Source organism: Antedon mediterranea, chromosome 5, assembly GCF_964355755.1.
Source record: "Antedon mediterranea chromosome 5, ecAntMedi1.1, whole genome shotgun sequence".
Taxonomy (NCBI): Eukaryota; Metazoa; Echinodermata; class Crinoidea; order Comatulida; family Antedonidae; genus Antedon; species Antedon mediterranea.
Genome location: NC_092674.1, coordinates 7,828,040 through 7,900,128, shown reverse-complemented (window position 1 = coordinate 7,900,128; position 72,089 = coordinate 7,828,040). Strand labels below are relative to the sequence as shown.

The 72,089-nt window shown below is 32.3% G+C and overlaps 3 protein-coding genes across 4 annotated transcripts; all 3 read left to right on the top strand.

Moving 5' to 3' along the window:
* Window positions 1-28,565: 28,565 nt before the first annotated feature.
* On the top strand, window positions 28,566-39,022 carry LOC140049652 (uncharacterized). Its single transcript, XM_072094601.1, has 13 exons — window positions 28,566-28,743; window positions 28,847-29,095; window positions 29,824-29,958; window positions 30,042-30,182; window positions 33,274-33,405; window positions 33,554-33,694; window positions 34,321-34,629; window positions 35,020-35,087; window positions 35,477-35,717; window positions 35,843-36,145; window positions 36,351-36,429; window positions 36,618-36,723; window positions 37,519-39,022. Exons 1-13 carry the CDS (start codon window positions 28,566-28,568, stop codon window positions 37,648-37,650), a joined length of 2,214 nt encoding a protein of 737 aa, XP_071950702.1. The 3' UTR covers window positions 37,651-39,022.
* Window positions 39,023-40,904: 1,882 nt separating this feature from the next.
* Window positions 40,905-53,755, top strand: LOC140048563 (uncharacterized). Of its 2 annotated transcripts, none has more exons than XM_072093307.1 (13): window positions 40,905-41,705; window positions 44,198-44,593; window positions 44,891-45,139; window positions 45,442-45,576; window positions 46,409-46,549; window positions 47,085-47,216; window positions 47,378-47,518; window positions 48,767-49,078; window positions 49,967-50,034; window positions 50,317-50,557; window positions 50,776-51,075; window positions 51,288-51,366; window positions 52,682-53,755. In XM_072093307.1, the coding sequence occupies exons 1-13, from the start codon at window positions 41,627-41,629 to the stop codon at window positions 52,770-52,772; spliced, it is 2,364 nt and encodes a 787-aa protein (XP_071949408.1). In that variant the 5' UTR covers window positions 40,905-41,626; the 3' UTR covers window positions 52,773-53,755. The 2 variants fall into 2 exon arrangements, with proteins under 2 accessions (XP_071949408.1, XP_071949407.1); XM_072093306.1 differs by lacking the exon at window positions 52,682-53,755 and adding an exon at window positions 51,537-52,269 and having other exon boundaries at window positions 40,907-41,705.
* A 7,631-nt stretch (window positions 53,756-61,386) lies between these two features.
* On the top strand, window positions 61,387-71,291 carry LOC140050050 (receptor-type tyrosine-protein phosphatase epsilon-like). The gene is made up of 19 exons (XM_072095065.1): window positions 61,387-61,491; window positions 61,688-61,969; window positions 62,126-62,210; window positions 62,432-62,529; window positions 62,665-62,924; window positions 63,186-63,273; window positions 63,437-63,513; window positions 63,812-63,848; window positions 64,016-64,113; window positions 64,306-64,428; window positions 66,252-66,418; window positions 66,621-66,756; window positions 67,342-67,479; window positions 67,885-67,984; window positions 68,264-68,337; window positions 68,595-68,852; window positions 69,279-69,427; window positions 69,831-69,966; window positions 70,364-71,291. Exons 1-19 carry the CDS (start codon window positions 61,437-61,439, stop codon window positions 70,433-70,435), a joined length of 2,433 nt encoding a protein of 810 aa, XP_071951166.1. The 5' UTR covers window positions 61,387-61,436; the 3' UTR covers window positions 70,436-71,291.
* The last annotated feature ends 798 nt before the right edge of the window (window positions 71,292-72,089 follow it).

Below are 72,089 nucleotides of genomic sequence, written 5' to 3'. Positions count from 1 at the left end.
GATAATGCCAGATTGCTCAAAATATTGAAGGCCGCAAATGATGACAATGAATATCAGACACTGAAACAAATGGTATCTACAGATGGCTTCCCAGCAACAAAGACGAGTATGCCTGATAATCTAAAGAAATACTGGTGTATTCGAGCTGAATTGTCAGTTGAACAAGACCTTCTTGTATATGGATGCAGACTATTTGTTCCAGAAGCCCTTCGACCAATCATGTTAGACAAGCTTCATCATGCACATCCTGGAATTCGACGAGCTCAAGACAGGGCCCGTATGATTTTATATTGGCCGAACATTGATCGAGATATTGAGAACATGACTTCAAACTGTAAGTTTTGTCAGGATAACTTACCTGTCAATCCCAGAGAACCACTGATTCAGAAACCCCAACCAACCAGACCCTTCCAGCAACTTGCAGCAGATTTTGCCTTTGTGAATGGTAGAAATTATCTGATCGTGGTTGATTGCCTAACTGACTGGCCAATTATTGAAGATATGGGTAAGAATACTACTGCAGCAGCTACGACTGAAAAGCTAAGAGACATATTCTGTAATGTTGGTGTACCTGAAGTATTTTGGTGCGACGGAGGACCACAATTCACCTCCAATGGTTTTAACCAGTTCGCTAATAACTGGCAGTTCACCATAAAATACAGCTCACCTTATCACCAACAATCTAATGGGAAAGCTGAAGCTACAGTCAAATCCATGGAAAAGCTTATCCGCTCATCATCTTCAAATCATACATTACCAGACAAAGAACAGTTAGCAAAAGCGCTATTGCACTACAGAAATATTCCATGTAGGAAAGATGGATTATCTCCTGCTATAAAGTTATTTGGACGACCTATTCAGGATACACTACCAACGCACCATCGCGCCTTTAATGCCGACTTCCAGAAAGATATTAAGGAAGCCCAAATCATCTTGGAAAAGGGGAAGGTGAAAGAGAAACAATACTTTGACCTTCACACCAAAGAACTGTCATATTTAAAGCTTCATAACCATGTTGCAGTATATAATCATTTAGATAAACTGTTTAACATTTACGGAACAATAATTGATATCAAACCAAACAGGAGATACTTCATCAAAACATCGGGGGGAAGGGTGTTAGTTAGAAACCGACGCTTTATACGTAAACGTACGCCGCAATCCATTGGCTTTGTCCCAGTGGACCTGCCCAAAAGGCATAGGTATATGCGCAGCACCATTAAGGCCCCTGCAAGATTGATTGAAGATCCAAAATGGCCATAAGCACTTTGGATCTAAGGGGAGGTGTGAGGCCCTTAAGGCCGCCCATACGTATGACGTATGTAGTTGGAGAGAAAGAGAAACAACGTGCGTAGACCGCCATATTGTTCGTTTGACTTGAGTTGTTATTAAAGTTAGTTATAGCACATCTTTGTGTATAGTTTTATTATTGTGGTATTGACGAAGCAACATACCCAAACAGGATGGCTTTTTTGGGCGTCCCAATGTAGGCCTATGCCTATGGGTGTCACGAAAGCTCAGACCACGAAAGCTCAGACCCCCTAAGACCTAAGATCACGAAAGCTAAGACCCAACACCTAAGATTACAAATACTAAGATATACTACAGCTTAAAAACAATACTTGTTTATCGATACATAATTTTAAACACAGTAGGTTTCATTTATTACCATAAATATAATTTAATACTACCGAAAAACATAGATAAACTCACATTATTTTCGCCCGTTGAGTAAATGTATATTTTTTCTTTACAACAAACAAACTTGACGGGTTGTTTGTTGGTATATATTTACTCCATTGTGTTGCTTCAGAGGATGTTTTTCTTACGCACCTGCCTTTCTTGTATTTTGACTCCAAATTTGTTGACTAACTTTATCCTGAACACCACACTTTAAAATTAGGACTTATAAGTACTTTCAGAAGGAGAAACACATAATAACAAATAAATAAATCCTTTAAATTGATGATTTTACAGATGTGTTTCTTTGTATACTGTAATGACAATGTAACTCCTCGAGCTCCCCATCCAGGCTCAATGTTTTTGTTTCTATGGAGCGCCAAAAGAGCAACAATAATAGTACAAGTATAAAAACAGAAAGAAAACGAAACAAAAAAACTTATCATGATTTTTAAATTAAAATTTATTTGCCAGTATTTATTTCTTCGTACTTGCATGATTATACTATTATCATAACAATTTTAATTTTACATTGTTCCATCCACACTGTAGATATGGACTCCACAGAGTTTTCAGCCCTCTATATAATTTTTGCTCTTTTGACGTTCCATAGAAACAAAAACATTGAACATGGCCCATGGGGTAGGCCTACTGTACTGTAGGCTAGTCATTTTGTGTGCGAGAAAAACGTCTGTAAAATCATCAATTTAAAAATGTATTTGTTACTTTTTATGTGATTCTTTTTCATGAGAGTGCCAATTCTAAGGTGTGGTATTCAGAATAAAAATGTTGGGAGTTAAAATACAAGGCAGGTGCGAAAGATAAATATTTGTAATCTTAGGTGTTGGGTCTTAGCTTTCGTGATCTTAGGTCTTAGGGGGTCTGAGCTTTCGTGGTCTGAGCTTTCGTGACACCCCTATGCCTATAGCTAGGACAGATTTCCCATTCCTGCAGGCCTGTAGCCTATGCTCTAGTAGGGCGGCCGGGTGTACCCTGGTCGATTCACCCCTGGTCGACTCGTACCCATGCCAACTCGTACTTAACTTCCTACCCTAAACTCGTATCCAACCAAATAATTGGTTGATTTCCCGCTAGACTAGTAGGCCTAGCCTAGCTACAATATTCATTATGCCCTGCTAAAAAGGTAGATGAGCTACTAAACTAATTACGTATTCGTATAATAATAACAATAATTGACAAGAAGGCCTAAAAGCGGCGGAAAGCACCTATCCATTCTTGCATGGCAGTACGAAAACCTGCCTATGGTTGTACATCATTGTAAATTGTCAACAGACAATGTGCTACAGACAGTGTACCGTGTGTTAAAAGTACAGCAATTATAGCAGACAACAACGTGTATAACTTGCTATAGTTTTACAGATAGCACCTGTGTAGAGCAGCAGAATCGGGTGATATTTTACACTACACAAAATCAGTTTGTCTTTTATGAGTGTGTGTGTTTTGTGCTTGTAAATACAGATTGCAGTAGAATAAAAATAATAATTAATAGTTAAATGACAATTTTGTTTTTAAGTACAGCATTTTGAATTACTTATTTTACTCTTGACATCCGGAGGTTGCTGGGACACCATTGTCTGGGTGGTTGAGGGAATTGCCCTGGTTCTTGCTCTGCCTTCAATGTGTGGTGGCTCACGCATTCCTGAGGCAAGTTATTTTTTAAGTCACTTTGAAATCCTTTTGCTCTGTTTTTTTCTTGTTTTTTTTCCGTGAAATATTTTTCACGCTGCTGCTCTAGCCCGCTACGTCACAAGAGATGACTCATGTATAAGCTGAACGCAAGCAGCATTTATAGTACTAGAGACTGACGTTTTTGGCTAAAATGCATACTCGACTATAATTTATAGGTCCCAGCTGCTGGACCCAAAAATCCTCTGGGAAAAGAGTCTATGAGGGCTCACGGTTGAATGATTTTGGATTCTTGCCCTTTGATTGGTTGACGCGAATCAACAGATTGTAGAAGAATTTCCACTTGTACCAACTTGAAGTCACGTTGTCTCTAGAGGGTATTCAGTTGCATGCCTACAGTTCAGGTTGAGGTCACAGACAAACAGGCTACAGCACATTACATTTTAAAATTGACCATTTTTAAATGCCATTTTTTAATTAGTAGAATAATATTTGTTGGCAAATAATACATTTTTGGAAAGGTACACATATCTTCTTTCAAATGCTGTGTATACAAGTAATTAGTGAAAAAATGGGCATGTGATTCATAATTAAAGAACTATCTGTGATTTGTATGCGATTAAAGGACATCTTTTTAATAATTCTCATAAATTAATCAAAAGAACAATGATTAATTTAAAAATGTCGAGCGGCGTTTTTTGTAAGAAATATTTCTTGTTTATGTACGCTTTTTATATATTTTTTATAATATAAAAAATTGTAAATAAGTACCCTAATTCAACTTTTTTCATTTAATTTATTTTTTATTTTTTATATTGTACTTCTGATGTTTTTTATTGAAATAAAGATACCGATATATATATATTTAATTATTTTCTATGAATTGGGTTTCACCTTAACCTTGTATGTACAAATCAATACCTCGACGTATGTAGTAGTAGAATGTCGGTCTATAAACTTCTGACAAGTAAGCGTACACAATAACGACAATCAGCTAAATTTATTCGTACTTTATTTACAACACATATCCCTACCAATTTGTTCTCCGTCTTTATGCTATTTATACATTACTTCATTCTAGTGATCAATACCAATAACTTGCGCCATAAATAATAGTGTAAATAGCGCCGCCACAGTAGTATTCAACATGTCGTATGAGCATGTAAGATAATACGATACAATGTTCTGATTTGTGATTAGCTTAGCAGCAATTATTTGCACGATACCACTGACAGTAATATATAAACAATTTCAGCAAAAAAATAAAGGAAAGCAAATAAAAAAGTTATAATTATTCAGACATCTGCGCTATTCCACCATCTTTGTATACGTTGCTTGCGTGTCCATCCAGTTTTAATTGCAATACATTTTCTGTATGTATATACATGCTACTATTATTTGTTAAGTGCCAGATCACAATGTCCTACAATGTAACCATTGTCTGACACAGCGACACAAGGTAAATAACGGTTATTTATAGTGATATTCATCATAAAGAACTTATAATGGTAGTGCTTTCTGGGTTGTATCATTATTCTACATTCTCATTCAAAATCATGTTTTCCGTAAACTATTTGTTAAATATTCTTTATCTGGTTTTAGCAGTTCTCAGTTTTGGTTGTCGAACGATACAGAGTAGGAGTAATATATTTAAAGCTTGCGAATTTGTTTAGCCAGTTTTATCAGACACAAAGAGTGACAATGGAAATAAAGTGAACTAACAATGTAGCCTACTTTCAGAATGGAAATTTTAATCAAATGCATTTCTTGTTCCTCTCTTTTCAGTTTTAAATCTCTTTTAGGTTTAACTAAAGTTTGTTGAAAGTTTATAATTGAAAATGAATCACTTACTATCCATTTGCAGATCCATTAGATATAACATTATTTTCTACGACACCACTAACGACGCCTAGTGGTAGTTGGTTTGCTGGATACATACTTTGAGGCGACAAAAACATTCGAGATTTATCAGTTGGAATAATGTACAAGAAAATCGAAGAGAAAGATAACGTGACTTGGAATGACACTGGGCATACGGGTGGTAATACTATTTATACAGATTTTCAAAATAAGCCTATGCTAAACGATAAAATATTTACTCCCACAAGTGAAATAATATACAGAGTACATTATAGTCTTTTGTCTTTTTATAAGTGAAATAATTTTGTTTTCGTTTATTTTTTTTACAGAAGTGAACAGCTTTATTAAAACTGCAAAATGGCCTATTTAAAGTCTGATTTTATTAATCTTTATTTTTCATATTTTTGGGACAATAGGCTACATCTTTAAAACTATACTTTAAAACACGGATCGACACTTTGGTTTTTATATTATTCTCAACACGCAAACTAGACTATTTATTTGCTGATCCCGCTTGTAAACAATAATATGTATTATTGTTTAATTTAGTCAAGCCGCTATGTCATTACCGCTTTCAAATAAAAATTACGACTTACGCAGCTACCGGGTATTGCTAACAATTAAAATTAGTTTAAATATATAGGTAAAGGTATTGAAACATTGCTTTGTTTGGCCTTATTTGCAACCGTACTCTACGGTTTTCTTTGCTTACTAGTCATTTAAGTTTACAATTACGTTATTATAGTTCAATTATGTATAAATAATTGGCACCACTAAACAGATGTCTATAAATAAACAAGTACATGTCCATGCGATACCATGTTTTAATTTCATTGACTAATAAGACAAAACGTTTATTGTCGAAACGTGTTCTTTTAACCATTAATTTTTCTTTCAGTTTCATTTGAGTAATAATTCTTGTAAAATAATATAATGTCAAAGTTAGATTGAGTATACAAGGAATAAGTCTAGGACTGCTACACTATACTGGTCTTTTTAGACATAAGTGAACATAGAAGGTGAACATTGAAATGATTTTCGTTAAATATACGTCAAATGTGTGCCATCTGGTTGTAGCAATTATCTATTTTGGTTGTCCATTAGAATCTACAGGTAAGCTAAACGGTTAAAATAATATCACAAGATTTAGATAACCTATTATAGTGTTTCATTAATTATTTTATCATGAATTCATATAAAGATATATGTCGGTAGTAATAAGGACTGTTAACATTCTTTCATAATGTCACAAACCAACTGAAAAGCCTAAAGCAGAACTACTATGCTCTTAAATAGCAGGAAATAGACATCCAAACCAAATCATAAATTACGCTCTTTCAGTACCGTGAACGAATGTCATAAGCCGAGAATAAATTGCTATTAGACACTTTTCGAGGCAAATGTTCTACTTTTTGACCTACATAATTAATTTAACTCCGCGTAAATTGAATGCCATGTATGTATGTATGTATGTATGTATGTATGTATGTATGTATGTACGGACATTCTGTATCTGCCTCGTGAAATTTAAATAAATACATTAATACAATCTTATTTTTTATAGATCCATTAGATATAACAATTAGTTCTAGATCGCCACTAGTTGACGATAATAGTATTGGTTGGTTTAGTGGATACGCACTTAAGGACGACAGAGACATTAGAGATTTATCAGTTGGAATATTATACAAGAATGTTGATGGCAAAAATAACGTGACCTGGGCTGATACTGGTAATTATAACGGTTCCTCTAGACCGAGGACAAAGGATATGCCAGACGGTAAAATATTTCCCACCGAAAGTGTAGTTATATACCGATTACACAATTCATATTTTACGTATCTAGGCGTTAGTAGCTTACGGGCTGCAGACAGAGTTGGTGTCTTTTCATTCGAAGCTAAGAAAAATGGTGAAGTCACCAACTCAGCAATTGTACTGACATCCGTTTCTGGTGAGTAATGGCATGGTATCCTTATTTGTGTCTTCATAAAGATATTATAACATTATGAATTTAAGATTTTAAATCATAGAGCTATAAAATTAGAAAATGTTATAATTCCATGGTGGTTAAATAGAAACTAAAAAATATAGGCCTACTATTAGTTCATACTGGTATAATTTTACAGCCAATGTTGAAATGGAGCACAGAACGATAACAGTCGGTATAGGAGAGTCTGTCACTATCAATCTCAGTAAAGGTGGTAATCTTACCGATTTACGCTGGAGACATAATTACGGTGAAGAAATATACAATATGAGGGGTAATACGTCTGCTGTGATTGAAAACATACGAAGAAAAGATGATGGCGTATATGAATGTTATACAGGTGATAGCCCGGATGGTAACCATGGTGTCATGAGGTTGATTGTTAGAGGTAAGTGTTATTACATTACAAATGAATAATACAAAAAAAATCTGTAAAAAGTGTAGGCCTAACACGTCAAACCACCACAAATATTTGATTACTGTACAATGTTGTTTAAAGGTTTCCTTGGCAAATAACTTGTTTGTGTTTCCAAAAGTTTATATTTTGAAATAATTTCATCTGGATCCAATAATGAATTCCTATTCTGTTGATAAAATAGGCGTGCGAGAAAAGAAATAAGTATACAGATACTAAAATTGTTTTTTTTTCTGGTATGGATATTTAATATTAGTTTATATTTCTTTCATTTAAACCATTACTTTAAAGGGAAAAGATTAACATTAAGCCTATTTACTCTAAACTGCCTGAAATTTTCCGAATATAAATTTACTTTCTGTTCTATAATTGATATCAAGATTTATAAAATTGCATGTATTTATTTTAATAAAAATCTATTAGCTTGTCCTTTACCAAAATGGAATCCTCCAGACTGTGAAATGGAATGTCCCGTATGTTATAATGGCGGAGCGTGTGACGATGAGACGGGTGTGTGTATTTGTCCAGCAGGATTCGACGGCGACACTTGTGCACACGGTAATAAATAAACATTGTTCATGTTGGTGGTGGTGTAAATAAAATAAAGAAACATTAAGTAAAACAGTATTTCATTTTGGATAGGTTGTGGAAATAACGATTGGGGTCGTGACTGCAACGTTGTGTGTTCTTCTTCTGTTGGGGATTGTAGAGGAACTGTTTTATGTCCACCTGATCCAGTTGGGTGTGCATGCATCAATGGTTTTGGAGGAAACGATTGTAATAAAGGTTAATAAATGATAGTTCAGTACTGTAGGCCTACTATTATAATTAGTAATAATTGTAATATTATTAATGATAATACAGGTATATGTGATAAAATATACTTAATTTTATAGTGTGTGCAGCTGGATACTATGGAGCTGATTGTCGCCAAGAATGTCATTGTGACTACAGTTATTGTGATAAACACACGGGATGTTCTCTCGGATCAGTCTGTTCGTCTGGATACACTGGTGATACTTGTCAAGGTACTGTATGTCAAAAACCTGCGTATATCTACCTCAATATTATGTTTAAATGTAATCTTGTTTTTGTAGTAATTACGAGAGACGGACTTCAACTCACAACCTCATGATGACAATGAGTGACAATCCAAGCCTGATGCCCGGGCCTGATGACAGCTAGCAATATCAGATTTATCAACTAGTTATAGACTATACTTCACATTAACACTGTGTATCGCACGCAAATATAAATCGAATTTAATTAAAATTCAATGCAAGACGCTTTATAATTATTTTGTGCTGATTGTTGTTGGCTCTTTTTCTTGTGTTCTGTGTGTATACGGTGCCTGCTTTTGTGCAAATCTCACTTACTTTTGTAACACACATATCTCCGCTTTGTGTATAGTGGCCATGTTCTGTCCGTCTGGATTCTTTGGTGATTTGTGTAATTTCCCGTGTCACTGCAAAGCTTCGGCAGATTGTAATCGAGATGGAGGTTGCGATAATGGATGCCACGAAGCTTGGGCTGGACCAAACTGCAGCATAGGTAACTACACGAAATTAAACTATATGTCATATACGTTCAGCTATTCAAAGTAGCCTGAAGAATTATCGGGAGAGAGAGAGGGATTGGATTATTAGTTACATATTTTGTCATGAAAGTTAATTAATTAAATACATACACATACATACATACATCTTGACTTTTCTCTGTAGTACCACATTGTATAACTGAAGATGCAGTTAATTTGATTTCTCATTTAGAAAATTCACAATAGGCAACTAGGATCATCAAATGTTTCCATGTTTTACAGTTTTATTTATTCATTCCATTTATTTTATCGACACAATCGGTCAAAAATAGAGGTTGCGAAAGCAACAATGCGCAACATGCGAGTATCCACAGCCCTACAAAAACTACACAATAGTCAATTATGTAAATATAAAAAAAACATTTAAAACCTGATTATATACACATAAAGAGAATAATTAATTAATTTGCACAAACATTATGATGCACACACAAACAAATTGATAGTCATAATCATAGTTACACTTGCTTATCGACAAATTGCTCCACATGAACATTTATCGTATGTTTCTCTATCAATTATTCTCAATTGCCTTGCCCATATATTATCTATATCTCTGAAGTCATTATAGTCTCTATACATCCGACTATAATGCGAGTAAAACCATCTAATTAGATATGCAGATGATTTAGTAAAGTTTATACGGCAGAACAACACATAGGCCTACATGTATTCTGTTTTAATAGTTCAGTGTGTTTTCTATTTTCATAAATAGCATTACCATACAACTTTAAACCACCAACTGTTGTAAATCAGACAGCAACAAGTATAACATTTGACGTCACTTGGATTCTTGGTGAAGACTTTGGAACAGGAACAATTACAAAACGGAAACTTTCGTATAAATCATCGGAGATGGATTCATTTATATCAATAACTGAATCATATAATGATTTATGTATTGTCATTGACAAACTCATCCCAATTACGCAAGTTCAATTCTACTCTCAGTTTTTGAGGATGGTTGGTGGTATTGAGGTAGATGGACCAAGAAGTACACTTGGATCAACCAACACAATATGTTCAGGCAAGATCTAACATTACAGATAATCAGTTAACAAACTGCCAAGCCATGTAATCAGCAACGCGTCAACTGATTTTATAAATCTAGTATCTATAGATCTATTTATTAATTCTAGAATTAAAAGATTGCCAACATTTGTTTTAAGGATTTTATCATTCACAGATTATTAATTTTTACTTGTTTTACAGTATGCTAATTTTTTGTTGGAATATATTAGATATTACTTTATTTATTCTTTGATCCGAGCAAGCTCGACGCAGTAGTAGTAGTAGTAGTAGTATTCTTTGTTGTTAAAAAAATTATTATGATATCTACCATAGCACACCACGTTGTATTTTGTATGTCAGTTCTAATCCGTTGTGTTACATATTATGAAATAGAGCCTTCAGAAGAACCTGAGATGGAATTAAAAACCATTGGAGATAATCAGGTGATAGTGAGTTTCAAGGTACACTAGAGATGTTTTTATTGTTCTTGTTTGTTCTTCATTATCGTAAGTTCCACAATCAACAAATTAATTATTAAGGAACTAGAGGCCTACTAGAAAGTCTAATTTAAGTAGTGAATGTAAATACCGTATACATTACGTTATTGGTATTTGTAAATGAACTAAGTAAGTTCAAGCAAGTAAAGTTGTAAAGTATTCTCTAATTGTTTGTCCTTACAATATAACATATTATCAAACTGCAGAAATTGGTTACCAGTATCAGATTCAAATAACGGTATTTGTCTTTTTTCTGTATTTCAGCCTGTATCTAGTGATTATGATACAATCCAGTGTAACTACATCCTTCGATATCAAGTGCAATACTCGGGCATAGATGGAAATATACAAGATGTAGTCAACACAACAAACAGTTCTCAATTAGAAGTTCAACTATCAGGATTATCAAGTTGTACTGCTTATGTCGTAAATGCTCGAGTTGTTAATAACATAGATATTGCTGGAAATTGGGGAGAGGACATATTGATCCAAACAGCACCATCAGGTATGCTTAAGTCATTAAATGTTTGAGTGTATTTTACTAACATTTAGGCCTAGTTAGTCATTTAGTGTAAAGTTTATATATAAAAAATGGGTAAAAGATTATATCGACCAATTGAAACAATTCTTAATGTATAGTATAATTCATTTATTATAAATCTGTTTAATATTCTATGTTACAATAATAGAGCCATCGATAAAAAGCAATCCATTCACAAATGGAACACATATACTGATGAAATGGAACGCTTCTACATGTGACATTCCAGACTATCAGGTGACCTACCATTATGAACTGTCAGGTGGAATATTTCAGCAAGGAAATACTACAGAAACTCAAGTTTTGTTTGGTGAAGGAATTGAGTCATGTACAGAATATACATTCACAGTATTGGCATCATTTTTAAACGTTAATGGGACATCTGACACAAATAAATTCATTTTTGGATCAAATTGTGACCAAAAGAAGCTAGGTGTGTATCACATAGTTCATTGTTTGGAATTCTTATTAGATTCAGTACCAGTAATGTAAATAAAACAAGAAAATTTGTCCTTTTATATTTTCCAGGTTACATCATAGGTGTTGTAATTGGCTCACTAATCGCGGCAGTTATCACAGTTGCTGTCATCGTGATGATGTATAAACGGTATAGTATCACACACTGAAACTGTTACTATGCTTGATATTTCATCCATATAGTATCACACACTGAAACTGTTACTATGCTTGATATTTCATCCATATAGTATCACACACTGAAACTGTTACTATGCTTGATATTTCATCCATATAGTATCACACACTGAAACTGTTACTATGCTTGATATTTCATCCATATAGTATCACACACTGAAACTGTTACTATGCTTGATATTTCATCCATATAGTATCACACACTGAAACTGTTACTATGCTTGATATTTCATCCATATAGTATCACACACTGAAACTGTTACTATGCTTGATATTTCATCCATATAGTATCACACACTGAAACTGTTACTATGCTTGATATTTCATCCATATAGTATCACACACTGAAACTGTTACTATGCTTGATATTTCATCCATATAGTATCACACACTGAAACTGTTACTATGCTTGATATTTCATCCATATAGTATCACACACTGAAACTGTTACTATGCTTGATATTTCATCCATATAGTATCACACACTGAAACTGTTACTATGCTTGATATTTCATCCATATAGTATCACACACTGAAACTGTTACTATGCTTGATATTTCATCCATATAGTATCACACACTGAAACTGTTACTATGCTTGATATTTCATCCATATAGTATCACACACTGAAACTGTTACTATGCTTGATATTTCATCCATATAGTATCACACACTGAAACTGTTACTATGCTTGATATTTCATCCATATCACAAAACTTAAAACTTAACAGAACAAGGCCATATAGATGGCTGCAGTCGCGTGCTTAGTGTTTACCGACCGACCGACCAACCTACCAACTGACCGAAATGACTGAACATGTTTAAAAATGTTGAAATGTTTAAAAACAGTTATATTTTTTAATTTACACGTGCGTAGCCTGTCACTTTTGACGAGCTCGTATAACGTAGTTTCGAGTTGAAAAGTAAGTCAAGAAAACAGACATCGGGCAAAAAGAGTGCGCAATAACAATTAACGCGCAGTGCGCGCGTAAAAATCTGCGCACTCATGGCAATTTTGTAAACGCTTAAAATTGACTGAAACGTACTCTTATTTCATCGAAAATAAATTTTGAAAATTTTAAGCGCGCGTACGCATGCGTTACATGCGCTACGCATGTAATTGTATTGCCATATGATGATTTATGCCCTGAAATTTATGAGTACCACATTTTATTTAATTGTGATTCATGGTTGTGAAGATATGATTACAAACGTGATTTCGTTAAATCGTGCGTAGACCACGTAATTTTTTATTGCGTAATTTTTTATTGCGCACCGTGAAAACATAACAACATCGATTCCTGGCCATAAGGAATATACTGACTTAGTTAGATTAAACTGATATCAAGATAAGGTCAGAAAGCGATAAAACGCATATTGATACCGGACCAACAGACCGACAGACCGAAAGACCGACAGACCGACAGACAGACCGACCGACCGACCGACATAGTGAACTATAGAGTCGCTTCCACGCGACTAAAAAGATTGAGATTACTCGAGGCGAAAGTAAAGGCTCAATCTAAAAAACCGTAAGACACTTGCCTTGAGCCTTTACCTTCGCCTCGACTAATCTTGTTCTTTTTCTGTTAAGTTTTAAGTTTTTTGATATTGATGAAATATTTATTTTTCATTTTTTTTTTTTTTATTAATTGATTGATATAAATACATTTGGTCTCTTTTAGATTTAGACGTATAGATTCAGGAAAACACGCTGCTAAATTTGATGTTCAACAAAATGTATGCACAATAGATACAAATTATCAAAGTCTATCTAAGAAATATGAAGAAAGTGAGTATGAAGGAATTAAACCTGCTGTTGAATCCTCATCTGGTGAACATGTTTATGCAAACACCAAGCCTGCACCGGAACATGTTTATGTTAATACAGTTGATTGAGAAATCAAAAATAAACCTATTGAGTTAGTAGTAGTAGTAGTACCTAGCCTAGCCTAGCCTAGCCTAGCCTAGCCTAAGTACTGAAGAAATAAAAAATGTAGTTACAGTACAGAAGTAAATCTATAGCTATAATTAAGCATAGTCTAAAAACAATCAACAAAATGTAAATATAATACAATTTTATCAACAAAACTGGTAGTTTGCAAAATAAACGACCATTCTTAAGTGCTCCTATCCAAAACGATTAACCAATAAACTGCATTAAATAAAATATGTAAAATAGAAAATAAGAGGAGCTGCAGATTTGCGATGACGATCTGAACCAAGCTAGGTCATGTCAATCGACGGTCGATTATCATCTGAACTTACAAGCCACCAAGCGTCGAGATGGAGAGCGAAGAAGGGCGTCCTAACTTGTCCGTACAATGAACTGACATGACCTAGTTTGGTCATGGCAAATCGAAAGATCCATATTAATCATTTATAGAACAGACACTTTGAAGTAGTCTTTCTACAGTAAGATTTAAACGAAAATACAATTATTATATAGATATAGCAACCATTTCTTTTGAAAGCTGTATATGACTTTAACTAGAAGTATTATATACAGCGTAATTTAATAACTGTTTACGAACATTTCTATGAATGCAGAATAGGCTTAAATACAAAATTAAATTAGTATAAACAAAAGGATAAAAAAAATGCTTATTTCACTGTAGGCTATCTCTTATAATCTTCATATATAACAGAAATATGATGTCGTCCTAGTCCTATTAAACTGTTTTACAACAGTATAGCATTGTCAGTACTAATTAAATAATCAAATCACTAGTTAAAATTAGTCAGCTTTTCTACTATATTAATAACTGTTTAGCAAGCATTTCTTCACGACTCTTTAATGATTGAATTAATGAAATGTCACTAAATAATAAATAATAAAAAATAACCTCAAATATTAATCGGTAGCATTTTACAAACAATGAAGTTAGAATGCATTAAAAAAAAGATGGCTTTAATGTATTTTGTTGTATTTACCTGGTATATACTGTATACGTTTATCTTATGCTTGCGTGTTTTTATTTTTTAATTTAAATCAATCCAATCTTAATTAACAGACTGAAATCACATGAAATTATTTATATAAAATTGTTATTTAAAAAAAAAATACATTTATTTATCTGTCAATACCAAAACAAACAAATTTGAAAGGCAAATTAGTTACGATAGTCAACCAACTAAATTAAGATCTACAATTAACGGCATTAAGTTTAATTTAACTAATTAATTAAATAAATTAACTTTAATACGGAGACCCAGATCAACTCACTGTCTTACTTCTCGTCTGCGTCCGCGCACATGCACAACACATTTTAAATAATTATAATTATTATTATGGTACAGTATAAACTGTCAAAAAAGGAAACCATTTAATTTAAGTTTACGTTTAAATGATAGTAGATTATTTTTGCGAATGAATGTCAAAACCATAACTGTTCCATTTAAGTGTTAAATATAAGACAATTATTTGTAAAAGATATAGTCACGAGTTGATAAAACCACACAAGGAAAAACTTTGTATTATAATCCGTAGACCTACGTATCATCCATCCGGATGATGATACAACGAATTCGTTATAGTTACTTTAGCCGTACTTTATCCTTAGGAAAAGTCTGAATACACAAACTATAATATAATAACTTACGTCCACCTATATATTATTAGATAACCCTGACTTTCTTGCTGTCAATTCGTCTACAACCAAAATATTCACACCCCAAACGCCAATGTTCGGAAATCCGAAACGCTCCCGCTTTGTGACGAATTAAAATGAGTCACAGTACGTACAATGATTTCGAATAACCACTACAAAACAAATCTATATTTAATAATATTACAGTAATTCAATGTTCAGACGTCTGAAGGACTTTTACGTAATATATTATCTTATTTCGAAGAAAAATTGTGTTCTTTCACAGTTGCAATCAAACACAGTTTATGTACAGGCCGTCCCAGTGTACTTATTTGATCTTTCTACATTACCATTACCATTACATGGCCCTAAGAATAAGATTGTCCTTCCCAGGCTTCACATCCACAACAATTATACACCGTTAATCAAGGTACTGTGCCCCCGTTAACCCAGGTTCAAGTACTAGCACCAAATATCCAATCTTTGAACGTTGTATACTATTTGAGCAATTCCAGAATGCAAGGATAGGTCGTTGTGCCATGTCGAAAATACCTTTCTGATTCGTTAGCACGTCCGAGTTGGGTTGCACAATTACAGGTTGTTCGTGTGGTAAAAGAAAGTAATTGGTGATGATTCAGGGATCAGTTCCATCCGCAAACAATGGTTGTGAGTTGACTCTATATGTCACTTCACCAAAAATAGTCTGCAATTCAAGGGCACTAAAATGATGGTAATCGGCTATACGACGTCCACTATTTGATCCAATCTCTCAGCTACTGCTGTGCGCATACAGGTTTTACGGCCACGATCACTAAAACGGTTACAGGGTGGATCCCTCGAGAGCAGAAAAATCGTCTCCACACAATTAATTAATGATTCTAATGATAGAAAATCCAATAATTGGTCCAGTAATATGACATACTCGGTGTTCCCTTGTTTCAGTTTTATTTCGTAAAAATAAGATCGAACTTTGTATCGTTTATTTTTTTAAAATTTATTAAGCTTTATCACTGCACATAATATAACATATAGGCAGCAAAAAGAAATGGATGAACATGTGACAAGCTTCTCTATCCACATCCCCCTAAAAGACACATACCATTAACAAATAGAATATATAAATGCACAAGATAAATATGAAAATAGCTAAAGTAAATTACTTTTAATTACTATACTGAATACAATTTGAGAAATAAAATACGGTATGACATTAATACTTTTATATATTAATATGATACAAACATGCCTACTGAACTATTGATTCTGGCTTTATTTGCCGCATGTATTCAAATCATAATTCGGCATCGGCCTTCAGGAATAAGAATATAATTATTATCTACTATAATAACTTCCACTACTATAATTCTTCAACAACCCAACACCAATATCTACCTCCCCAAACGTCAATTTCGGAAATCCGAACATTCACTAATTCAACTGCTAATGTCATTATTACACATTTTTGAATATTAGGCCTATGGCACATTTGCTAATCGAATATTGAGTTTTAAATGAGCGTACTACTAGGACTAGTCAGCTACTAATTCTGGTACCTGTGAGCTTAGTGAAGATGTTAGCTATACGTTTTTCACACTTGTTCCACCTGCTTGTGACTCTATATTTTACGTTTAATTCAGGATTATCAGGTATGTTTTATACTGACTTGCTTACATTTTTTTTAAAATCGGGGGCTTCTATTTTTATTCATTAGTTTGTATTGAAATATACATGGCTATTTTTTGTGTGTGGAAGCAAAAACTATCTGCAAATTGCTGTAACAATAGAAATAACAAATCATAAGGTTACCTCTAATCTGCAAACAGCCACTGCTAATTTTGTCACATTGTTATATTACTATAATCTATTTATTCTACATGTATACCGTATTCCCGAAAATGGTCTACAGTACTAGCCATTATTCACCAGATTGAACTTCATTAAGAATTACTTTTTTTTTATTCTTTAAGAGCCATTAGATATAACAGCACTTTCTGGAACACCTCTAGTTGACGCGAATAGTAATGGTTGGTTTCAAGGATTCGCACTTCAAAAAGACAAAGACATCAGAGATTTATCTGTTGGAATATTGTACAAGAATATTAATGGAAACGATAACGTGACTTGGGCTGATACTGATAATTTTAAAGGCCCAAGCTCTAGGCAGCAAACAAAAGATATGCCAGACGGTAAAATATTTTCTACCGACAGCATAATTAGATTCCGAACACACCAATATTTCACTTTTCTAGGTGTTAATAACTTACAAACTCAGACTGGTGTCTTTTCATTTGAAGCAAAGAAAAATGGAGTAGTCACACATACAGCAATAATATTGAAATCTGCTTCTGGTGAGTAATGCCATGCAATCCCGTCCTTAAATTATCAATTAATTTTTTTTATAGAGGTGATTGTTAACTAGAAAAACACATCAGCCCATTACATGATTACGTTTAGTTTGTATGACCTATTGATTCAATTTTTACAGCCAATATTGAAATGGAGCACAGAACGATTACGGTCGGTATAGGGGAGTCTGTCACTATCAATCTCAGTAAAGGTGGTGATCTTGACGATTTACGCTGGAGACATAATTATGGAAAGGAAATACACAATCTGAGGGGTAATATGTCTGCTGTGATAGAAAAAATACGAGGGAAAGATGATGGCGTATATGAATGTTATACAGGTGATAGCCCTGATGGTACCGATGGTATCATGAGACTTATTGTTAGAAGTAAGTTATAACATTTATTACAAATCAATTATACAGATGCAAATTCTAATGAAATGGAAACACGTCCGATAAAATAGTTTCTTGTATATACATGGGAACTATTTAATGTGGCTGGTTGATATAATAATAATTCTATTTTTTTTAAATAAACCGTATTGATACAGATTTATAGGGATATTATTAAAACATGACACAAAGGAAAAGGACATTTTAAAATTAATTACATTAATTAAATTGTATCGTTAAATATGTATTGTCCCTTTGACTAATTCCCAAAAAATAAAAAATAAAAGATTTCGAAAAAAGGTGGGTCATTTTGAAGTATCATAATACTTATTAACTATCACCAAAAATTGTTAGAAAAAAAAATAATTTAACTGAAATACAAACGTTTTTTTGTTAAAAAAATTACTTTGACTTCCAGTCAAACTTTTCAATAAAAACATATCCCATAATGAAACGCGCTTGTTTGGCTACTCTGTATGCATAATCATAAAACTTCCTCATGATCTGTGTGAAAATACCTTCTTAACCGTGACGAGTTGTAAACAACCCTAATTTAGCACATGCATAATGAGTACTCATGGTTTGAAATCTTTGTTTACTTTCGCTCGTGACGATTTTCCAGATGAAATGTAATCAAACTAATTTACCTGTTAATTACGTAAACTTGTTGTTTTTTGCTCGAATTTTCGACTTAAAGTGAATAACTTTAATATTACTTTGATATGGCCACTTTAAATTTAGAATATTTTGACCTTCATTATTTTGTGTTTCAAGGGACAATACATAAAATCATTTAAAAAATACTTTATTGTTAAACTATTTTTTTTTTATATGTGGTTTTTGAGATTCGAAATGCTAGTTTGAAAAACATGAAGTATAAACTGCCTTGAGCCATACATTAGTCACAGTATTCTGTTTGTACTAAGCAAAAATATACCGACCAATATAATCGTATACAGTAGTGTATTCATTTTAAATGTTGTCTTTATTAGCTTGTCCCTCGCCAAAGTGGAACCCTCCAGACTGTGAAATGGACTGTCCCGTATGTTATAATGGTGGAGTGTGTGACGATAAAACGGGTGTTTGTATTTGCCAAGCAGGATTCAACGGCGATTCTTGTGAAAACGGTAGGCCTAAATATAAACTGCTAAAATACGTGGACGTGTAATTAACAAATAAACATACATTGAACGTTATTTTATGTATTTTATTTTCGATAGGTTGTGGAAATAACAACTGGGGTCGTAAATGTGACTCTGTGTGTAGCAGCGAGGGTGCGAATTGTACTGGAATACTTTTTTGTCCACCTGATCCAGTTGGTTGTACATGCATCAATGGTTTTGGAGGAAACGATTGTAGTACAGGTTATTGTTACAAAAATGTTCCCCTATGTAAATTTATATATAGATTTAAAAAGTTTATAATTAATACTGTATTAGAATTATTGCTATAATATGATTATAATATAATATTATTGTAATGATTATTACATGTTCACTCAAGTAAGATAAGAAATAATGATAGAATAAGATGTGAAAACTGTAAACATAATATTATCTGTGATGGAATAATATTGAACTACGTTTTATAGTGTGTGGGGCTGGATACTATGGAGCAGATTGTCGCCAAGAATGTCACTGTGATGATAGTGTTTGTGATAAACACACAGGATGTTCATCCGGGTCAAACCGTTTGGATGGATACACTGGTGATACTTGTCAAGGTACTGTATACTCTAAAAGTATACACTTTATGATACTACTGTACCACAATTAACCACAATTGTTACTTAGCAAAGTATAAATTTATAGTACTTGCTTTGTGTCTTTTGTTTGTTTGTTTTTGTTTGTTTGTTTGCACGGTTGCGCCCAAAATCTTCTTCCTGAATTGTTAGGCGTTAATGGGTATATACTTCCAGACATGTCTGTTGATTGTCAGAACAATTGATGTATTGGTGACAAATTCTGATTAAAATCTGGAGTTATTTGTATATATATATTCAATATATGGGCCAAAATAATAAACAGCACGCCCTCTGTTGCTATCTCTATATTGCCAAGTATTTCGCTTAATTTCTGATTTATTTAGGTTGTTTGGTTTATCTTCACTTTGCAAACTAAAGTTAACTTACTATATAAATATTATTCAATATTCAAAACCATGGCTCCATAATAGTTTTTTTTTTTACTTTAAATCCCAAAAATAACGTTTTATAGTCATATTTTTAAAAGAAAATCTATTTAAAAAATGTATTTACGGACCAAAGATTTAAAAAACTGTTTTGTTTTTAAAATTATATGTACCTGTTTTGTTTATAATAGTACCGCCGTTCTGTCCATCCGGATTCTTTGGTGTTTTGTGTAACTATCCATGTCACTGCAAACATTCTGTAAATTGCAATCGAGATGGAATTTGCCCTAATGGATGTCATGAGGCATGGACGGGAGATGAATGCAGCATAGGTAACGATAATAAACAAATATAAAAAGTGTATTTTTCAGTTTGGATAGATAGGCATAATACAACATAATACTGCAGTAGCTTGATGCAAGCATGGTATTGGTAGGCCTACTACTAGCATTAGCATCAACTATTGTAGTCGAGCACTTGATGCTTTCCCGTAATCAAATGTGACTCCAGTGGTAATTCTATTAAATTATAAAACATACAATCTGTTAATATGTGACATATTCAAGATCCTCCATAATGACACATGATCAGCATTTTCTGCTATACCCTATTCAAATGAGTTACTTAGTTAGTTAAAACTTACAGTTTTTACAAAACATTTTGTATTTATAACAATTAGCATTGCCATATCGTTCTGAACCGCCAAGTGTTGTAAACCAGACAGCAACAAATATAGCATTTGATGTCATTTGGATTCCTGGTGAAGACTATGGAACAGGAACAATTACAAGACGAAAGCTTTCATATAAATCATCGCAGATGGATTCATTTACATCTATAGTTAAACCAGAAAACGATGTATTTATTGTTATTGATAATCTCATCCCAAATACTCAAGTTCAGTTCTACTCTCAATTTTCGAGGGTGGTTGGTGGTATTGAGATAGATGGACCAAGAAGTACACTTGGAACAACAAATACAATCTGTTTAGGTAAACTCTATTATTACACCAAAATCATGTAAAACAATACAAAGTATATTAGTTATATTACTGCGATCAGCAAATTAACCAAATGCATTTATTTTATATCTATAATAGGGCGTAAATCTATAACATCGACTTACCTACTGTTTGAAATTGATTTTTTTGTATTATGAAATAGAACCTTTAGAAGAACCTGAGATAGAATTAGAAACCGTTGAAGATAATCAGATGATCGTGAGTGTAAAGGTACATTGTTTAATATAGATTTATTTTTGTTTGTTATAATGTTTCAAACATTATACATTACGTTATTGGTATTTATGTATGTTCAGTGAAAGTATTACATAGTTTTCATGACGTAAATGGTTTCTCAAAGGTTCCGCAAATGTTCTGTCACCTAAAGGTATACATTATGTTGCTGTTTTAGGTTTTAATGACGTAAATAGTTTTTAAAATGGTCCGCAAATAATTCATTGCCTGTAGTTCAGTAGTAGCTAGGTGTCAAAGTATTTTCTATTTTTTTTTAGATTTTAAATATTAAATCGAAAATTGTTAACGGTTACCTGTATCATATCCAAACAACGGTATTTGTCATTTACTGTATTTTGGTTATATTTTACCTTACCTAACCTCTTCAGACCTCGTGGGCCATAAGGCTGCAATGGCAATGTTCTAGTTGGTTATAGTTTTGATTCGTTACATGTCCTCCCATCTAAGGGTTTCTCCCACTTTTTCCACTGTTTTCCGCCATGTTGTTTTGGGCCGTCCAATTCTCCCCGGCCCCAGGTTTCCATGTCATAGCTGTCATACCCATTTTACCTTACCTGAATTTTTTTGTTGTATTTTCAGCCTGTATCTAGTAATTATGATAGCATCCAATGTAACTATATTCTTCGATATCAAGTGCAATACTCGGACATTGATGGAAATACACAAGATGTTGTCAACACAACAAACAGTTCTCAATTAGAAGTTGAACTATCAGGATTATCAAGTTGTACTGAATATGTCGTAAACGCTCGAGTTATTAATAATATGGATATTGCCGGTAATTGGGGACAAAATACAAAGATACAAACAGCTCCGTCAGGTTGGTTGACCATTAACTAAAATAATAACAGTCCTAATCCGAAAGAGTGGAATGTTTACTCTTCCCTATTCTAATAAACATAATACCATCCTTTTTGGCCTTTTCAATAGAAGATATGTTCGTTAGTTATATTCTTTTGTCTTTATTTAATACTGTTTTTATAATTATTAAGAGAGAAAGATAAGAACACTGTAATATTCAAATCTAAGGATGAATAAAGCGATGTCTATGTCTATCCTTGTAAGAAACAAATTAGGCTTACAATATTTATTTTATATTCTATTTTGTAATGCTAGAACCAGCGATTAAAATTGGGCCATTCACAAATGGAACACATTTTGTGATAAAGTGGAAATCTCCTACGTGTGGAATCACAGACTATCAGCTGATCTACTATTATGAATTGTCAGGTAGAATCTTTCAGCAAGGAAGTACAACAGAAACTGAACTTGTATTATTTGGTGAAGAAATTGAGCCAAGTATAGAATATACATTCACAGTATTTGCATCATATGTAAACAATAACAGTACATCTGACACAAAGAAATTTTGGTTTGGAACCAATTGTGATCCAAGCCAGAAGGAGCAATTAGGTGTGTATTGAGATTGATTGAGATAAAATGTTAGTATTGTTAATGAAAACAGTCGAAGAGATTTAGACCTAGAATTCTACATACATTAAAAATGACAACTATAACAATGTGACATGTTTCATGTTTTTCAGATTACGTAATACTAATAGGAGTTGTAATTGGATCATCAGTACTCTTGATAATTCTCACAGTTGTTATCACCTTGATGATATCGAAACGGTAAAGTATCACTCCTAGATTGTTACTGTGGTTGAAAATGAAAAAACTTTAGATAATGACTATGACTTATGAATGTTACGATCAAATTAATTCTGAAAAAAGGAGATCCTTTGATGAAATAAATATACATACACTTTGTTTATTTTAGATGTAGACGTATAGATTCAGAAAAAGACGCTGGTGAATCCTCTACTGTTCAAAAAAATGTATGCACAATAGATACTGATTATCACAGTTTGTCGGAAAAATATGAACAAAGTGTATATGAAGATATTGAGCTTACTGTTACTACGTGTCCGCCTGAATTCATTTATGCAAACTCCGAGTCTGATTCTGTACAGGATCATGTTTATAGTAATCATTGAAAAATGAAAAATACTACTACTGAGTTCCCCTTATTAGAGAAGAAATACTGAAGGGAAAACAATCAAATCGATGCTGTCATACTACATCAAAATCAACTGATGTAAATAATGTAAATACAATTTTTTTTTTTTTAGATGTGGTAGTTTGAAAAGCAACCCCGCTAATTCTCACGTTCTCGTTGGTATATTAGAGAATTGCAATTTTTAGTGTTAACATATATGAATATTAATCATTAGAGCAGACACGTGTAAAATAGCTTACAGTAAGATTTAATTGGAATCAAAATAAATAAATAATTTGATAGGATGATCTAGATACAACAATTAAGACTTTGCTGGAACTGAAACAAGTAATAGGCTAGCCTAAAGAAAAACATTTTTAAAATTCGAAATATAGAAGAAAACTCAAAATATAGATTCCACAAGGTTTAACAATAGGAAAAATATATCCCAGGCATTCCCGACTATTCCGCGACTATAATTTAATAACATTTCACTGATTAAAAGTACATTGTGAGATGACTAAATCTTTTAATAGGCCATTTTTAATTTAATATTTTTTCACTTTTGCTAAAAAAAATGATAATAATGATTTCGCTTATGAAAAAATTAAATAAACAATTAAATGAACCAAAACCCATTGACTTTCAGACCATTGACTAGTTTTTTTCTTCATCAGATCTTCAAATCAGCAAATAATTTTTTTCCAATTTTCGGTCCAAGTAAATACCTATATTATACAGTAATAAAATGGCTCAAATAACTTTTGAAAAATTATTTGTTCAGGAGTGAAGGAAAGGGGGTGCAGTATATAATAAACTTTTAGTTGTCGGGAATGATAAAGAATGTTGCTTTTCAATACGCTGGTTGACTCCTCTTTTAATATAATTTAAATTGAGGTCTATGCCTATCTAAAACAATTTTAATTTTGTATTCCTTTTATTTTTATTTTATTTTATTTTTAAAACCAGAAACAACAGCAGAAACAAATCCACCACTTACAGCTTGGTTTAACAGATACAAAGACAATTACAACAACTCAGAAACACTTAAATTACGACGTAACAGATAAAGATTGGAATTAAAAATGTCGATATGGGGATGGGCCTGGACTAAACTATTATAAGATAAACTTAATCTACTGATGTAACCATTTTTAAGAACATTGACTCTGCAAAAGGGAACACAAAGGATATTGTTGTTTTTTAAATTACGGGCGGGAACACGAATACCGAAATTGGAAATAAAGTTGCAGTCAAAAATAGAATGAATTCTTCAAATAAAAACTCTTCTGCAAAAAAAAAAAAATGAAATACAGTTAGTATTTCAGAAATACAATTTCATCATCAGTTCAAGAACCGTCCCAACCTGGTTTGTCCACATACTATGCAAATCAAGGGACGAACAGCTCAAGTAACAGTCAATAACATGAAAAGTTATGAGGCTGACAAGTAGAAGAAAAGTTGTATACAGTACAACAACATGAGAAGTTGACAGGTAAAATCAATGTTTTATACAGTGCAAGCAGCAACAACAACACTAGTGAGCTTTCACTTCAGGACGGTAAGCGAAAGGGGGCGGTATAGATATGAATGGATTCGATGATGTATACAAAATATTAATCTGCGCATTTGTAGACAGTATACTCCGTTCAGTTCTCATCGGAACAGTAAATGGTCGAAGCGAATGCACGTGGCAGGTTTTTCAATTTAGTTGTAGTAATTAATACAGGAGTGCCAACCTATAATACCCACTACAGCATTTTGTTTATATATTTAATTTATCTGTAGATTGTAACTTCACTTTGATCCTATAGATTCATTAAACAAAATAAGCATCCCTTGTACGCCTCTTTTGAGGTTTTAAAGTCCATCCATTTGAACTTTGCTAACTAAAAAACTTGTCAACCACGCCCATAAACCAACGTGTACAGGCTCTGCGGACTATGTCTAGGAGAGGAAGGAAGGGGAGGGATATATTGACCGCCGTCGTGTTTGTCTCCAAATAACCGTCACGCTCGCTTCATTTACCGTCCGGATGCGAGAGCCCTCTATCATATATCATTTTTTATTTTTATACAAATGGAATCTACCTTTATTTCGGACATTTCTCGTAAACGATCGTTAGCGCTTTTTGACTAAAATATGTAAATCGGCATTTGTGTATGTTTTGTATGATAAACGCAACGCGACTCTACAGCTCACTATGCCGGTCGGTTTGTCGGTCGGTAAACACTAACTTATGCACGCGACTGCAGCCACCTATGTGGCCTTGTTTTAACAACGAATAAGTCTGTATAATGAAATATAAATTACCTATGAAACATTATGAAACATTATGAAACATTATGAGGAAATTAGTGATTATCAATAAAAATTAACATAGCTTCAACCTTCTAAAGATAATTAATTTTAGAATATTTATTTAGTTCAGACGAATGAAAATGAGAAAATGTAATAAATAATTATGTGTAATCCAATAAGTTTTGGCAGTATTAGATCAGCTGCACAAATATAATATTTATAATGATTATCAATGGATTTAGAAATACTAGTGAACATAAACCCATACCACCTAAGTATTACATGTTTACGTTCTATAATTATTGTTAATAATAAATAAGTCCTTAAGTAATAGCTAACCTTGATAGTCTATTGTTATTATAAAAATTCATTGAGGCATATCGTCACAATTGTCAAAAATACAAAACGAATCTCTTTATAAACACCAATGTTCGATCCACGCCACTTATTTTAAAATTTTTATTTATTTCCTTATACGCTTTTCTGAGTTTTCTTTTGACGGAAAACCCCTTCCTCGCCCCAAGACCTATATATATATATATATATGAATAATAATTATTGTACGTAGTAATAAAAGGTTATGGTATTCAAAAACATATACTGTATATAAAACATTGTTATGTAAAGTTGGAAATCATTTTGATGAATAAAGAAGCAAAACAGTAGGACTATATTATTATTGTAATCATCATCTACCCCATCCCTTCTCTTTAGGCCCTTTATTTTCTTCATATGATCATACATATTCTCACCTTGTCCATTTAGCATACCATCTTCAATTCTTCCCATTTTTCACATATATTTCTTTTTCATTTGCTATGCTGTATACATATCTATTGAACTTTTAGGACGGGTTTAGCGTACGGAGAAATAAGACGATTTCTAGATAAAGGAGTCATTGGTTGATAACAACACTTAAATAAACAAGGAAATACAGTACAGTACTTTGTATTATTATGGTATGTTGTTAAAGCCTGTTTTCCTGTCGACGTTAAGTTACGTTGAGTTGCGTTGAGTTGACATATTCAACGATTTAACAGGAAAAGGGGGTAAAAATTAACGTTGAAAATCGTTAAAATCTTAAATCGTTAAAGTTGAACTCGGTTCAACTTTAAAGATTACGATCGTTACGATCGTTAAAACTGACCAATCAAATGGTCCACAAATTACGTCATTGCAGTTTGTGAAAAAATAGGTACGCGCTGACAATTCTTGAATGTTTACAACGCGACGATGTTTTTCACCTTTTTTGTACACTTTTAAGGTCTGATATTTAAAAAAAACAAGTGTAAGTTAAATTAAATTATAATATTAAACCAATTAAATTTAATGTTTGTCTTTAGTGTAAGCCTAGATTAAGATATCAACGAAAGTATGTCCTAGGCTGGGTTTAAGCATCAAAACCCGTAACTTTTTCAATTTTTACGCGGTCCCGGCTGCGCGTGGCCGGCCTTAGTTTTGCAACACTTCACGTCCGCGTGTCCCAGCAACGCTCGAGAGAACCAAGAAACTATGAACGATCGCGTAAAAATGTGTAAATATTAGCGGTCCGACTCGATCATCGTCATCGCTATTTTATTTTCAACTTTAACGATTTTAAACTCAACGCAACTCAACGTATTTCAACGTCGACAGGAAAACAGGCTTTAGATTGAGTAATCTAATAATTTCGGTTAATTTCATTGCTTTACATTGTTAAATATAATACAACTTACTAACCGAATATTGAGTTTAGACACGTAAATGAGCGTACCACTTAAACTTATTAGCCACATACAATTGGACTTTAGTGGAGATGTTGACTGAACGTTTACCAATCTTGTTTCGGCTGGTTATAGCTTTATCTTTGACGTTCCATTTTGGATTCGCAGGTAGTGTTTTATAATTTTACAGGCATATTATTATAATTGTATATAATATAGAATATAGATATTATCTTGTTCACTATTTACTCATGGTTCTAATTAATTGTATTCATTAAAATAGTCTTTGTAATACAAATGTTATTCTTGTTGAAGTGTTTGTGTATGAAAACAATAATTTCGTGGGACGGTTCGCACCATGCTCTGTCTTATAAAAACTGAAACGGTAAAGCTGTTATTATTTTATAACCCACCCTGATTGAAATACGCTCTATACCAGACGGAGTGGGTGTCACATTGTCAATGTGATAAATGAACTATCTGTTGTAAATAGTCCTATTATTATTAGCATCGGTTAAGTAGAACTGTGATATAATAATACGTCATTACCTAAATTATTGTATGTATTGCATTTCCGTCTGACTCTATTATTTCGGCAAAACCTTTTGAGGCAAATGGTCTACTTTTAGACCTACAGAATTAATTTAACTGCCGTAAATTGACTGCCATGTATGTATGTATGTGCGGACATTCTGTATCTGCCTCGTGAGATTTAAATATATACATTAATACAATCTTATTTTTTATAGATCCATTAGATATAACAATTCATTCTAGATCGCCACTAGTTGACGATAATAGTATTGGTTGGTTTAGTGGATTCACACTTCAAGACGACAGAAACATTAGAGATTTATCAGTTGGAGTATTATACAAACATATTGATGGGAAAGATAACGTGACTTGGGATGATACTGGAAATTTTAACGGTCCCTCTTCTAGACCGACGACAAAGGATATGCAAGACGGTAAAATATTTCCCACCGAAAGTAAAGTTATATACCGATTACACGCAGATTTTACATATCTAGGTGTTAGTGGCTTACAGGCCGCAGACAGGGTTGGTGTCTTTTCATTCGAAGCTAAGAAAAATGATGTAGTCACAAACTCAGCAATTGTTCTGACATCCGCTTCTGGTGAGTAATGGCATGGTATCATTTTAATGTTATATTTTTAATAGGTATTATAACACATCAGCCAGTCTATTACACTACTTAGCTTATTGGTATAATTTTACAGCTAATGTGAAAATGGAGTACAGAACAATAACGGTCGGTATTGGAGAGTCTGTTACTATCAATCTTAGTAAAGGTGGTGATCTTACCGATTTACGTTGGAGACATAACTACGGTGAGGAAATACACAATCTGAGGGGTAATACGTCTGCTGTGATTGAAAACATACGAAGAAAAGATGATGGCGTATATGAATGTTATACAGGTGATAGCCCGAATGGCACCCATGGTATCATGAGACTTATTGTTAGAAGTAAGTGTTACAAATGAATAATACAAAATATTATGTAAAAAGTGTAACACGTCAAACCACCACAAATATTATAATTACTGTACACATTTGTTTAAAGGTTTTCATGCCGAATACTGTAATTTTTTTGTTTCCAAAAGTTTATATTTTGAATTAATTTCATCTGGATCCAAATAATGAATTCCTCTTCTGTTGATAAAAATAGACCTGCGAGAAAATAAATAAGTACAGATAATAGTACGGTTGTTATTTTTGTTCTGATATTGAAAAACATTTAATTATATATTAGTTTATATTTCTGTAATTTAAACCATTACTCAGATTTGCCGAACATAAAGTTACTTTCTGTTCTATAATTTATAAACCTGTCGAGTAATACAACTGCATGTTATTACTGTACACATTTGTTTAAAGGTTTTCATGCCGAATACTGTAATTTTTTTGTTTCCAAAAGTTTATATTTTGAATTAATTTCATCTGGATCCAAATAATGAATTCCTCTTCTGTTGATAAAAATAGACCTGCGAGAAAATAAATAAGTACAGATAATAGTACGGTTGTTATTTTTGTTCTGATATTGAAAAACATTTAATTATATATTAGTTTATATTTCTGTAATTTAAACCATTACTCAGATTTGCCGAACATAAAGTTACTTTCTGTTCTATAATTTATAAACCTGTCGAGTAATACAACTACATGTATTTTATATTTTAATGAAAATCTATTAGCTTGTCCTTCACCAAAATGGAATCCTCCAGACTGTGAAATGAACTGTCCGGTATGTTATAATGGCGGAGTGTGTGAGGATAAGACGGGTGTCTGTATTTGTCCAGCAGGATTCAACGGCGATTCTTGTAAAAACGGTAGGGCTAATTATAAACTGCTAAAATCTGTGTAAACAAATAGATATTAAATGGATTCTATGTAACGTGTTTATTTGCGATAGGTTGTGGAAATAACAATTGGGGTCGTGACTGCAATGTTGTGTGTTCTTCTAGTGGAAATTGCAGAGGATCTCTTTTATGTCCACCTGATCCAGTTGGTTGTACATGTATCAATGGTTTTGGAGGAAAAGACTGTACTTCAGGTTAATAATTATTATTGATAATGTTTTTCTATGGAAATCAGAAGAACATTTACATGATTAATAAATCCGTTATAATGTCTTAAAATATTCAAAAACAATTTTACTTATGATACGTAGCCATACTTTCCATCTGCTTCATAAGTTGTATTATGTATTATTTAGATGTTCGATGATACACTTAATATATAAAGAAATAAAACGTTTATTACTCATGATAACGTTCATTTCTCATGATAACGTTCATTTGGCAGAGTGCAGCCACAAAGCGCAAATTAGCGCCAACATTCATTCAGATCGACGGTGCCGTATGTACAGTCGGGCAGCAAAGTGGTTGACCTCACGAATTATTACCAAATCAAAATTTGAATTGCTGCCATCTTGGAATCGCGATAAAGCAAGTAGTGCGGAATTACAAAATGCAGCAAAAAAATGTTCAATAACATTTAAATAGCATATTCATACAATTAAATTTATATTAATAAAATTCAACTAAGGAGTTTACGAAAGATAGGCTACTTAAGAAATACTGCCGAGATCGGTTCCCCCACACGGCGTAGGGTACCGCAGTGCTAAGGGGCCTAGGTAGGAAAAAATCTGATTTTACCCGTTAAACATGCTTGAACCAAGGCCATTTTAATATATATTATCCAGATTATATATCAAAACAAACTGATAAAAGGATTTGTTGATTTGCTTCTGATGAGAAAAGTGCCGGATTCATTTCGCTGACGGCGAATGAATACACGAATTTTCGCCATTTTCTAGCACTAGCCTTGGGTACCCAGACAGCTGATAACGATTATATTCGATTGTCCAGACGTCTCTGCTACTGGTGCTCAATACTACAGTATGTATTACCATGGACCTATAGGTCCATGGTATTACTGTACATATAGTACTGTATGTTTAGTTTTTGCTTTCTTTATGGCAAAATAAATATTTAATTTTTATTATTGCTTATTTTCCTTTAACTTTATCCAAGAAGTACATATTATTATATATATAAATAAATGAAAGACGCTAGTAAATTACCAACTGAACATTTTATTGCACTACAGGCTGTTTCATGAGTATGAACTCAATCTTCAGGTGCTTGGCTCTGAATCAGAGCCAAGCACCTGAAGATTGAGTTCATACTCATGAAAGAGCCTGTAGTGCAATAAAATGTTCAGTTGGTAATTTACTAGCGTCTTTCATTTATTTATATTCGGCTCTACATTTTGTATCGAGCACTTTCGCTTTCATGGTCTGCGTTAAATTCACCACGATTTATATTATTATATATATGCATATTACAGTCAAGTTGCAACTGACACGAATCCACTTCACTTTGGTTACTAACTAAATAATTAATACAGTAAGTAGTATAACATCATATAACTAACAAACAAATTAACAAGTTAATAAATTAACCACCATTAAATAATTTTATTTACACAAAAGTATTTTACATACAGTATAACATGTAATATCTTGTTTACATCGAAGTAAAATATGCCTATCAAACTATCTTGCTCAGGCTAAAATATCAAGTTATATATGTCAATATTTGAGTTAAATCATCGCGATAATAAACATTTTTATTTTATTTTTTATTTTTAAAGACATCTGTTACGTACATCAAGATGAATCACAAGTCGGATAGTTTATTCTTAGAAACCTGAAAGAAAAAAACACCAATAATGAGCTATTTATAGTTAAATAATTTTAATGTCAACTTTAGTCATCCTAAATTGTGTCGCCATGATCACTACTACTATACTGTATATATAAATATCATACTATGTACGACCATCCAAATTACCTCATCCTACCTACAGTCCTTCCTAGCCTAGGCTACATTATTGTCATTACAAACCTCCAACAGCCACAACATATTTTCTTTTCTTTGGCAAAGAATTTCCCGTAATATAGTCCTAAATTAATTAAATAAATTAAAAGGTCTAGGCCTAGGACTTTCTTTAAATATCCGACGATATATATCCATAATTCAGTGGATATAGATTCAACATTTTAACCATAATATGGCTTCACATTGATTATAATAAGTCGGCGATATGCCACTAAAAACTAGCCTGCAGCCCTCTCTATCCCTCTACAAATAGCACTGGGTTTCCGGCAAATGGGCTAGGCCTAGCCTAGGCCTAGATAATAAATACAAGTAAGTTGGGTAAATTTTTTTACAACCAAATAATCTACAATTATATTGCAATATTTACCAAACTAGCACCAAATCCAAAATAATAAAGCTACTAATAACATATTTTGGTATATTAACTGGTTTAAAAACGGATTGCACATAGTGATTTTGAAGGATTGAAATTACTCAACCACACGGCCTGTACTAAACATACGAATCCAAGATGGAGTCTGCTTAGAATATATCCCCAGCTTTGAACGGATATTGAATCCGTCCCACAAGCTGAACCAAGCTTAAACTTTCAGAAAAGATAGATTAATAACCTAATAACCAACCACTAAGTTTTTATAAAGGTTCCGCGCTGATGAGAAAAGTGCCGGATTCCCTACGAAACCAAACAAATAAATCATGTAGCCTACCTCAACGAACACCTCCATCTGCACTTTTTTCTTCAATAAGCTCTGTCGTCATTTCCTAAGCTATTTATACCAAAATTTTGTGGCGGGAATAATCATCCATATTAGGAGTAACAATTTCCAAATATAGAAAGATATAATTTAACCCGGATGGTGGAAATTGCAGTAGATTTGTAAGGGTATTTCCATGCAAAATGCTTGCCGCGAAGTGAAAAGCGAACCGGAAGTCACTATAACTTGGCGATGCTCAGTGACCTGCGCAGTTAAAAAACAGCGTTTTAACGGTTAAATGAGCACTTTGCTGCTCGACTGATGTAGTTCACCGGTGTGGACGGAACTGATGAGCATTACGTTTCGACGCTCTCTATTTCTTGTTCACGTAATATATAAATATGATGGTGATAGGACTGTCAGCACTTATGCTCCACGTGTTATTTCTTTATTTTTGTTTCTATATGTTGTTACTGTTTTCGTCATTGATGTTCTTAATTACAATGTTATGAATAGTTATTACCAGAGCCACCTTTTTTCAAAGATTGTGGAAATGGATACTATGGAGCTGATTGTCAGCAAAAATGTAACTGTGCCAATAGCAACTGTAATCGAGTAACAGGATGTAATTCAGCATCAGAATGTTCATCTGGTTACACTGGTGACCAATGTCTAGGTATAGATTAATTAGATACTATTATCAATGTTTTCATCATATTTTTGCAGTAGTATTTATTATCAATATTATTTTTAAAATAATTATAATTTGCGATGACACGTATATAGTTGATAGACTAATTAAAAACACATGATTGCTTCCAAAGAACCTATGTCATGTTCACCTGGATTCTTCGGTGTTTTGTGTAATTTCCCATGTCACTGCAAAGACTCTGAGGATTGTAATCGAGATGGAAGTTGTACTAATGGATGTCATGAGGCTTGGGCTGGACCAAAATGCAGCATAGGTAACGACACACATTAAGATATGTCATAGAATATTATTCAGGAATGTATAATAGAGATAAAGAATATTACTGCACAACTTAAAAAAAAAAATTGTTGTCTTATTTGAATATTGACGGTATAAACTATTACTTAAATTGAAAATTTACCCCAAAATATGTCTATAAATATGAAGTTCATTATAAAAATTGAAAACTATGTAAAATATTTTTTTTAATGTACTCTTAAACAAATATATTCTTTTGAAAATAGAATACTACTTGAACCTTTTTAATGAAAAAAAACCCCATTTTGGTAAATTAAGTAGCATTTTGTAGATAAAGCCCTTTTCTCAAAGTAGAGACGAATGTGCCTACGCATTTTTTACTGTAATATCTGCTTCAATGAATAGAAAGTGTTGAACAGAACAATAATTTTTGTTGTATCTTGCATATACATCATGACATCAATACAGTTTGCTACATAAGGATCACGTATTACTAAAAATTAAGTTTTTTGTTTGTGTAAGACAACTATGCCCGAATGTATTAACCAAACATGTATATTCTAAGAAATTATTATTGATTTATATTTTAAGAAAAAAAAAACATAACGTGTTCTTCTTAAAAAGTTTCTTGTTCATAATTAGCATTGCCGTACCGTTCTGAACCACCAACTGTAAACCAAACAGCAACTACTCTAACGTTTGACGTCACTTGGATTCCCGGCGAAGACTATGGAACAGGAACAATTACAAGACGGAAGCTTTCGTATAAATCAACGCAAATGGATTCATTTATACCAATAACTGAATCTGATAATGATTTATTTATTGTTATTGATAATCTCATCCCAAATACTCAATATCAATTCTATTCTCAATTTTCGAGGATGGTTTGTGGTATTGGGGTAGATGGGCCAAGAAGTACACTTGGACAAACTATCACCATATGTACTAGTAAGTATAGTAATAACGTAATAATTTGAGATTGAATTCAGCTAACACCGTACCAACAACATCAGTATTAAATCAGTAATATGGAAACAACCGACCAATTAAGAATATGTTGTGTTGGCTTTTAGCAGCAACAATAATTGGGTATCATCGATTGATTTTTTTTTTTAATTTGATATTTTATTTGAACTAATACATTTTCGATGTGTAGATATATTTTTAAGATTCTATAATATATATTAATAAATACCAATTTAATATTTGTATGGTTTATAGATGAAAGTACATAAATTGTTGCAATTGGTTTCATCTATATTTCGAAGTGACATGATACATTTTATTTCATTTCTATTCGCTCAGTTCTATTCATTTATTTCATTGCTTATGATATAGAACCTTTAGAGGAACCTAATATTGAGTTTAGGAACATTAAGGATCACGAAGTCACTATACGTTTAATGGTAAATTTAAAAATGTTTTTTTTTTAAATTTGGAATCATGTTTCTACGCAGCTTTGCCGAAATAAATATACGGAATGTATGTTTTAAAAATAAAATGCCATTGTTTTTCATATTATTGATTTATACTCAAACATTTACTAGATTTTTCACTACATATTTTCTTTAACAACTGCACTCAATTGTACGCGCAACAGAGATCAAGCAGAAGAAGAAAGGCTAAACCGCCCTGCGATATAACGATACGATAATTGCTAAAAATAAAAAAGTTTTAAAATTATTGAACATAACATAATTATTCCTTTTTATTTTTTTTCTTTTAACCTCCTGATAAAGAATGAATTTATTTTAACTTGATATAAATATTTTGATTGTACTGTATATATATTCAGCCTTTTTCCAGTGCTCCTGAACGAATTAAGTGTAACTATATTCTTCGATATCAAGTGAAATACTCGGACATTGATGGAAATATACAAGATGTTGTCAACACAACAAGCAGTACTCAATTAGAAGTTGAACTATCAGGATTATCAAGTTGTACTGCTTATGTCGTAAACGCTCGAGTTGTTAATGACTTTGAGATAGCTGGTAATTGGGGAGAGGACATGATGGTACAAACATCGCCATCAGGTAATTGTTTATAATAAATTGTGCGTGTTCAGGGCAAGTATTTGTACAATTTATAAAAAGGAGAATCCAAGAATAAACTACTATATATTTTTCAATAGTTTATTTATTCTCTGTTCCAAAAATAGAGCCATCGTTAGAAAGTAATCCATTCACAAATGGAACGCATTTGGAGATGAAATGGAACGCGTCTTGGTGCGACATCCCAGACTATCAGGTGACCTACCATTATGAACTGTCAAGTGGTATATTTCAGCAAGGAAGAACGGAAAAAACTGAAGTTGTATTATTTGGTGGAGAAATTGAGCCAAGTATAGAATATACTTTCACAGTATTAGCCTCATATTTAAACGTAAATGGTACATCTGACACAACAAAATTTAGGTTAGGGACCAATTGTGATTCACCAAACAAAAGCCAGAGTATTCAAGGTGTGTATTTTTCTATTTAGCTTTCAGATTAATATTGGGCTTCCCGTAATAGTTTATAGATATGTTTTAAATGTTAAAGAAATAATTGCTTAGAAACTAGACCTTTCGTGAAGAAGCTGTATGTAGTATTTCGTTTAGAAAATTCAACATGAGAAAAACAATTTCAAATGATAATTCTAAAAACGATAAAATATCCTGTTTTCAGGTTACGTCATAGGAGTTGTAATTGGCTCAATACTTTGGACAGTTATCACAGTTGCTGTCACCTTGACGGTTTCTAAACGGTAAAGTATTACTCTAAAGTAAAGTAATTTATGTGTTTAATGTTATACTCTTACTATGGTAAAGAAATTAGACAATGATAAATACAGAACATTACGATCAAATCATTTCTGGAAAAAAATTAGAAAGACAACCTTTACGATGGTGAACTATGAACTTTTGTTAACTTCGGTACATTTGTTCATTTTAGATTTAGCAATCAGTCAGAAAAAGACGTTGATAAAGACGTTGATAAAGCATCTGCTACTCCAAAAAATGTTTGTGCCATAGATACAGATTATCAAAGTTTGTCTAAACAAGGCCAACAGTGATGCATAGTGATACAGGACCGACAGACAAACAGACCGACAGACAGACAGACCGACAGACAAACGGACCGACCGACATAGTGAACTATACTGACCGAAATTACTGAACATGTTTAAAAATGTTGAAATGTTTAAAAACAGTTATATTTTTTAAATTTACACGTGCGTAGCCTGTCACTTTTGACGTGCTCGTATAACGTAATTTCGAGTTAAAAAGTAAGTCAAGAAAACAGAAATCGGGCAAAAAGAGTGCGCAATAACATTTAACGCGCACTGCGCGCGCCAAAATCTGCGCACTCATGGCAATTTTGTAAACGCTTAAAATTGCCTGAAACGTACTCTTATTTCATCGAAAATAAATTTTGAAAATTTTAAGCGCGCGTACGCATGCGTTACATGGGCTACGCACGTAATTGTATTGCCATATGATGATTTATGCCCTGAAATTTATGAGTACCAAATTTTATTTAATTGTGATTCATGGTTGTTAAGATATGATTACAAACGTGATTTCGTTAAATCGTGCATAGACCGCGTAATTTTTTATTGCGCACCGTGAAAACATAACCACATCGATTCCTGGCCATAAGGAATATTCTGTGAAAAATTGACTTAGCTAGATTAAACTGATATCAAGATAAGGTCATAAAGCGATAAAACGCATAGTGATACCGGACCGACAGACAGACAGACAGACCGACAGACAGACCGACAGACAGACAGACAGACAGACAGACCGACCGACCGACATAGTGAACTATAGAGTCGCTTCCACGCGACTAAAAATATGAAGAAAGTGAATATCAAGGTATTAAGCCTACCATTGCAGGTTCTAGTGAACACGTGTACGCAAACACCCAACCTGACACTCAACCTGTACCGGATCATGTTTATGATAATACATTTGAAAAGTGAAGAATATAAAACAATTGAGTTTTCTGTAGTAGAGAAACAAATGTAGGCCTAAATGTAGTAATGTAAAATATGTAGATACAGTACCGACACAAAAATTAATCAAGTCGACAGTTATAACTAATCATTTCCAAAAGAATGTGATTGTACATAAATTGTCTGTTTACTAATCACAAACGATAGATCATCCGATCATCCGTCACTTAACATTAGTCAACTCGTCCTTGAATGTCCTAGTGGAAACCAAGCTTACGCAGAGAAAACCAATCTTTTTTTATTAATTGTTAACTAAATATCTAAAATAGAGAATATAAATATTTCAGGCAATAGGCAAATTTCAATTATTATAAATATTATTAATACAATAATTCTTCAGTTCATAAAACATTTTTAGTACTACATGTCGATTTAAAAGCAGTAAATCAAGTTTTACTAATAATTATGTAATCGTGTCTTTAAATTAGTATTAAGGTTTTTAATATTTTAAAATTTTACGTTTTGCGTTGATTTTTGCATTGAAACCCATTGACTCTTTAATTATTTTTTAATTAAATTTTTTCAACTTTAAAGATGTATTGTCCCTTTGACTAATTCCCAAAAAATAAAGATAAAAGATTTCGAAAAAAGGTGGCTCATTTTGAAGTATCATAATAATTATTAACTATCACCAACAAATTTTCGAAAAAAAAAAATCATTTAACTGAAATACAGATGTTTTTTTTTTTGGTTAAAAAAATAACTTTGACTTCCAGTCAAGGTTTTCGATAAAAACATATCCCATAATGAAACGCGCTTGTTAGGCTACTCTGTATCCATAATAATAAAACTTCCTTATGATCCGTGTGAAAATACCTTCTCAACCGTGACAAGTTGTAAACAATCCTAATTAACGTATGCATAAATCGTACTCATGGTTTGAAATCTTTGTTTACTTTCGCTCGCGATGATTTTCCAGATGAAATGTAATCAAACTAATTTACCTGTTTATTACGTAAACTTGTTGTTTTTAGCTTGAATTTTCGACTTAAAGTGAATAACTTTAATATTACTTTGATATGGCAACTTTAAATTTAGAATATTTTGACCTTCACTTGTTTGTGTTTCAAGGGACAATACATCTTTAAATTATTATATAATCATATATTTAAATTGTTTTTTTACAGGGAGACAATATATATTTCATAAACTTTTAAATTGGCTTGAATGTGAGAATGTAACTTTTTAATTAAGTTTAAATTTATGCAGATTAAATATGTAATTATATAATTTATGTTTCAAATTGATTAATTAATTAATATTCAGATATCACCGGGCGGTTTAGAATGTGTTCTGTGTCTGTGCGAAAAATATTTTTGAATATATTTGTTTACTTTAATATGTGTTTTTATTTGTATCCGTCTTCATTTGCCTTTACCTATAATATGTTTATCTCGTGCTAGCAAAAAAAAATAAAAATCACTTCAAATCACAACTCAAAATCAATAAATTATTTAAAACAAGCACGAATGTGCAATACTCGGGGTACAGCGAAAGAAGCTGTAATGACGTCATAAGACCGGATGTAACGTCACATACACATCAATAACCGCGCTACCAAATACGGCTATATGGTACCATCTTCGAGACGTGATATGGCTGCATCCGGTATGAAATTAACAAATCCGGCTCTATAGCTTTGAGGACATGTCCCTGTAGTATATTCATGCTAAATCCGAGCTCAATACTACAACGAATAAGGGAGGAGTATTTACCGATTACACAAAATAAGTATTAAAAAAAATAATAAAAATAAGATGTACTGTGTATAATTATCATATTGCGTATACACTACTTTTCACCATAAAGTTAAAAAAAAAAAGTTTCGCCCGGGCTCGAACCAGGTACCTTAAAAAAAGCACGAATGTGCGATACTCGGGGTACAGCAAATGAAGCTGTAATGACGTCATAAGACGGGATGTGACGTCACATGCACATCAATAACCTACCAAATACGGCTATATTGTACCATCTTCGAAACGACATATGGCTGCATCCGGTTTGAAATTTAAAAATCCGGCTCTATAGATTTGAGGACATGTCCCTGTAGAATATTCATGCCAAATCCCAGCTCAATACTACAACTAATAAGGGAGAAGTAGTACTTTAAAAATCGCACTTTTTACTCAATAGTGTCCAGATGGAGAAAATGAGTAAGTCCTAGACTCGGGTACCCCGAGTAAAAAAAAAAGAAATACAATGAGAGTTGTATCATCAATTTAAGAATCGTCACAAAGTAAAAAATGTTGTGTTCACCAACTTGGTTTGACCACATATTATGCAAATGAATGGATCAAGAACTCAAGCCAGCGCAAGTCAACAACAACAGGGTGAGTAATGACAGGTAGTGAAACGTTTTATGCAATATAAGCCTACAACAAGAAGTAATGGGGCAGACGGGTAAAAGAAAATGTTTGTATACTGAGACTGGCAGGTAGAATGAACGTGTGGTAGCAGCAACAAGAACAACAAACGGAAGAAGTACTAACAGCAAAACATGTATCGTTGGTCCATGCTAACAGTTAGAAGAAACTCATGAACAGTACGGTGAGTTACATACTTTATACAGGTTGTTGAATTCCTCGGATAATTCTCGTTAAGAAACCATCGACACTTTTTTGCCTATAAATATACAAAAACATACAACATAGTGCTTTGACAATGAATAGTTCTACAAAATGATGAAAACTATAATGTGGGTTTATTATTGTCAGTAATATTATTACTGAACCAACGTATTTTAAACAGTTTATTAAATACAATACTTTAAAATACCATTGGGATAACATTATGAAGTATATTTTGTAAAAATTAATGAGTATTACCAGGGATCCTAGTGTTATTAAATAAACATAACATAGCAACTTCAACTATATAGACATAATTTAATTGTAGCATATTTATATTAAACAAAGGATGTGTCAGTTTGTAATCAGCTGCCCATGCATATTTAGGATAATAATAAATGTGAAATATTCATGAATATAAACTCTACAAATATTGCATACCGTATTGATTACGTTCTGTAATTATTCTATCATCTAGGATAAATAATAAGAATCGTTTCTTGATACCAAGCGGCACCCATTCAGGATTCAGTGGTGGCCTACGTGATAGTTTAAAAGAATGATTTATTTTTATTATAAAAATTCATTGAAGCATATCGTCACAAATGACAACAATACAAAAACGGATCTCTTTTATTTACACCAATCCACGTCACTTAATTTTGAAATTAATATTATTTCCTCATACGTTTTGCTGAAAACTCTTTTCAAAAATAGGCTTAACTTTTGGGAAAGACCCGTCTTAATCACCTTCGCCTGAAGTAGTGATATCGTGTTATAAATTCATTGGCATAACAGCACTACCTATCCAAATAATTTTGGTGAATAAAGCAAAAAACCTTATAATATTCAGTGCTTTCAGACGTGAACTGTTGGGATGTTGTAATCAATCATATCTACCCAAATTCCCACTCACTCCCTGGCCGTCCGTTTTCTTCCTCTGCTCAGACTTCTGCTCACTATGTCCATGAAGCATACTGTACTTTTCTTTTCTTCTACATTTCCCTCATATTCCATTATAATGTTTCTGTTCTCTATGAGTTGTTTTTTAAAATAGATTGTATATCTATTCAGCTTTTAGTACCGGGTTTAGCGTATTAAGGAAGTAATGACAATTACTATAAGTAAAAGGGGTCATGGGTTAATATACCGATACCTAAATAAATAAAGAAACAATTTGTATTGGGAGAGATAGGTTTGTTGTTGCTAAGAATAGATTTATTAATGCGACTGTTAACTTCATTGATTTACTTTGTTAAGTATACCACGACATACCAACCGAATATTGAGTTTCAGACACTTAATAAGGTACTACTGCTAGAACTAACCACCTTCTCATTCTCTGTACACAAGAAGGTGTGTGGACTTTAGTGGAGATGTTGGCTAAACTTTTTACAAACTCGTTCTACTTGATACTAGCTCTGTATATGACGTTTCATTCCGGATTCTCCTCGGGTATGTACTCAGTGTATACATTGTTTAAATTTGGTGTTCTGTAATTGTATTCAATTATATTAGCCTATGTTAATCCTACATGAAAAAAACAAAGGCCTACCCCTTAACTACAATGTACGCAAGCATACAGATGGGAAACCAATGTTTTTCGAACATAATGAGAGATGCGCGTGTAGAAGGAAGCCAAACTAAGTGGCCACTCTACTAGTAAATATAACATATAGGATTGTATAGGGTGTGTTTCTATTCAACAACGATTAAAAATCTCCATAAAACTTATTTGGTGCGCCTCGCATTGCGTTTCTAACGAAACGGTTATATATAATATTCAAGCCTACTGTAGGCCTACTCCGATACAGCTGACAGCAGATCAACATTACACTACACACTATAGTACCAAAACAATTGAATAAGCTGTATTATTTTTTTCTTGTATGAATAAATTGTTAAGGACTGATATTTATTTTATTGTACTGACACTAGTTACGTCTAGACATGCATGAGGGAACATATCTATATATAAATTTACGTAAGGGCAAAATTCGGTAAATCGCGCGTTATTTCTAGAATGTTTACTCGATGGTATATAAAGTTGGTTCGTACTTTCGGTACTGATTTTAACCGCCTGATGTAACCCTGTTTACTAATTAAATTGAGTTCGATAATTAGTTATTGACGATTAAAACGAATTTAGGTTCAACGATTTTCCCCAAATAGGGGTGTTTTTGGTCGTGGTATACACTGTCTAATGGATGTCCGTCTTGAAAAGTACCCGCAGACGATAATACGAGGAGGCTTCGCATTTTCCTATCTCCTCCTACGATAATTGTTTTTAATGGCTGAAAGCCGGTTGAACAGCTCGAGTACAGCATCATAATGTTGAAGACCGGCCGATTTTAAAAAAAAAATACTATTTTGATAGATTTAATATACGTTTATACAAATGTATTGATTTGCGATGAATGGAACATTCCAATCTCTGTTCCACAAGTGTATATTCCCTCAGGCGTCGTAAAGGCAAGTACTGTATACTCATAACAGAAATTCGATCCATTTTTTTTCAATCTGTGCTGCAGAGGTTGGATATAAATTTTTTTTAAACGGATAAAGAGCTAGCGTTTTCACTCGCCGAATATTATGTATAAATCTTTATTATTGCAGTTAAATCACCCACATCATCACCCTTCCCTCACTGGCATGAGTAGCGTTGTAAAACCAGTAGAGGATAGGCCTACGGTACATCACATGCCCTAAACGCAGAACAACTTTGGTGGGTAGGGTAGGAACCAACTTAAGTATGAATTGGCTCTAAGAAACAATTAAAAACCATTAGGCCTACTAATTAAGTTGAGTTAGATAATTTAATATTTATTGACGATTAAATCGAATTTATGATTTTCCCGAATAGAGGTGGTTTTCACAAATTGTTTTACATTATATAAACCTATACACGTCGTAGTGATGTATCGTTACATGTAAGGCCTACTGTACTATTTCAATCGACTAGGACGGTGATAGTTTCAACAAAGTATTACATCGCAATGTTTTACTGTGTTTAGTGTTCAACCAATTAATGTTACGTAATCGTGTTCGCTTGTCATAGATGGCGTAGGAGGCTGGCGATAGAGGATGGGAACATGAAAACCATTCTATAGCTATAGAGAAACTGATCGTATGTCGGTTAATAATTTCTATTTCAATATACCCTAAACAAATTATAGTGACAACAAATTTATGTCTGACGTTCTTTCGCAAATGTCTGTTTGAATGCTTTTACAACACACTGGTGCATTATGGTTGGAAATCTACAAAATTACAATTATATTTCATTTTGTAAACATCTCGTATGTTCAAACATATCACGTGTTCTCTCTTTTTGAGGAGAGTAACCCTAATATGATGTTTTTATTTATTAAATATAAAAGTAGTAGTAGATATCATGTTTTGTTACGTTTAATATATTCACGGGCTGAGTATGTGATTTATTAAATATGAATGCGAGTGCTAAGTCTAAAGGGGAATATGAACTTTAAGAAATCCTGAGTTAGATATCTTCAGTAATAATCTCAGTAAGTTTCGTAACATTGTTAGTAGCTTAGTTTAATCTTTTTTTATTGTTTGTGTACGTATTTGTCTGTGTTCCCTCCTGTAAGTGGTGAACCATGAGTTCACTGTTGGTTGGAAAATGAAATAAATAAATAAAATAAATAAATAAACATGAGTATGACATTTAATTTTTTTAATTCAAATTTTAAAAATGTGCATTCACCCGATCTGTATTCTAATGTAAAACCTTGCGGTCTCTAAATACAGTTAAGTCAAACAATAAATTATATTGTCTTTCAAATTTATTACTGTGTATTACATTCTATTTTCTATAAACATTCTAAGGCAAATAGGCCTAATACCTCTTGATTTACTCTTTCACTTACTTCACATAACTGCAATAATGTTAATAATAAGTTAATCATAAAATAAAATTTTCTTTAAAGGTCCATTAGATATAACAACATTTTCTGGAACACCACTGGTTCAAAATAATGGTAATAGTTATTTTCGAGGATTTACAATTGACGGCGACAAAGAAATTAGAGGTTTATCAGTTGGAATATTGTACAAGAATATTGAGGGTAAAGACAACGTAACTTGGGATGATACTGGGCCGTATATGGGTGCCAATACCGGTACTGGTTCTGAACTATCTCGAAGTATGCCAAATAATAAAATATTCCCAACAAGTTGCTCAATTAGATACCGAGTACACATTGATTACACGTATCTAGGCGTTACCTTACCAACACAGGCTGAACGAGTTGGTGTCTTTTCATTTGAAGCTAAGAAAAATGGAGTAGTCACAAATTCGGCAATTGTCTTGACATCCGCTTTTGGTGAGTAAGGTCATGGTGTTATTCATACATCTTTTTATTTAAAAAAAATGTATATCTGTTTGATAGCTTATTAAAAAACATAAAACAAAGTCTATATATCAATACGTCATGTACTATTATTTGCATTCTCATGACCTCACTTGCTCATCTTTCATTGTCTAGCTTTCTCCAGAAGACTGAAGCATAACAACCGAAACGTCAAGACATTCTTAATAATATTATACTTCCTGTTTGGAAACACATCGTTATACCGCAAACCTAACTTTTATTATTAATATTTGTATAATGGTTTTACAGCCACTATTGAAATGGAGCACAGAACAATAACGGTCGGTATTGGAGAGTCTGTCACTATCAATCTCAGTAAAGGTGGTGATCTCAACGATTTACGCTGGAGACATAATTATGGAAAGGAAATACACAATCTGAGAGGTAGTACGTCTGCTGTGATTCAGAAAATACGAAGAAAAGATGATGGCGTATATGAATGTTATACAGGTGATAGTCCTAATGGTAACCATGGTATCATGAGACTTATTGTTAGATGTAAGTCTTAATTTTTGTTTTTAATATGTTCTATTAAAATCTTTTATCAGCAATTATTTACCTTTTTACTATGGCTGAATGCAATGAAAAGACCACTGTATATACCTTTGTACACTTCTGTAATTGCACACTATCAATCAAGTTCTGAAATCAATTTGAATGTGTATGATTCAATTTTGAAGTATAGGCCTAAATTATATCGATTGATTATAAAAAAAAAAAAATACATTGACCATAATTTGGCTTTCAGAGAGACAGTAAACCTAAGTTATTATTATTGTATTTTAATCAATTTTGTTTAGCCTGTCCTTCACCAAAATGGAATCCTCCAGATTGTGAAATGGACTGTCCAGTATGTTATAATGGCGGAGTGTGTGACGATAAGATGGGTGTCTGTATTTGCCCAGCAGGATTCGACGGCGATGCTTGTAAACACGGTAATTACATAATATTGTTAAAACATACAATAGTTTATATTGGTTTAAGTATGCAGATAATAGTTATTGTTAAAAGATACAAAATAAAAATTCTGAAATAGGTTATTACAAAATATACTCGGATTCGTTACTGGTTTTGGAAGCTACATGTTATTCATAGTAAAAGAAAAACTGTGAACATTTATTTAAAAAGATGTATTTCCCCCACCCCAAATATGACAAATAAAGATTATAGAATAATACCTTGAATAGGCCATTTTTTGCTACAGTTTTTTTCAGGTAAATACTTTTTTTTTATATTCAATTTTTTGTAAATAACTATTATGTGACATCAAAATGAAAAACTATAAAAACAAAATGTTAAACATTTATTTTATCTTTGGGAAAATATAATATATTATCTTTAAAAAATCAGAGTAGGCCATATATATATATAAATACTTGTACATATAGAAAATGTAAATATAACATAGCTACGAAAAAAATATAATTGGTTGAGATATAGTAATCTGAACCTTCTAACTTATACTATACTTAAAACTTTACACAAGGCCATATACATGACTGCAGTCGCGTGCTCAAGTTAGTGTTTACCGACAGACCGACAAACCGACAAACTGACCGACATAGTGAGCTGTAGAGTCACGTTGCACGCGACTAAAACATTCTTAACTTGGATTATGAGAATAATAGGCACATCTGCTTAAAAAGATATAAGAACTAAAACAATGATTGAAAAGCATTCTAAGAAATATAGAATTGGTATTTTGCAAACAAGTGTATAATGTTTGAATTATGAAATATCAAATATTGCACTGTAATAACATAATAGGTTGTAGCAGAAATAACTGGGGTCGTGACTGCACATCTGTGTGTTCTTCTATTGGAAATTGCAGAGGATTTCTCTTATGTCCGCCTGATCCAGTTGGTTGTGCATGCATCAATGGTTTTGGAGGAAAAGACTGTACAACAGGTTAATACTTATTATTGGTAATGTTTTTCTATGATGGAAATATTTAGATAAGATATTATATATTATTATTAATAAATCCGTTATAATGTCGTAAAATATTGTTTCAAAAACAATTTTACTTATGATACGTAGCCCTACTTTCCATCTGCCTCATAAGTTGTATTATGTATTATTTAGATGTTCGATGATACACTTAATATATAAAGAAATAAAACGTTTATTACTCATGATAACGTTCATTTCTCATGATAACGTTCATTTGGCATAGTGCAGCCACAAAGCGCAAATTAGCGCCATTCAGTTACCGACGGTACCGTATGTAGTTCACACACCGGTGTGGAACTGATGAGTCTTACGTTCCTGAGCGTAATCGACGCTCCCTTCTTCTCCGTCACGTAAATATTATGGTGATAGAACTTTCGGTACTTGTGCTCCACGTGTTGTTTCTTTTTTTGTTTCTATCGCTGTTACGGTTTTCGTCATTGTTGTTCACATTTTTTTGAATAGTTACTACCAGAGCCACTTTGTTTTAAAGGGTGTGGAAATGGATACTTTGGAGCTGATTGTCAGCAAAAATGTAACTGTGCCAATAGCAACTGTAATCCAGTAACAGGATGTGAATCAATGTCAACATGTTCATCTGGTTACACTGGTGACCAATGTCTAGGTATATATTAATTAGATACTATTTTCTATTGTTTTCATCATATTTTTGTATATTAGTATAGATATTAACAATATTATTTTTATAATAATTTATAATTTGCGAGCACACGTATCTAGTTGATAGACTAATTAATAATTAAAAACATATGCTTGATTCCAAAGAACCTACGTCATGTTCACCCGGATTCTTTGGTGTGTTGTGTAACTTTCCGTGTCACTGCAAAGATTCTGACGATTGTAATCGAGATGGAAGTTGTACTAATGGATGTCATGAGGCTTGGGCTGGACCAAAATGCAGCATAGGTAACGACACACATTAAGATGTCAACAATTTTAGTCAGGAATGTATAATAGAGATAGAGAATAATACTGCCCAACTTTGAAAAAGGCTACTACATTTTTTTTTAATGTCGATGTTTGTCTAAAGGCCAATTTACACAGACGAGCGGTAACGGTAAGCGGTAATTGTAAGCGAAACACCGCGTGGCTTTTCCCATTTACACAGCGCGCGGCGGTTCTCGAACAGAGAGAGGTGGAAAGTAGGTGCGTGTAGGCCTCGAGGCTAATGCATGTTACAGTCACTGCTGGCCTGGATGTGACTGACTGTCAGTAGGCCTAGCACACACAGGCCTACGTTTTAGAGGGAATTGTTGCCTAATAACGTACTAAAATGTATATTTTCTTTTCACTATGCTTATACGAACATTAGTCACGTCGTAGGTGTTTGTATTTCTGAATAAAAAGAAGAAGAAACTATAGGCTAGGCCTACTACGGCACTCGTATTTATTGTCGTCTTTCACTCGACGGACGCAAAAAAAAAGTTGTTGATAGATGACGTCATTTCAATCATGTCGTTGGTTGGCCAGAATCAATAATTACCGCGCGGTATTTTCACAAAATCGAATATGTTTCGATCCTGAGCGAATTTCCGCTCAACCGCTCGTCCGCTCCGCGTTCTGTGTAAATGGTCATAAGAAATAACATAGATTCTATTTTTGCGTTTTCCGCTCAACTTTACCGCTTACCGTTACCGCTAGTCTGCCAAAAAAAGTACAGTACAAAATAATTCGGGAAAAGGCTTTATCTGCCATTTCCACCCCCCAAAAAATAATAATAATAATTGAAAACTATGTGAAATATTGTTTTAATCTACTTCTAAAAAATATATATTCATTTGAAAATAAAATACTATACTTTTACCGCGTTTAGGTAAATTACTCAGATATAGCATTTTGTAGATAAACTCTTTTCTTAAAATAGGGAGAATAGGCCTGTTAGTTATTACTATCTGCTGCTGTGAATAGAAATTGTTAAAAACAGAACAGTTTTTTATGTATCTTGCATATATCATGACATCGATATAGTTTGCTTACATAAGGATCACGTATTACTAAACATGTAGTTTTATTTTTTTGTAAATATGTATTATCATATATAAACAAATGGCCACATTTGCGTATTCTAATAAATTAATTATTCTTGATTTTATATTTAAAACAAACACAATGTGTTATTTAAAAAAAGTTCGAATGCGTTTTTTTTTATAATAGCATTGCCATACCGTTCTGAACCACCGACTGGAGTAAACCAAACAGCAACTACTTTAACGTTTGACGTCACTTGGATTCCCGGCGAAGACTCTGGAACAGGAACAATTACAAAACGGAAGCTTTTGTATAAATCATCGGAGATGGATTCATTTACCTCTATAGTTAAACTAGATAATGATTTATTTATTTTTATTGATAATCTCATCCCAAATACTCAAGTTCAATTCTACTCTAAATTTTCGAGAATGGTTGGTGGTATTGAGGTAGATGGACCAAGAAGTGCACTTGGACAAACGAGCACCATATGTACTAGTAAGTATAGTACCGGTAGTAACGTATCATTTCAGATCGAATTCAGACCCTACCAACACATTTATCAGTAATTGTTTCCTGGGACACATCTTTATTTTCATAGGTTGAAAGTGCTTGAATTATTATCTATTGATGACTTGTTTAAATTACATAGACTTTCATTAAGATTTAAGGTGTTGAAAGGTTACTGTCCCCATTCTTTCAATGAGTATATTAAAACTAGTGAAAGATGTCCGGGTAGGCTTTTACGTTGGAATTCGAAAGGCAATACTTTTCACAATTCTGTATTTGTTTCCTTTCCTAGACTATGGGAGCAAATACCAAATGACATAAAAGATTCACAAACAATTTCAATATTTAAGGCTGCTCTAACAAAACACTATATTTCATGTTATGTATAATTTATTTGTATTTTTCTTGTATATGGTTTTATCTTTAACTGATTGTACTGTATGGAGTGAGTGCAGAATCTGTTTGGGCTTTAGCCTATTCTCATTCCTGGTTATTTTTACATTGATGACCGAATAAATATTATAACAATCAACCAATTAAGAATATTTTGTGTAAGCTTTTAAATGTAGCATCAATATTTGTTGTTTTTTTTTAATATCATCAATTGATTCATTTTTGAAAAATATTTTCAAATACATTTTGTATTACTAATACATTTTCAATATGCAAATATACTTCAAAACATTTATAATAATAATAAATATTAATGAATATCAATTTAATCTTTAAATGGTTTATAGATGAAAGTAGATACATTGTGTAATTGTTCTTTATACATGGATTAATCTATAATCCTATGTTTTGAAGTGACAGTATAATTATATTTCGTTTCTATGCGCTCAGTTCTAATCATTTATTGCATTGATTATGATATAGAACCGTTAGAAGAACCTAAGGTTGCGTTTAAGAACATTGTGGATCACGAGGTCACTATAAGTTTAACGGTAAATTTCAAAATGTTTTTATTTTATTTTTTGATCATTTTTCTTACGCAGCTTTGCTGAAATATACCGATGCAACAGAGATCAAGCAGAAACGGGAATCTTAAACCGCCCGGTGGGACTATGGAAATTGTTACTCTTCCCTTGATATAACACGAATTAGTTAAAAAAAAAACAGTTTCCAAATTAATGAAAATAACATAATTATTCTTTTTTATTTATTTCTTTAACCTCCTGATAAAGAATTTTTATTGATATAAATATTTTGATTATAATTATATTCAGGCGGTTTCTAGTGCTCCTGAACGAATTCAGTGTAACTCTATTCTTCAATATCAAGTGCAATACTCAGAAATAGATGGAAATATACAAGATGTTGTCAACACAACAAGTAGTTCTCAATTAGAAGTTGAACTATCAGGATTATCAAGTTGTACTGAATATGTCGTAAACGCTCGAGTTGTTAATGACTTTGAGATTGCTGGTAATTGGGGAAAAGATATGATGGTACACACATCGCCATCAGGTAACGATTAGCTATATTTAAGTTCCGATTAAGTATGTCTTACAATAGTCCATTTTATTTGAAATTATATATTATGTTATATTTTAAATGCTATTTTCTTATAAATATAAAGTAAATGCTATATTTAGTGTGTTTATCTAAATTGAAAAAGAACATTACACTACAACATTTTCAGTATTATTTCAAATAGTTATATTTATTCTCTGTTCTAATAATAGAACCATCGATACAAAGCAATCCATTCACAAATGGAACACATTTGCAGATAAAATGGAACGCTTCTACATGTGACATCTCAGACTATCAGGTGACCTACCATTATGAACTGTCAGGTGGAATACTTCAGCAAGAAACTACAACAGAAACGGAAGTTGTGTTTGGCGGAATTGAGTCCTGTAATATAGAATATACATTCACAGTATCAGCATCATATTTAAACGTTGAAGGTACATCTGACACAACGAAATTTAGGTTAGGGACATATTGTGAATCACCAAACAAAAACCAGAATATTCAAGGTGTGTATTTTTCTATTTTGCTTTTGGATTAAGATTGGGCTTTCGTAATAGCTTTATAGATATGTTATAACTGTTAAATGTTAAAGAAATAATTGCTTAGAAACTAGACCTTTCGTAAAGAAACTGTATGTAGTGTTTCGTTTAGAAAATTCAACATGAGTAAAACAATTTCAAATGATAATTTCAAAAACGATAAAATATCCTATTTTCAGGTTACGTCATAGGAGTTGTAATTGGCTCAATACTTTGGACAGTTATCACAGTTGCTGTCACCTTGACGGTTTCTAAACGGTAAAGTATTACTCTAAAGTAAAGTAATTTATGTGTTTAATGTTATACTCTTACTATGGTAAAGAAATTAGACAATGATATATACAGAACATTACGATCAAATCATTTCTGAAAAAAAGCCCTTTGCGATGATGGACTATTATTAACTACGGTACATTTGTTCATTTTAGATTTAGAAATCAGTCAGAAAAAGACGTTGATAAAGACGTTGATAAAGACGTTGATAAAGTATCTACTACTCAACAAAATGTTTGCGCCATAGATACAGATTATCAAAGTTTGTCTAAAAAATATAAAGAAAGTGAATATGAAGGTATTAAGCCTACAGTTACAGGTGCTGGTGAACACTTGTACGCAAACACCCAGCCTGACACTCAACCTGTACCGGATCATGTTTATGATAATACATTTCAAAAATGAAGAATATAAGAATATAAAACAATTGAGTTTTCTGTGTAGAGAAAAAAAAATATGTAAATACAGTACCAACAAAAAAATTAATCAAGTCGACAGTTATAACTAATCATTTAAAAAAAAAATGTGATTGTAAATACATTGTTTGTTTACCAATCACAAGCGATAGATCATCCGACCTGTCACTTATCATTAGTCAACTCGTTTTTGATTGTCCTAGTTGGAGAAAATCAATCTTTTTTTTTATTAATTGTTAACTAAATATCTAAAAGAGAGAATAGAAATTATCAGGAAATAGGCAAATGCCGATTATTATAAATATCATTAATACAACAATTATTCAGTTCATAAAACATCTTAAATATTACATAGTGATTTAAAAGCAGTACATCAACTTTAACTAACAATTATGTAATTGAGTTTTAAAATTAGTATTAAGGTTTTTTAATATTTTTTGAATTTTACGTTTTGAGTTGATTTTTGCATTGAAACCCATTGACTCTTTAATTATTTTTTAATTCAATTTTTTTCAACTTTAAATTAATATTATAATTAATATATTTAAATGGTTTTTTCCAGGGTGACAATGTATATTTCATACACTTTTAAATTGGCTTGAATGTGAGAATGTTGTTTTTCATACCATAATTTACTTTTTAATTAAATTTAAATTTATGCAAATTAAATATGTAATTATATATGTTTCAAATGTATTAATTAATTAATATTCAGATATCACCGGGCGGTTTATAATTTATTCTGTATCCGTGGGTTTCAAAAATACTATATTTGTTTACTTTAATATATGTTTTTATTTGCATCCGTCTTCGTCTGATTAGTGATTTAACTATTATTTTGTGTTGCTTGCAAAAATCAATAATTTATATTCTGAAAAAAAAAGGAAATACAGAAAGAGTTATCAACCACCAATTCAAAATCTTCACAAAGCAAAACATGTTGTGTTCTCGGCGTTTACCAATCACCTGGTTTGACCACATATGCAAATGAATGGATCAAGAACTCAAGCCAACTCAACAGTCACCAACAACAGGAGCAGTAATGACAGGTAGTGAAACGTTTTATACAATATAGGCCTAAAACAAGAAGTAATGATGCAGACTGGTAAAAGAAGCTGTTTGTATAATGAGACTGACGGATAGAATGAACGTGTGGTAACAACAAGAACAACAAACGGAAGAAGTAGGCCTACTATCAACATGTATCGTTGGTCCATGCTAACAGTTAGAAGAAACTCATGAACAGTACGGTAGGGCCTAAGTTACATTATTTATACAGGTTGTTGAATCTCTCGGATAACTCGCGTAAAGGAACCGTCGACACTTTTTTGCCTATTATCATACAAAAACATACATCAATTGTTATCTGTGCCTACACGTGTAAAGTGCTTTGACAATGAATAGCTCTACAAAATGATGAAAACTATGTGGGTCTATTATTATTCTTGAACCAACGTATTTTAAACAGTTTATTAAAATACAATATTTTAAAAGACCACTTGGATAGCATTATGAAATATATTTTGTGAAAATTAATGAGTAAGATTATCAGAACCCTGGTATTATCAAATTAAAAAAACATAACAACTTCAACCATATAGAAATAATTTAATTGTAACATATTTATTTAAACCAAGGTTCATACGGTTTGAAGTGAACAATGATACATTGGTGTAATCCCAAAAGTTTGGCAGTTTGTATATAGGCCTAATATCAATGAAATGTGAAATATTCATGAATATAAACCCTAAAAATATTGCATACTGTATTAATTACCTATAATTATTCTATCATCTAGGATACCAATCAGGATTCAGTTGTGGCCTGTGATAGTTTAAAAGGAAGGTCTATTTCTATTATAATATATTATTCATTGAAGCATATCGTCACAAATGTCAACAATACAAAACGGATCTCTTTATTTAAACACCAAGGTTCAATCCACGTCATTTAATTTTGAAATTAAAATTATTTCCTCATATGCTTCGCTGAATAACTCTTAAATTAACCCTAACTTTTGGGAAAGACCCGTCTTAAGCACCTTATAAAACTCCTGGTTATGATGGGCCTGAAGTAGTGATATCGTGTTATGATATTCGTTGTCATAACAGCACTACCTATCCAAATAATGTTGGTGAATAAAGCAAAAAACAATATAATATTCAGTGCTTTCAAACGTGAACAGTTGGGATGTAATGTACATGTCTACCCCTTCCCACCTCACTCCCTGGTCCTCCTTTTTCTTCCTCTGCTATTCATTATAATGTTTCTGTTCTCTACGAGTTGTTTTTTAAAATAGATTGTATAGCTATTCAACTTTTAGTACCGGTTTTAGCCTATGAGGAAATAGTTACGATTACTATAAGATAAAGGGGTCATGGGTTAATATACCGACACCTAAATAAACAAGGAAACAATTTGTATTGGGAGAGATAGGTCTGTTGTTGTTAAGAATAGATTTACTAATGCGACTGTTAACTTCATTGCTTTACCTTGTTAAGTATACCACGGCATACCAACCGAATATTGAATTTCAGACACTTAATAAGGTACCACTGCTAGAACTAACCACCTTCTCATTCTCTGTACACAAGAAGGTGTGTGGACTTTAGTGGAGAGATGTTGGCTGAACGTTTTACAAACTCGTTCTACTTGATACTAGCTCTGTCTATGACGTTTCATTCCGGATTCTCCTCAGGTATGTACTTAGTTTATACATTGTTTAAATTCGGTGTTCTGTAATTTTATTCATTGATATTATGTTGATCCTACATGAATAAAACAAAGGTTGACGTACAATGTACGCAAGCATACAGTTTACATTTAGTTGTTCAGGGATGGGAAGGTATACCACCGATGTTTTTCAAACATAATGAGAGAGATGCGCGTGTTGAATGAAGCCAAAATAAGTGGTCACTCTACTGGTAAATATAAAAGATTGTATAGGGTGTGTTTCTACTGAAGTCTAAAAAATCACAATAAAAAACTTTAGAATTTAATGTGCTTCATTGCGTTTCTACTGAATATATAATAGCCTATTCAAGTCTTAGGCCTACTCCGATACAGCTGAGATACGTCAGTACCAACACAATCGAATAAGCTGTATTATTTGTTCTTTTATGATTATATTGTTAAGTGTACACTGATATATATTTTACTGTACTGATACAACGTCAAGCCATGCATGAGGAAACATACTCTATACACTAATAAATAGTTAATCCTCGCGGTAATCAACTTAGGCTACTTAGGCTAATTCTTTCTTTACAGAAGTTCCGTAATTTAGATCTTGGTTTCACTAAAATTGCATGTGTACTAATCGTTTTAAATAGAGAAGACGAATAAATGTTAACCAATTGATTTCACTTATGTTATTTCACAGTATTCTTAGCATGTCAAGGGGGCGTAGCACAAACTGGTGATTAATAGCGGATGGGCACATTCCATAGCAGATCAGAAAAATTAAATTCACCGTGTGCCGGTTATTTATCATCATATTCTACTTCAATATCTTAATAACATCATCCTTAATTTTGTTTTCTTTATTTAAGAGCCATTAGATATAACAACATTTTCTGGAACACCACTGGTTGGAAATCTCAATAGTGAGTTTCGAGGATACACTCTTGACGACGACAAAGACATTAGAGATTTGTCAGTTGGAATATTATACAAGAATATCGATGGGAAAGACAACGTGACTTGGGATGATACTGGACCGTATACGGATGGCAATACTAAAAATGAAAGAACAAGAAATATGCCAAGCAATAAAATATTTCCAACAAGTTGCTCAATTAGATACAGAGTACACAGTCTGCATGCGTTGCTAGGTGTTTCCTTACCAACACAGGTTGAACGAGTTGGTGTATTTTCATTTGAAGCAAAGAAAAATGGTGTAATCACACATTCAGCAATTGTATTGACATCCGATTCTGGTGAGTTAGGTCACGATGTTATTCTCATATTTATGATGATGAATAACAAAAATACTTGATTGATTTGATAATCTTTTGTCATTTTTTCCAGTTATTTTCCTTTAGATTTATTTATCATTTTACAATCATGTTGTTGATTTTGTCAATACTTATTGGATGCTTTTACATTAAAAAGCATTATTGTGTTCATCTGTCTCAATTTCGTTCTGGAAATGTTCATACAAATCAAGATTTTTTTATTTTATTCATGCGTTGCTTACGCTTACATCTACTTTTATTCCATGATTCATGCTATATACTTTTTTGATACCATAGTTCTTTCTACTTAAAATTTATATTTCTAAATTCTGTTTCCCATTTCGATTGACAAGATGGAATAATAGATATATCATTTATAATGCTTATAAAAAAATTGTTAAATACTTTTACTTTGCTTATAATTATTTTCTTCCAATTCGAGGGAAGTGCCTTTACAAGTGTGGAGTATTAAATTAGTCCATGTTATTTTTATCTTTTATTGTTTTATAACCTGTCTGTAACCTATACTTTTGAAGTATGTTTTCCCACTACATTTTATAAAGGCATTTTCCCACAAATGTTGTGTTTCTAATTCGTTTACATTTTGTGGGTATGCCATACTTATGTTGTTAAAATACACTTCTACTACTTGAACCATTGCTTTATAAAATTCAGGCATACATTTTAACAGTTCTAGATGCCTTTCACTAGTATTAATAGTATAATTAAATACATATAGTGTTTTGGTACACATTTACCCGGATCAGGGCTTAGTAATCGCTTAATCCAACAAAGGTTTAATGAATTAATCATTGTGTTAAAATGTACCATATTTAGACCACCTTTTAATATTGATTTTATGAGGGCTTTCCTTTTATTTTTTCATATATGTATTATCATTCTTCAGCCATTATTGAAATGGAGTATAGAACGATAACAGTTAGCATTGGAGAGTCTGTCACTATCAACCTCAGTAAAGTTGGTAATCTTAACGATTTACGTTGGAGACATAATTACGGTGAGGAAATACACAATCTGAAGGGTAATACGTCTGCTATGATTGAAAACATACGAAGAAAAGATGATGGCGTATATGAATGTTATACAGGTGATAGTCCGGATGGTAACCATGGTATCATGAGACTTATTGTTAGAGGTATGTCTAGAGATTTTTTTTTATGAAATTGTTTTCGTTAATCAGCAATTATCCACCTCTTTAACAAATGACCGAATACAATAAAAAGCCTAGATTTAATTGTAAACTATTTGATCGATGAAACTCAAGACTTGCACAATGTCAATCAAGTTAACATTTAGAAATAAATTTGTGTATACTGAATATTTTTCAAAGTATATAAATATAACAACGTTGACCCCATAAATTAGCCTAACCACTGCAAATATTTACCGTAAAAGTTATTATTTTATTTTACTAATTCTAATTAATAGCTTGTCCTTCACCAAAATGGAATCCTCCAGACTGTGAAATGAACTGTCCGGTATGTTATAATGGCGGAGTGTGTGACGATAAGACGGGTGTCTGTATTTGTCCAGCAGGATTCAAAGGCGATGCTTGTAAAACTGGTAACCACAAACAATAATTAATGTTAAAATAAATGATTAATCATAGGCATAGTATTGCTATAACTTTTGATTGGTTGATGTTAATTTATGTTAAAAAAATTGCTGGTTGCCTTTCAGTATAAATATCAAATGTAAAAAATAAATAAATTCTGAAACAGGATTTGATAGAACATGAAACCTTCTCTGGTTGGTTCAAATAAAAGTCCTATAGAATAATAATAAAAATAGTTCATTCTTATATAGCGCATATATAATGTAAAGAAATGAGAGATGATACAGACGGAAGTGCTTACTTCTGTTATTTCGTTCAACGTTGTTTGCAAAAAGACTATTTTCATCAAAACAAAATAGTAAAAAAAGTACAGTTATAGAAATGTTGCATAGTGCAATTGGATGAATTATTCGTTTATACGAAAATAATGTACGTCATTATAAAACGTATATTAATCTATGACCATTGCGGCAACATTCAAACATCATGTCACATAAGTGCAACTGATAGATAAACAACAAGGTATGCGTTACTTATTCAACTTTTAATGATATATTATATATTTGAATATCCCATTTTATCTATTATTTTCAATGGAACAATAATATTTCTGGTAGATCTTACTTTTTGAATTTGCATTTGCATTTAGTATATACAACATTTGTATACCAAATCTTAAACTGTTTGTTTAAAGGTTGTCTTGATAAAAATTACTGGGGTCATGAGTGCAGTAATAGGTGTGGTTCAACAAATTGCAATGGAGCTCTGTTATGTCCACCTGATCCAGTTGGCTGTACATGCATTAATGGTTTTAAAGGAAAAGACTGTAAGGCAGGTTAGAATGTAATAGTATGTTTTTGTCCAAGGCGAAGGTCAAGAGAACATTATAGAATAGTATAGTTAAACGGTTGGTTGTTTTCTATTAATGTATACAATATTAGGTTACTTTGATATACTTATAATATCGTAATTAATATTATCAAAAGGTCTAATTTGTTAAAAGTATTGTGATATTATGGTCAACTATCATTTTCTGAATATATAATATTATTCCCAGTATCGTCTGTATATTATTCTTTATTGTAAACAACACTAAACGATACAACAGCAAACAACTAAGTTGCAGGAAACGCAAAAGAAAACTAAAGCCCCATTGCTAAACATCTGTGTTACCCTCTTACCGAGTAGCAAATTAAGATAAAATATAGCATTTCAATAACATATCTAAAAATATCAACAATAAATATAGAAAAATGATTCATAAAAAAAAAACACAATCTACAGTATTATTTATTGATAATATTTTCATCTGCCATTTTATTTTATGATTTCAAGCATGTGATGATGGATACTATGGCGCAGATTGTCGGCAAAAATGTAACTGTGACATTAACGATTGTAATGATGAAACAGGATGCAATTCCGGGTCAACATGTTTGCAGGATTACTCGGGAGACATGTGTTTAGGTACTGCAATTGACACTGCATTAACACGATATTATTAAATACATTCCTTGCGGTAACATCAAAGTGATATCTAGGCCTAATTAATAACTAATTATTAAAATCAAAGTAATATTTATTAAAATCTTTACTTAATTTGTTTTACTGGATTTCCAAATTTGTCATTATTTAATATGAGTTACCACATACCAAACACCAATCATATCATAACACATTGTTTTTCATTCTTTGATATTACATTGAATTCTACTCTTCCTTCTCCAACGTTCAAAATAAAATAGTTAATAGAAATTCCACAGAAGTCGAAATCATTCAATAAAATAACACTTAACGGCGTACAGTATCCAAAATAAACCGTCCGGTATACAATCTGAAATAGAATTATTACTTAATTAATATTCTTTTAATACAAATGAAAAAATCTTGTCAAAAAGTTTAAATAACATAATATAAAAAAGAAACAAAAATATTTCAAGAAAAATGTTTCTTCCTTTACTTTTGAGTTGCATAACGTGCATTAATTGAGCCTTTTTAAATGTTTCACTTCACAAAACCATTAACTTTGTTTTTAAAGAACCTATTTCATGTCCGCCTGGATTTTTTGGTGATTTGTGTAATTTCCCATGTCACTGCAAAGACTCTGCAGATTGTAATAGCGATGGAAGTTGTCCTAATGGATGTGACGAGGCGTGGGCAGGAACTGATTGCAGCATAGGTAACAAAATACATTATATCATAAAGTTATACTCATAAAGTTATAGGTTATATAATTTATTTAACATCCTAAATGTTGAACCAACATGCATACTGTACATTTGTACACGATTCATATTACTAAAGCTTCAGTTACGTGTAAAGTGGATTTCTGGTATTCTCATTTAGAATTGCTTTTAAATGTCAGCAAAAATTTGCTTTCCTCAGCTTTTAATACCATGCAGTCACATTTGCTTATCGACAACATTCTCCACAAAAAACTCTTTAATATCTTCTCGATTTAAATTTTTTTAAACAGAATAACATTATGTTTAGTGCGTCTTTTTTTTGTAATTAGCCTTACCATACCGCTCTGATTCTCCAACTGTAAACCAGACAGCAACTACTCTAACGTTTGAAGTCACTTGGATTCCCGGCGAAGACTATGGAACAGGAACAATTACAAAACGGAAGCTTTCGTATAAATCATCGCAAATGAATTCATTTATATCACTAACTGAACCAGATAATGATGTATTTATTGTCATTGATAATCTCATACCAAATACCCAAGTTCAATTTTACTCTCAATTTTCGAGGATGGTTGGTAGTACTGAGGTAGATGGACCAAGAAGTGAACTTGGATCAACAAGCACCATATGCACAAGTAAGCTCTAATTTAGTAATTTGAGATCTAAATTAAAACCTACCAAAAAAGAAAAACTTACCAGTTACTTTGTTACTACAACAAGAAAATGATGGCATTTTGTATATAATTTGTAATTTGTCTAAAATTATATAATAAAAAGTAAGGAAGATTATGATAATATATCAATTTATTCTTCCATACACGGAAGAACAATGTGTAATTTTTTAGAAAAGAACACTGTTTTATTAGGGAGGAGTGACTCTCTTCCATTGTTGTATACAGGGTTTGATAATTACTTTTAGTGACACATTCCATTTCGTTTCTCAGTCTAATCAAGTATTGCATTACCTATAATATAGAACCTTTAGAAGAACCCAAGATTGAGTTAAAGAACATTGAAGATCACCAAGTCTCCATACGTTTAATGGTAAATTTCAAATTATTATTGTCATAAATCTGCTTAATGCATGTCTTAAAAATAGTACATCGTGGTTTGATTGTTTGCTGTATTAATCTATGCTCTGAATTATACGCCGTGTAAGAGCTTTCACTAGGTTTTCCTAAATGTATTCTTTGATGCATTTCTTCTGAAAATGTCGTTAATATTATTGTAGACATATTAAACATGCTATCGTTTAAGATTAAAATAATATATCACATTTTGTAATCACAAGTTTGCAAAATAACTTGTTAACAAAATAAAACTTTTTTTCTTTAGGCAATCTTATCGAAAAAAGCAATACAATTTATAATATGGTTAGGCCTATATACTTTTATTCTGGTTAACGATAAACAAACGACACCAGCAGTATAGCTATCCCTTAACACAGAGAAAATGCCGAGTATTCGTCAATTTTTAATCGTCTTGTATTGAGAAACTAGTTTATATTTCTCGACTAATAAATTGATTAATCATAAATATTTGCGCAAATGTTTATTATAATTTAATTTGGAATTTTATCGACAGAGTTAAATTTAGATGCTTGTGGATTCTAAAAGACAGATTGCTTTCATCTGTATCTATCTGCCATATTTCTGTTAAAGTAGGTGTTTACCTTTTAATAATGAACAAAATTGTTAAAACAAGACATACATTATTCTTATTTTATTTTCAGCCTGTTTCTACTGATTATGATCGAATCCAGTGTAATTCTATTCTTCGATATCAAGTACAATACTATGACATAAATGGAAATATACAAGATGTAGTTAATACAACAAGTAGCTCTCATTTAGAAGTTACACTATCAGGATTATCAAGTTGTACTGGTTATATCATAAACGCTCGAGTTGTTAATAATATGGAGATTGCTGGTAATTGGGGAGAGAACATAACGGTACAGACAGCACCATCAGGTAATTGTTAGCAATTCAATAAACTATTTAGGCTGGTTTAGTACAACATCAATACAAATAATAAAAGAGATAGAGTTAAAATGAGTCCTTATACGAGAACTGCAGTATTGTTATTCTAAAGATATTTATATTAGATATATATGTTCAATAATCGAATTATGTTCAATAGTCTATTTATTCTCTGTTTCTATAATAGAGCCATCGGTAGAAAGTAATCCATTCTCGAATGAAACACATTTACATATGAAGTGGAAAACTTCTACATGTGACATCCCAGATTATCAGCTGACTTACCATTATAAACTGTCAGGTGGAATATTTCAGCAAGGAAATACTAACGAAACTGAAGTTTTTTTTGACGGAATTGAATTATGTATAGAATATACATTCACAGTACTAGCGTCATATTTAAAAGTTGAAGGAACATCTGACACAACGGCAGTTATGCTTGGGACAGATTGTGAATCTGGAAGTCAGGGTAAGCAATGTTATAAACATATCGCACTTGATTTATATTCTCGTTTTGGATTAAGTAAAGAATATAATACTTATACTATACGTAAAATGTCTCCCTTCTCCCAACAACTTACTTAATAAATTACTAAATAATTACACAATACTTATTTATTTTAAGGTTCTAGAGCTCCAATAGGTGTGATAATTGGATGCCTGATTCCAGTGCTTGTGATACTTCTCCTGGTGTTGATTGTAATTAAGCGGTAATTGACATTTTTGTTGCTCTTATAGTCTGTTATAATCCAATCCTGTAATGGTTTTTATCACTATTTTGTGGTCAGAGGTTTTCCCTACTCTTACGTAATTGTACTTTATAATAAGTTTTAGAATACTTTCCAGTAATATTCTTGAGTGGGATTATTTTTTATTTGGAGAATACCTCGCTTTCTTTAATATGCACATACATGTTGTTCCTTTAAATTAGACGTAGAAGTTATAAAAGTGCTGGTGGTGTATCCGGTGCTTGTGTGTCCACTAGTGGTCATGTCTCTCGTCAAATTATACAAGAACAAGATATAGGAGGTAAGATACTAATATCATAGGGTAAAAAAGGTACCGTACTCATTGGCGAGTGATACTTGTTGGTAGTATTATGATTTACAAGTACCGGTCGATTAAATTTTACAAAATAATTGAATTGAAGTTTTGTGTTTACAGACAGTGCCTATGACGAAGTGAAGGGTGCCCCTGGTGAATTGAGGGGTGTCGAAAACTTTTCAAAAGAACAAGTACACACTGACGACGAGGTCGAGTCTGAATCCGAATATCAGCCTGATACTGAAATTGATCAGGAACCAGTGTATGGTAACACACAGTTGAACAACCAAGAGTACAAACCCATTGAGTTATCCAAACTACATGACTATGTGATGAAGCGTCAATTAAGTTTCGAAAGTGGCTTTGAGAAAGAGTTTGAGGTTCGTAATAAGTACAGCGCAAGCTCATCTTGACCAATCCCGACGCGATGGATCATCTGAACTGCCAACTATGATTGGTCAACTCACTTGCGCTTATGTCATTGCATTTCGTCCTAGTTAGAACTAAGCTTTGTCATGTTTACTGTACTTGGTCATTTAATATTGTATTTTTGTATGAATGCATGTGGTCTGATTCTTGTGATGATAATATAATACTACATAACACTATAATACACCATTTTATTGTTCTTTTATCTGAAGGATCTTGGCAACAAGCCCCTGTTTCCGAGCACAGTCGCAAAATCTTCAGTAAATAAAAAAAAGAATCGCTATGCAAACGTAATACCATGTAAGTTTCACAAACATGTTCACTATCATTATTAAGGTCTGCAGAAACGTATAGATTTATGACGTAATGACGTAATGGTGTTAATTTGTTATTCTTTTTATCAGCTAAACTTCAACTTACAATTTTAGTTACAACTATAATGATTATAATATTTAAATTTCAGATGACAATACCCGTGTGGTTCTTGACAAGATTGACAATGTTCCGGGATCTGACTACATCAATGCTTCATATCTGGATGTAAGTTTTAAAAAGTAATAGTTAGGCTACTAAAATTGAGACATGGTTACGCATACTAGAAGCAAAAAAAAATTGCAGTCGAAAACACATTTTACTAAATAAAATAACCATCGCCATTTATAATACATTCATAGATTCATTAAGTCATTTCTCGTCAGTTGCCGTTTGAATGAGATTAATATTATATTAATCTGTTAGTCGCTAGTAATCGCTAAGTTATAGTAGGCCTAAATGTATGTTATTAGTTAACATTTTGTCATGCAATCGCATGTAATGTAGTTTTACAACTTTTTTTCAGGGATATACAATACCGCATGAATTCATCGCATGTCAAGGTAAAAATTATTTTGCTGAATTACATTTTATTTTGCTGAATTACATTTTATTTTACCGCAAATTAATAGCCAACATCTAACCTTATACAAAACTAATCGTTTGGTAAGAAATCGCACTCTTTCCTGATAAGACAGGATACTTATATTATTTATTCACCATTTTTCAGGACCGAATGTTGCTTCAGTGAACGATATGTGGAGAATGATCTGGAAAGAAAAATCTAGCGTTATTGTCGTTGTTACGAATCTTGTTGAGGGAAAACGGGTAATTATGACTGTGCGATTGTGTTATAGAGAAAAATGTAGGAAACATGACCTAAATGTGTATGCATTAGTAATATTGAGTTGATTGATTTCAGTCAGTCAATTTGTGGAATTCTCCAGTACAAAAAAATGGCTAGACCTACAATTACGTTCATGGTCCATGATTTGATTAATGTTTTTTATCTGTTTTCAGAAAAAATGCGAACAATACTGGCCCGATTTAAATAATAGACAGGAATACGCAGGTATATCTGTTACAAATGCACGTGAAACCAACTACGGTCATTATGTCATCCGAACTTTTCAAGTTCAAAAGGTATATTATGAGTTAAGTTAGGTCCTTATCCTGTTTCATCATTATCTTTGTCTATAATTATACTTACAATTGTGTGTACTAGATGGTACGCTCGCTTCGCTCGCGTACCATCTAGGTCGTGCCCACAGATGGTTCTCGAATACACAGTAATTTCAGCGTAAAAAAATGCTTTTTTTTAATGTACGTACTGCAGGATAATAATAGTTATTATTGTTTACAGAAACGAATAAATAGACACGATGATTTATGTATTAAACTGAAATTAGCACACTGGAAATTACTTCCGAAAGAGAAACTTGTCACAAAATGAGTCCAAATTTGTTATTTGGACTCATTTAAACAAACCCAATTTGTGTTTTGTGTGTAACATTAGGGTTGAGGGATGGGGAAGAGGATATGGGTACAAAGAAGAACAATGTTTTAATATATTCTTTATCTACTCAGTAACGAAATATGTTTTTCATGTTTGATAGGCCTATAAATAATATACCACTTGATACAGTAACACATTTGCGATTTAATACTTTGTTAAAACTGTCACTGTTATAGTCCATTGAAATAGCATAGTACATGTAACGATACACGTACCACTACAACGTTTATATTCTTTGTAATTATTAATTAATACAAACATTGAGAAGCAACTGTCAGTAGTACAGTTTATTTGTATATTGTACGTTTTGTATAACAGTAGGGCCTACTCACAGGCCTATAAATAATATACCACTTGATACAGTAACACATTTGCGACTTAATACTTTATTGTTAAAACTGTCACTGTCATAGTCGATTGAAATAGAATACGGTAGTACATGTAACGATACACGTACCACTACAACGTTTATATTCTTTGTAATTATTAATTAATACAAACGTTGAGAAGCAACTGTCAGTACTACAGTTTATTTGAATATTGTACGTTCTATATAACAGTAGGGCCTACTCTCACAGTAATACGTTTATTTGTACATGATTGTGTTATACATCTAACAGTACCCACACTCACAGTAAATTCAATGGCGACCACAAATGTTAATACGTATTTATTGCAATACTATATCTATATATACGTTTTAGGTTAATTCCCCAAGGGCCAATAAATTTACCTACAGCTGGTGGTACTTGTGTTAAAGCAAAGAGTTATTATTGGAATGTTCCATTCATCGGAAATCAATACATTTGTATAAATGTATATCAAATCTATCAAAATAGTATTTTTTTAAGAAAATAGGTCTGTCTTCAACATTATGATGCTGTACTCGAGCTGTTCAACCGGTTTTCATCCATTAAAAACAATTATCGTAGGAGGAGATAGGAAAATGCGAAGCATCCTCGTATTATTGTATGCGGGTATTTTTCAAGATAGACATGCATTGGACAGTGTATACCACGATCGGAAAACACCCCTATTTGGGGCAAATCGTTGAACCTAAATTCGTTTTAATCGTCAATAACTAATTATCGAACTCCATTTCATTAGTAAACATGGTTACATCAGGTGGTTAAAATCAGTATCGAAAGTACGAACCAACTTTATATACCATCGAGTAAACATTCTAGAAGTAAGGCGCGATTTACCGAATTTTGCCCTTACGTGAATTTATATATAGATACTTTGAAAGAGCTTATATGTTTTAGAATGACCGCATTGGTTTATATTAAATTTATGACTTGTTCATTCCGTTCATTCAAATTATACACTAAATTAAGTGGGTTGTACAGACACAAGTTCAATTCTACATTTATTCTGTGAATTGAAAACAGGAAGAGGAAAACAAATGAAGTTACTGCTGTGACTACTTTTAATAATTTTGTTTTAATAGGTAGGGGATGAAGACAGTATCTATAACGTTGTATACCAGTATCACTTTACTGAATGGCCTGACAAGAGTGTTTCCAACGCCGTTCCGCAGTTAATCGACTTTATCCAAACATTTAGAAAAACTCAGCAGAAAGTGTCTAGTAGTGGACCAGTTATTGTACATTGCAGGTAATTTGATAAAGTTTATCTTCGTTTTCAATATTGTTGATTAGTTAATTGATTGTATCCAAAAACATTTAGATATTTTTCTAAGCACAATACCTTTTTGTACGTTAAGGAAAGACATATATTGAAAAAAAAGAAATGTGTTGAGACTAACAAAACAATTTGTAATTATTATTTTTGTATTATTATATTTAAAATCGGTTAGTGCGGGAGCTGGTAGGACTGGAACTGTAATCGCTATAGCCGCCATGTTGGATATGTCGAAGGACCAAGGCAAAGTGGACGTGTTTAATTTTGTACGAAGTATGAGGCAGAAACGTATCCAAATGGTTCAAACAGAGGTTAGACGTAAATCAGTTGATCTATTGTTTCCTTTTGTTGAACGTGAAGTTGAACCCATAACTGGCACCATAGAAATGAACACAATTAAGAAAAGTTACAATAACACACACACACAAACATTTTGTTTATTTTGGCTTAATCAGAAACTTCAATAAACAACAAGGCCATATACATGACTGCAGTCGCGTGCTCAAATTTTAGTTAGTATTTACCGACCGACCAACCGACCGACATAGTGAGATAGAGTCGCGTTTGCACGCGACTATAAGCTCATCTGTATTCTAAAGTGTACCCAGATTATACGGATGACCTGTGTTACCAAATACTACTTTTTTTTAAATAGTGAACTCGATAAGCTATAAAGTGTAGACCTACATACATTACGGTACGGTTATGTTACTATAACAATATAACAATCTTGGATTACCTTACTTTTCCAGATTACAGATGTTATCAGACCTACAATATTGTTCGCATCCCGTCGTTATTTGGCACTCAGCGCCACATCCGACAAGCATTAGGCATCCGTTTCTCGCACTTCAAACATTAATATTGCATTGTTAAACTATGTATTTTATCTACAGGAACAATATAAGTTTATCTATGCCGTTATACTTGAGGAATTGTTTTGTGGAGAGACTGTAATTCCTGTAACTGAATTGCAAAACGAAATACAGCGGCAAACACAACAAACGCCATCACATTTTGATTATCAACTCAAAGTAAGCATTTTTTTCTAACAATCATTTGTTTTAATAATAGATGTATTGTCCCCCTGAAAAATAATTCTTAAACATTGTTTTTGCCATTATAATGTCACAGTACTTTTAATTTGATCAAAACAAAATGTATTTAGCTGAAAAACTTTAAAACAAAAAGTCAGATTAGCTGCCAGCCAACGTGTTTTTGTTGATTTAAACCATTTTTATTAATTAATTTATAAGTGAAAATATTTTTTGTTTGTTTTTAGTCTACGGAAGTGATTTTATTAAACAACAAAATAACCTATTCAGGCATTTTTCATGTTTTTTTGTGACATCTTTAAAAACACGTTTGCTTCACTTATTCTCTAAAAGAAAATCTTTCCCCAGTTTGAAACTCCCTTTCAACACTTTTTGTTTATTTAGACTTTGAACTGTTTGTTTCCACTTCCTGTTGATGATCTTACGTCACATGCTAGACTACCAGAGAATGTTTTTAAAAATAGATTCGATGACGTAGTACCACGTAAGTTCTGATGCCTGTGTCTACTACAAAAAGAAAACATATTTTAATCGAGTTATGCTCAGTATAAACAAGGCCTTACTAAAACTAGCATCTAAATCTAGTCACTTAAAAACATAGTAGGCCTCGTCATAATTTTTTTTGTAGTAGTAGTTTTGCTGTTGCTGGCCTATTAATAACTCATAAATTACTTCTTTCTGCTGGAAAAATTAGCTTTATCGCGTTGCAATTATTGGATTGGATGGAATAATTCAAATTAATATAATTTTTTATTTTTTGCAGTCAATAAAGCTCGTCCGATATTGATGTCACAATCCGATCGTGGTACTGATTATATAAATGCATCCTTCTGTGACGTAAGGATATTTAATTTTTTTAACACAAACAATTACAAGTTTACATATTATTACATAACAAACAAATACATCATTGTCTTGATATCAATGGTGTAGTTTTTCTCTAACAACCCCCACCCCCTTGCCGTCTTTTTTTTGCAGTTAATATGCTTCAATTTTTCCATAAAACACGATATGGTTATGGTTATTGCAATATAAACATTGTATATCTTGTGTTGTTGCAAAGGTAGAGTGTTGTTTTCTATTTCTATGTCTAGGTTTACAAGAAGCGCAACGCGTACATTGTGACACAGGCTCCCTTGGCTGACCCAGCAAATACTACCGACGATTTCTGGCGTTTGGTGTTTGACTATAAATCTGACGTCATTGTGCAGCTGAATGACATGGACAGAAGTTGTGGCGCGTACATTCCCAAGCAAATAAAACAACCAATGAAATTCGGGAAATATATTGTCACTGTAAAATCTGCAATGAAGAATGACTTTATGATCGAAAGAAAAATATCATTAGAAAAGGTAACCTTTTGTTGATTATTATTACAGATTGATGTAATTTCTACAGTAATTAAAACAATACGAAGAATAGAATAAATGTTATGTCTAGTAAAGGTATTACTATAGAACAATAAATATAAGGAAGTTTATATGAATATTGTTATATGATAATCTATGTAGAACTAGGAAGTCTTTTGTTGTAAATATCATTAATATGTACAATTCTAACGTTCGAAGATAACTCTTTGCTGTAATTTTACTTTTGAATTGAACAGTATTTTACAGGGCCTATGGCATTTTTAAAATCTGCATTTTTTAAAGTTTTTGAAACAGTTTTTCTTTGTTGTTTTATTGTCTTAATTATGCCTAGCAAAACAAATTTCCATTTCAAAGTAGAAAAATAACATTTCTTGAATTTTAAGTCTATTGCTATGTTTCGTCTTTAAGGAAAACAACGTACGGGAATTTGCTCACTTTGAGTTCCGGCAATGGCCAAACGGAAAGACCGTTCCCAAAGTGGATCAGTTTGTGCGGTTCATTACAAACATTGGAGAGGGCGTTGTTTCTAGTAACAAGCCAACCATCGTGCACTGTCTGTAAGAATACATTATTGTCATTATGTTTCCTTATTAGCTGTTTCGTTTTAAAGAAGATATTATTGAACTAACATAAATTAGGCTAACCATTTGGAGCTTATCAAACAAAATTTAAAAAACTCACTATGTTTGTATTGCGTAAGTTCGATATCTTAGTATATAATGTTTCAATGACAAAAATATAATTTTTTAATAAAAAAATGTTTTTACAACATTGAAATGTCAATTTAATTTAAGAATGTAAAAATTCATTTAGGATTATTACACGTACCATCTTTTAAATTATTAGGTTGTATGGCGTACGATATTTTTATCAACCATACCAAACCATATTTATATTTTTAATAAAACGAATTACATGAAGAATTAGCTTCATTGTATTAATGCTTTTTTTGTCTATTAGGGATGGAGTTTGCAGATCTGGATTATTCTGCCTAGTTCATTCAATGATTGGGAAAATGAGAGATGACAAGGTGGTGGATGTATTCCAAACACTTAAAACACTGCGTTCAACCTGTCCTACTATGGTGAAAACTAAGGTATTGTAATTATTATTAAATATTGTCATAAACTTGTAGATAATACATTATTAGTATCACCATCGTCATTCATCAGCGCCAAGATCACCTAGATAAGATAAGATTCACATTGATAGGATATAGCTTCGGAGTATTTCTGTTTTAATGGTTGCTTCCATGAGATTTGTACTCCCTTTATCAATATTTTGAGTTAAGTTTAACAAATTCATAACCAACCAAGCCTCGTTAAATACTTACACGAACACGAGTAAGTCTACAGTTAAGTATTTAAATTATTTGTTTTCAGTCATAGACATTTGTTGCATACGTTATTATACGATACTATACTTATTATACTTAAGCCTAATTACACATACATATCATACTTATATTATTTTATTGACTGTTTTACTTGTAGGTTCAATACAACTTTTGCTACGATGCAGCAAAATGTTACCTGCAGAATTATCAAGAATATGTCAATGTTTAAAGGAGTGCTTAATACTTGATACGTATATTCATTACCTAGAAACCTAGAAGTAATAACTACTATTGAAAAACAAAAAAAAAGTTATACATACGGTTGACTATGCAGATAGCCTTTTCCTTTTCCTACTTTAAATTTAACAGACTAAAACCTCACAACGTTTTGTGCTACTAGCTGAGACACTCACACACTAGCTGAATATCCCAACAATTACAACACTCGTTACACAGTAGTCAGAGGTAACAAGTTGAATACTGATTTTCTTACAAACCGCACGATTGAATGCTACGCCCAAAACGAGTCTGTTACTCGGAGGTACAGTAATACACATACACTGACAATTAAAATCGGCTAACACCCCAAACCTCATAATCATCATCATTCAGAGGTAATACAACCTGTTCCTCACCTTACATACTGCCTGACACTCTTTTTAAATTAGGTCACCCTTAATTTTCAATTGAAAGATGTTTAGGCCATGCGTATTGTCTCACTCCAATGGCCATTATATATATCAATTTCATATTCAAACACGTTAATACTGTTTATTATTGTAATATAACTTATATAATATAAATATAAAGTATTAATATTGTGATTCTTTATTTCGTTATTATAATTTTAATAATATATTATATTTAGTATAAGTATATAAGTATAATTTTCTAATTACAATGGTGAATCATGCGTCGCCACTACACGTTTTCACAATTGACGACATAATGGGCCAATATCAACATCAGTGAATTGTTATCCGTTAACACGAGGTATAAAATGTATTAATTTACATAATCACAACGATTAAGATTTTTCGTACTTCATTTATTCATTTTATTTTATTTATTTATTTTTTTTTTGTTTTTTTTTTGTTTTACATCAATTATTTAAATGTTTTATATATTATATATTGTAATGTTATATTTATATATTTGTTTTTAATTTTTTGATGAATAAAGAAAGAAATCGCTTTATTCGGTTGAATATGTCTTTCCAAATAATGTTATATGCCGTCTAAGTAAAGTCACAATACATTGGGCTTTGTATTTTATTAATTAATAAGGGCGAGTTGTATTTCTTATAAACTTGTATATACTTGTATAAATATGTTGTGGATGGTAACAACACTTCGTCCAACTAACGTAAGAACTCGTAAGCAACAGTTTCACAACATCACTGTCCTGAACTTATTTATAGGTCGCGTAACTTAAAACAAAATTATCAAATAACGTCTTCAGTATTATTATATTGTTGGTTATAGCCTACTCATGGTCCAGTAAATACGGTATGAATTTTTGAAAAACAACTGGTAGTTGGATTAAAAGTGCTCTTTCTAAAGTTCTCTTCTCCAAAAAATGTTTAACCAATGTGTAAAAAAAAACCAAAAACAATACAATACGAAAGAAAAGAAACACTTTTTTTTATTAATAAACACAATTTTTTAATTATAATTGAACTATTTTTACGGAAATAAATAGATCAGACACGTGTACAGAAGTTTAAGTTGAAAGAAAATAAAAATAAATAAATATAATATTTAGCCATAGGATGATCTAAATACCACAATAATTTAAACTAAAATTAGTAGTACTAAAATACGCATGTAAGCGTTCTTTTAAAACTGGACATTTTTATTTTAAAAACCGATTTTTTCCAACCA

Coding starts and splice junctions, on each gene's coding strand:
- LOC140049652 (XM_072094601.1), top strand. CDS start 28,566: ATGCAAGACGGTAAAATATTTCCCACCGAAAGTAAAGTTATATACCGA. Junction 29,096..29,823: donor CATGAGACTTATTGTTAGAA/GTAAGTGTTACA, acceptor AAAATCTATTAG/CTTGTCCTTCACCAAAATGG. Junction 29,959..30,041: donor CGGCGATTCTTGTAAAAACG/GTAGGGCTAATT, acceptor TATTTGCGATAG/GTTGTGGAAATAACAATTGG.
- LOC140048563 (XM_072093306.1), top strand. CDS start 41,627: ATGTTGGCTAAACTTTTTACAAACTCGTTCTACTTGATACTAGCTCTG. Junction 44,594..44,890: donor TGTCTTGACATCCGCTTTTG/GTGAGTAAGGTC, acceptor ATGGTTTTACAG/CCACTATTGAAATGGAGCAC. Junction 47,519..48,766: donor TGGACCAAAATGCAGCATAG/GTAACGACACAC, acceptor TTTTTATAATAG/CATTGCCATACCGTTCTGAA.
- LOC140050050 (XM_072095065.1), top strand. CDS start 61,437: ATGGAGATTGCTGGTAATTGGGGAGAGAACATAACGGTACAGACAGCA. Junction 66,757..67,341: donor TCCAAATGGTTCAAACAGAG/GTTAGACGTAAA, acceptor TTTTATCTACAG/GAACAATATAAGTTTATCTA. Junction 67,985..68,263: donor ATTCGATGACGTAGTACCAC/GTAAGTTCTGAT, acceptor TATTTTTTGCAG/TCAATAAAGCTCGTCCGATA.